The sequence below is a fragment of the Vigna angularis genome, chromosome 4 (assembly GCF_016808095.1).
Source record: "Vigna angularis cultivar LongXiaoDou No.4 chromosome 4, ASM1680809v1, whole genome shotgun sequence".
In the NCBI taxonomy this organism is placed as follows: Eukaryota; Viridiplantae; Streptophyta; class Magnoliopsida; order Fabales; family Fabaceae; genus Vigna; species Vigna angularis.
Genome location: NC_068973.1, coordinates 4633101 through 4705189, shown reverse-complemented (window position 1 = coordinate 4705189; position 72089 = coordinate 4633101). Strand labels below are relative to the sequence as shown.

General features: G+C 32.4%; 3 protein-coding genes across 3 annotated transcripts; 2 read left to right on the top strand and 1 right to left on the bottom strand.

Annotated features, from left to right (window-relative positions):
• Positions 1 to 18308: 18308 nt before the first annotated feature.
• LOC108319468 (uncharacterized) lies at positions 18309 to 18999 on the top strand. The gene is made up of 2 exons (XM_017550613.2): positions 18309 to 18551; positions 18636 to 18999. Exons 1-2 carry the CDS (start codon positions 18455 to 18457, stop codon positions 18758 to 18760), a joined length of 222 nt encoding a protein of 73 aa, XP_017406102.1. The 5' UTR covers positions 18309 to 18454; the 3' UTR covers positions 18761 to 18999.
• Positions 19000 to 27097: 8098 nt separating this feature from the next.
• On the top strand, positions 27098 to 29312 carry LOC108319475 (50S ribosomal protein L18, chloroplastic). Its single transcript, XM_017550620.2, has 3 exons — positions 27098 to 27363; positions 27434 to 27595; positions 29069 to 29312. Exons 1-3 carry the CDS (start codon positions 27187 to 27189, stop codon positions 29216 to 29218), a joined length of 489 nt encoding a protein of 162 aa, XP_017406109.1. The 5' UTR covers positions 27098 to 27186; the 3' UTR covers positions 29219 to 29312.
• Positions 29313 to 30950: 1638 nt separating this feature from the next.
• Positions 30951 to 34850, bottom strand: LOC108319474 (protein TIFY 3). The gene is made up of 5 exons (XM_017550618.2): positions 34522 to 34850; positions 32007 to 32112; positions 31721 to 31889; positions 31509 to 31566; positions 30951 to 31401 (listed from the first exon to the last, which is right to left on the bottom strand). Exons 1-5 carry the CDS (start codon positions 34662 to 34664, stop codon positions 31254 to 31256), a joined length of 624 nt encoding a protein of 207 aa, XP_017406107.1. The 5' UTR covers positions 34665 to 34850; the 3' UTR covers positions 30951 to 31253.
• Between the last annotated feature and the right edge of the window lie 37239 nt (positions 34851 to 72089).

Sequence of the window (72089 nt, the reverse complement as noted above, 5' to 3'; positions counted from 1 at the left end):
TTAAAAACTCTACCAAGAACCTGCTCAACTGAAACTTCATCGCTCTCTACTCACACCAACTAGATGATCATCGTCACAAATGAAAAACAAGCACATACAAACAGTACACAAACACAACGGTAAGCTAAATACAAAACAAGTCATATAATATTAAGAACAAGATATACATGAATCACATATAACATGCATCTAACCAAACATCTCAACATATAAAGACCTAGACTAACTATCCGGATTTAGAATGAATATTGAGATATAGCGGGTTGTACACTTGTGGTAGTCTCTACTGCTTTGCAAAGTCATTTTCAAATGGGTTTCACCCTACCACCCTCACAAGGTTGGTCTATATCGCGTCATAGGCTATACTTGAAACACCTAGACTAAGACCTCCTATTACTCTCATCACACGCATCAATCTTCTCTACTTGAAAATGAAAGACCATTAGAGTGCTATGATAACCCCCAAAATTGAGCTACGTACCTGCATTCATTGTAATACAACTTGAAACCACACCAAGAAGTTCCACCTTGGAACCAACTTTCCCAACCTTGAAACCATTTGAAACCATATACATATCCAATCACTTTTACATTGCATACTAACATATAAATTTGATAATAAAATTGTTTAGGATCATAAAAGCATAATGAAAAACATAGATCATATGTGTACAAGTAAATTTTGTTTAGATTAGTCTAAGTTTCACATTACAAGTAGTAATAATCGATTAAATTGGTAATTTAATCTGTTAAAACAAGTCAAAATTCACATAAAGCAAAATAGGACAAAACTACCTATTTTAATCGATTATGTCACTAACATAATTGATTAGACTAAAGTGTTTGTTTTAATCAATTAAGTTAATGTTATAATCGATTAAAACATAAACTATTGTCAAATCAATTATTATGCTTTGAATACTTTCCCCACAACTTTAATTGATCCCTAAACATCGAGAACCACTTGAAAACACCACTATAACTCCAAATCGCTACTCCAAACCCAAAATCACTTCTCTAGGCTATCCAAAACCATTTATACACTTTCTAGCACCCATATTAGTCCACCAACTGCGTGAACAAGTCTAAATATACTAGATAGCACACCCTAACACATTAAATTACTCACAACCCTTTTGTTTCAAGTTTTCATTATGTAAAACCTCAATTTCAACCAAAAAGAGTCAAAAGACCTACCCTATCGTACCCTGAATACTTCTACAACAAATTTCTTTTATCTAACTTTCTAACCAAGTCATAATGGTTCTAATAACATGCTTCCAACTTCCGAAAATAGTTTACCCTCATTGCCTAAAAATCTCACCACCCAAAACCTCTCTTTTACACTAAAACACTTCAAAACTACAACCATAAACTACTCCTTTGTTCCATATCAGATTTAACTTAAAGAACATTTCTAACAAGTCTCAATTTACCTCATTACAACCCTATAACAGTTTTTTTCCCACCTCAGTCCCTATTTCTCAAACTCACCCATCAAAACCTCTCCTTTTGACCTTAACACCTAATGATTTGATTACTCTTCACTCCAGCCACTTTGAATTCAATATCAAAACCCAATACACTTCATTATATGCAATAATAATAATAAAAGCATTATAAATACACCATATCAAACATTCAAACATCACTTAATCATTGATTATCATCTAAACATCAAGGACATTAGCACAAACCTAACAATTTCACTTAAATTATATTACCAGTTATAAACATACTAAATTTACAAAGCAAATATATATTCTAAAGTAAAGTATAGCTTCCCTTATCTCACGGGAAACTATCAAACTCTAGAAACGTTTCTCTGATAACTTGAAACGCAAGGAAATTCTACAAACACCTACGAAACACCAAATTGAAAAATGAAAGAATCTTTAGGACCTTAGATTGACTAAAAATTAGGAAAAGAAATCATGAATAACATGAAATAAAGGATTACAACGCATTATCTCAAACTAAGAACGAGCGAGAAAAAAGAGTTGAAACTTAATTGTTCTAAACTAAAAATTGATTGGATGAATAGGTAGATCTTGTCGCAATGATCATCTAGACACTTACTGATCGTCAAACAAATAATCGAGGAGTTAGAACTCTTAGAGAAATTGTAGAGAGTTCAAGAGAATAGTGGTTCAGAGAGAAGATGAGTGTTTAAGATAATTAAACGAGTTTAAAAAATTTATTTATTTAATAACTTGTTTTTAAATTTTATAATACTTGATTTACTTATTTTAACACTGCTACCAATTCTAATATTAGTTCTTACGTAGCTTAGTGTTAAAATATATGTTTTGATTCTAATGATAATGAATAAAAATAACAAATTAATTTTAATATGATAATCTAAAATTTGAACCACCAACCAAACTACCTTTTGAACAATTTGTATATATTGGTATAACGGTGAAACGGGGGTAAGGTGCAATGAAGGTGCGAGGAGATGATATGGATTGAGGTGTTTGGTGGACGGTGAGTGATGTGTGAGATCTGGGTGAAGTGAGGACAGAGGTGTGATGGACGTGGATGGTGTGGGATGTACCTAATTAAGTTGGTAGACTCCAATTATTTTTTTCTAAATTATAATAAATTTCAATCAAAGAAAAATGTTAGGAAATATATTCTTAGTATTTCTCAGTATCCAATGAAACTCACACTATTAACAACAACTTTGATGAATACAACCGACATTTTTAAATATTTCTTTACATACAATATTTATATATAGTACTTCTCAAGAAATTTTATCATCATCTCTAAAATTAAAACTTTTAATCCATTATTTCTCCTAATTTCAAATAATTTTTTTTCATGAAATATTTTATTCAACAAATATAAGTAGTGACTAATCTTTCATAACATAAAAATTATTATTGTGTTTATGTCCATGGAAACAAGGTCTTGTTTATATAAGAAGAGTAAATAATTCAATAAATGAATTTGTTCTAACTTTAAACCCAACTCAATTAAATTAAATTGAGTTGGTTTGTTTACTTTTCTTATTTGGTAGTGATGTGTTTCATTTTATTCTTTATTTATTTATCTAAGAATATCTTTTAAGCTAATTATTACTTTTATAAATAATACATTTAAAATGTTTTAATAAAAATATAGCATAATTTAATTTTATTAAATTTTTTTGTATTTTGCATAATTTTAGTATCAAAGGATACATTCATTCGTCTACATAGCATAATATCAATTACATTAAAAATGTTGATTTTCAAAAAGTGAAACGTGTTTGCATATTATTTCATTATATTTTAACTGTTGTTATAGTGATTGCCTGTTGAACAAATTTGTTTTGAGAAAGGAGGACTAATTTGATCAGGAAAAATATTGCAAAATTTGAAAGATTTAGTTCACTTAAGTAATCAAGACCTAATTACATTAGCCTTGGTCTATGATTAATTTTTGTTGAACAAACTAATTAGGTAAGTTTTGAGTCTGATTCTTTTTTGTGTGAACCACTCATGACATTTATATTTTTCAAAACTTGATTAATTTTTCTTTAATACTAGCTGAGCACATACAACAATAAAAATGATTTAGGTCTCATTATTTTAATTACTTAATCAAATGAGCACATCCTTATAGATCCCATTTTTTAGTCTTAAACTTTTCTTGATTTTATCACCGAAGCCATTAACCCAAACAATCTTCAATACACCTTAAGTATCTTAAGCTTTGAAATAGCACCTATATCGCACATATAAAATAGCAATTCTTAAAATATTGAAAATTTTTAATAAGAATAAATCATAATCATTGGTTGATTTTGCTACTTGCGATTGAGATTTTAAGAGACAAAATTCTACAACAACATTAACATTTACTTGTAATAATATATATGATATATATCATGGCATTCATTGAAGAATATTCATACGATTAAGCATATAATAATTTTATCATGCAGTTATTATATATACTAAGGTTGGATCGAATTTATTTACTCTAAATCTCATTCATAACTTACCTCACCTAATTTTAATTTGAATATATTGAAATAAATCAAATCTAACCCAACTTGATAACTCATTCCAATACACAAAAATAGAGTTAGGTTAAGCCGATGCCACTTTAAATGCGACCATCGTACATACCTAATTCATATGCGTGATCAATAATTAAACCTCTAACCATAAATTTAAAGAATTCAACTATCTACAACTAACTCGATTAAACTTAATCATCTCAAATTAATTTGTATTCTTAACTTCTAATTGAGCATCCACTCTAACACTCTTTAACTCATTTTCTATGGTATTAATATAAACAAATCTTTAATTAACCATAATTACACTACAAGAATTTATAGTTTGTTTCGTATACAAACTGAAACTAGAATTATATATAAAACCATTACTAATTTTTTATTATATATTAATTGAGTTGGATTGGATTTTTTTTTTATGTTAATGCAGTGCATGGAATGGTACAATAATATGTTAGTGTAGCAGGATTGGATGCAACAAGACTCTAATATGAAAAGAATAGATAGAAACATAAAATAGAGGAACACAATCTTGGATGTAGGGTATATCTTTTCTACTGAGATTTTATTGAAGGTGGATTGAAAAAACAGGACACATGGAGATGGAACTACCTCTGCAGAATTTATAAGTACAACCAACAAAAACACATGACCAACAAAATCTTGGATATTCTTATCCAAATCAAAAGTTGTGTAAGTTTTAATAAGCTCCAAAGAATGGTTAAATAAGTTCTGTTAGGATTTGTTATAATGATAGAACATGGTAGGAGTAAGATTATCCCTTTATGAAAGGGAGAATTTTATTAATATTTGAAAAACTATAACATCCATATTTACAATGTAAATATCATCTTATATATAATATTTTCATTCATAAAAAAATATGTTATCTTATGTATAATATTTTCATTTAGAAATAAAAATATAAAATAATAATAATAAAATAAATTTAATTCGTTTTGCACCTCCGATTTTAACATTTTGAAACTGTTTTCTATCCATCTTCCATTTTTATCCCTTCTTCCAATGGACTAACAAACCCAATATGTTTTTACTAGCTACACTTCTCCCTTTCTGTTTATACACCCCTTACCTACCATATCAATTTTTGTATTATTTTCTTTATATGAATTCTCCACCCAAAATATTTATTATTTTATTCGCTATCTTTTTTACTTAATTTTTCCACTCAATTTTTTTTTTATTTTTTTTTTACTATTTTCTTCATTTAATTTCTGACTTGAATTATTATTATTAGTTTTCTTAACTGTTTTTTTACCTAAATTTTTTATTAATTTTCTTATTATTTTTTTACTTTCAACCTCCCTGCTCATATTCTATAATTACCTACGTATTGTTCATTTCATGAAACCACTTTTGTTTTTTTATATCTAAACTCTTCAAGATCTAAATTTTATTTTCCTATTCATCTTTTACCTCATCAATGACTTACATATCTTTAAAAAAATTAATATAATAAAAGACTTTTTAAGATAAGAAAAACGATACATTTATCATTTTATATATATTTATTTGTGTATATTTATTCATTTTAATTTGACATTTTTATTCTCATTTTTATTTATATGTATAATTTTAATTATTTAATGAGATGTTCATAATTTTAATTTTTATTTATATTTATTAGTTTGATAAAATACTCATAACCTCATATTTATTTATTTATTTTATTTAAAAAAATATTCATAATAATATTTTTATTTATATTTATTGTTTTAATTTATTTAATGAGATTTTTGTAACATCCCAAAAATACAGTATAAACCATATACGTGAATAATCACATTAATAATACTACAGCTCAGTTCTACACATAACGAGATATTATTATGGCCGAACGGCCTTACATAATAGTAGGGAATTAAAAACCGCACACTGACTACAACTAGATCGAACGGTTTACAAAATAAACTTATATCGAACGGTCTTACAAAAGATGAAGCCAACAACTGACCGAACGTTCCTAAGTTTCGGCCTTCACTTCCACCTCTTCCAGTGCTTCTTCCAGCAACTCTTCTCCTTCTGCTCACATCCACACGGATGATCATTGCAACAGGACAACAACCGAACGCACAACACAAACAAAATAATAAATAGGGTAAGCTTATGTAATTTAATTAATTCAATAAAACATACAATTTCCGTGATTAAATCAAACAACAACCAAATCATAATTCATACATCATGGCATGCAAAGACCGACCACTTGACTCTGACTATCCGGATTGTATGAATCCTGTGTAGCTACGACGTTTGTGCACCCGGGTGATGTAGTAACTGGGATACCCTTAACAGCTGATACCCGAGGTTAATCCGTTCCGTCCAACTTAACCTTATGGAATAGGACCTCATGTCATTCCCACACATGACTTACTCCTCTCTACGTGAGAATCAGTAATCATGGAATATCAGGATAAATGCCCGCTAAGCTTTGCTCACATTCATACTTTACCAATCAATAATCACTTTCTGAGATATTCCTCCTTGAAATACTCTTTCATAACCAAAATATTTCATTCGCATCACATTTCAAATTCTCTCATACTTCATCATCAATATATTCAACTGAAATAAGATCACACTTTCTCATCATAGCACAAGTCCGAATGGAATAACACTTCTTAGAATTAACATGACCGAGCGTTATTTACAAATTTATCCGCTTCAATGAACGGACCCTTAAGAGTTCAAACCGGACGCCACGAAGCCTAGACCGAGTACTAAGACTCTAGGGCGAACACCATTTAAAGACCAATATTGTTTGACACCAAATACTAATAACTGATGAGATACTATGAAGAAACGAACGCTATTGAGTTTGGCCGAAGACTCTTATTTTAAAAACGATAATGATAGATTATTGAAGCAAGACCGAGCGCTAGGTTTAAGACCGAGCCCTCTAGAAACCGAACACTATTGAATAAGCGTTGGTCCAAGACCAAACACTTATCAAGAACGAGCGCTACTGAGACTGAACGCTTGGTCCAAGACCGAGCACTACTAAACTTAAATAAAATGAATGAATATATATATATACAATTGCGCCACACTCATTTTTAATGAAAAATAACGATATCATCTACAACTTTACTTATTATAGAATACATTAACTAAACTGTTTAGGAAACATAAAGAAGAACTATACTTAGACCGAACGCTTATTTACATATATCTAATAATATAAAACGATCTTCATTAACTAAATTCTCTCCAGAAGAAGAATTTAGTTTAGACAGACGTTCAAAGGAAAACCAAATGGCCAATACTGACTCTTGGTTACAGTTTACATAATTCTTCAGAGTATTACAGAATGACTCTCAGACAATATCCCTAAAACATGAGAATTCAGTTAAGACCATACACTTCCATGAAGAATAGAACGATCACGAATGACGCTCGATCACACTTACAGAATTTATTCAGAATACTGCAGTTTGAAGATCAAACCCTATTTCAACTCAGTTCACACCATTTATCAATCGTCCATCCACACATCCAAACATGCAGTAACACAAATATTTCATATTCATCAAATAATCAAACAAAGTATCATACAAACATACAACCGTTCAAAACAAGAATCTTAATCAAATTATATAAGCTTCCTTTACCTCTAAACGTAACCGAACGCTCACAAATGCATAATAGAGCTCACCACTACCAAAGACCTTAACGTTCGACAGTTACGTTTTAAGAAACTGAACCAAACAGAAGACCAGAAATACTCAGAATAATACGATTCGCTCAGGCGACCAGAAATATGGGTTTACATGCGAAAAGAACGAACGTGCTAAGGAGAAAGTAACTCACCGGCTTAGAACCACAACCCAATCGGTTTAAACGAAAGGCCTTGACGCCGGGAGAGTTCAAACGGTGCGTGAGAGGTGATCGGAAGAAGAAAAATGAGATTTTCTTAGAGAGAAGATGAAGGAGATTTAGAGAGAAGGATGAGGAAATGGTTTCAGCAGTTTGAAGAAGAAGGAAAACATGCAGATAAGTGATACGACATTTGAAATTTGACACTAAATACTGTCGTCACTAAAACCGAAGGACCACTCCCCTACTGTCACCTGTTTTCCACTAACTGAAACGCTGACTCTCTCCTTGGCACTTGACTCCCACTGCTTGAGTTTTTAGTGGGTTTTAATGGATTCTGACAATTTTCATAACTTCATTTTTATTTATTTTATTTTGTAAAATATTCATTATCTCATTTTATATTAATAATAAATGTAATAAATTAGCTATAAATAAACTATAATGAGGACTATCTTTAACCACGTGGACATATGTTTGCCAACACCATTAGCCATATTAACAATTCTTAATGCCATTTAATAACATTAATTATATAAGTTCATTTTCAAAATTAAAATTAAATAACATTTTAAAACATAAATAACTATATTTAACTCTTTTTTTTAATCATATCCATCTTCCTCTCATCTTATCTCAATTTTCCTGTGAACTCGCACCACAATATATTTAAAAAACTAAAAACAAAAGTCATTAATTTAGTCTACTGATCCATACTTTTTTAGAATTTCTCTATTAAAATGTATCTTCCATCCACTTTTGAATCTGACAGTACCCCAGAAATACGCATTTTTTAAATATTGATTATTTTAATAGTGTTCAAGACAAGTCCTGCATTTACAGTAGAAAATTCGTCATGTGGCAAACACACATTTCCTTTTTTATCTCAATTATCCGTATTGCTCAGTTATGCTGCATTCTAAATCACATGTAATAAAAAAGTCTTTAAATTATTCAACGCTTCCTCAAATTCTTTCCAATTTTTCATATTGCCTTTAGATTTCTATATATAAAAAATCCTTAGAGATAGTTTATGGTAATTTGAAATTATTGAAATAATAGCTCAACTATCTCTAAGATATCTAAATAACAACTATCAACTATAATTCAATAATTTCAAGTTATATCAAGTTGGTTAAGATAATTTTAATTATTAGGTCAATCATTATATTAAAAGTATTCTTCTCGTCGTAGTTTTGTTTTTAAAACACATGAGTCTATTCGAGGTATTAAAACAAGTTTTGAATTTAAAATTAAAAAAAAATTAGAAACTTATTTTTATTCTCACATATAACATTAATATTCTAACCTCAAATATTTGCTTTAAAACTTAAAAATTTTTGACATTTTTTTTATTAAAGTGTATCTTGAAAGATTAAAGGAAGAATATATTCACAGATAATATTTTATGAATAATAATTCATTATTTTCCAAAAAATTCCAAGTAATAAAATTTGTTTATCCATAAGTAAAAAAAAATCCTAGAAATACATGATATCATCGTTCCAAGATATATTAACTCACTTCTTTTACTCACTATTATATTCATATATTATACAATTTTTTTTTTAAATCTATTGATTTAAGTGTCAAAAAAATAAATTTCTTTCTATTTCTCATTAGAAGTTAGACTTCTCTCGTTACGATACAACTAATCATCTCTTCAAATCCTACACTATATCCAAATACATGTTTTTAAAAATTTAAGGAGACAATAAAAAATATTTACACAATTGAAAATGAATATAAAATTATTTTAGAAATGAATAATTCAAAAAATGAAGAATTCAACGTAAAAAAATTCTTATTTTCCTGCTTTGGTGGTCACTAAACATTACCTCCATTTTAAGGGATGCTATTGCTGAATTTTAAAAGTTTAATAATCAGATACCTTGTTTTGAAAGTGTTTACGTTCATTGGTTACAAGAACACATTAATTAATGCCTTGATTTAGCATCCATTCTTAAGAATAATATAAAATTCTAGAGTTACTTTGAACATAACCTAAACAGAAAGTCAATATAAAACATGAGTGGCAGATCATGTTTCTTCAATTCAGTACTTAATTGCAGTTAATCCTGAAAGGATGAGAAATAATACTTAAAAAAATTTATAGTCACAACTGTACATGTTCACATAATGACTCTACATACATAACTTAAATATTCATGCTTACTTATAAAAAAAAAAAAAAACTAACCATTCATAGAAACTACACAAGTGAGTAATAAACTAATCAACACATGATTTGATAGAATTGAATTCATAAATAGTTTTTATAAAAGAAAAAAACAGTTAAGTTAGGTTTTTTCAACTAAGATTAATCATAAAGAAAAGCATTGTATGGAGATATTAAATTTATATTAAAGGGAGATGAGATGAGATGAGATGAGATGAGATGAGATGAGATGAGAGAGATTTGAAAGTAAGAAAAGATGGATGTGGGGACCAATTCCTTTGCTTTAAGAGACAAAAACATGCACATAATTGTGTACACAAGCCAGAAAGTTTCCAAGAAAAGTTGAAACATGAATTAAAAAAAGAATGGATAATGGGTGTGTATGGCTTTGGTATTTCATGATTGCATTAAAGCTTAGTCCTTGTTAGTGGTACGTTTGTAGGACACTATAAGTTGGCATTTTGAATTCCACCATATTGTACTTGATGTTGCACTTCCCAACCCTTCATTTTCAAATGGGGGTTAGCTAAGGCCATGTTTGTGTCCACATCCACCTCCCCAACTCCTGGGTCATAACTACCACAAACTACAAACTAGGAACACTTAAGGATAAGAATGCCCATAAACACTTCATTATGAAATAAATAACACCCATTTATATTATGAAGAACTCAAAAGTGGAATTTCACAAGAGAGAATGCAAAAAGATAAATATTATAATTACTTGATTGATTAGTATCTTGTTAATATAAATTTTCCTAGATTGCTTCTCCTAATTGTGATCTATTTTTGTTCTTCCCTTGATTACGAAAAGTGTTTAAAATTTTTTGCATGATGCCGAAGAGAATATTTAATCCTATATGGATATTCTTGTTCATCATGGGCGAACATCAAGAAAGAAACATGTTATATTTAAAAATGAAGGAAAAAAATAAATAAAATAGAAAAAGATGAAGCTTAAAGAGAAAAAGGCAGACACCGACCATCCATTGAATTGGCAAACATGCAGTCTGCGTACATGTGAAAACCACCAATCAATCATCTCAATTCGCTGTTAAACAAATGCATTATTTCATTTATAATAAAACAATCATCATAGCAGCAATAATTATCACTGTTGTAGTTGTCAGTCACATTGCATGTGAAACCAAATAAACTATAAACCCTAAGCACTTAATTCAAAATGTCAAGAATAAGATGCATCGTTGGTTTCTCTGCATTATCACAATTTATATCAAATTATGTTACTTATATTCGATGCATTCTGGATATTCCACACACATATAGGATGCCATTCTTTTCATTTTCCTTCACTACCTTCAAAATAGCCATGCTTTTTATAATAACTATTTCTTACTTAAGATATTCATTCATCTTGTTGTAACCAATGAAAAAAAGACTTTAATTAAATGTTAATAAAATGAAATTGCGTTGGGAATATACCGATGTATACCAAATAAAACTGAAATATAATGTGGGGGACCACTAAAACATAATAAAAAATTTTATTTAATATTTTTTCTATGTATTTTAATATTGGTTAAATTATTATTTAAATCACATAATTGGCATTACTTTATTAATAGTCATCGAATGAATATAATATATATATATATTTAGATTCTACACTTGCTACTTTTTATTGAGGATATATAGTCTCAAATCATAGACCATGCATTTATATTTTTCATGAACTTTCAAGTTTGTTAATGAAAGCTTATTTTGCTTGTGAACATTAATTGTGGCAATAAATGTCTCATTTATTGCTAGTTTGGTTGAGAAAAAGAATGGAGAGGGTAACACTGATGTTGGCTGTATGGTGGAAAAGAAAGAGGAGAGAAAGATATAATTTTAAAAATAGTGGGATCTATTTTATTATTTGAATTTATATTTACTTAACTCAGCCTTTCCTCTGTTTCTCTTTAATCAATATATTTAATTTTCACCATTTTTTTTACATACTTTTTTACTCCTTTTACATATTTTCAGTCAATTTATTTTTGTTCGTATACCAAATTGAACATTATTTTATCAAGAAAATTATAATGAGCATCTTGTTAAACCCGGTTCAGTGTTTTGTTCAAGAACACGCTCTGTTTCTCGATTTCCGAGTCTATCCAAAATTGTACAATGATGGCATATTTTATTAACTGTTTTAACATCTCTAGAAAGCATCTTTGTGTGTTGTTCTAATCTATGGCACCATTTAGCTTTTTTTCTTCTAACTTTTGCATCCTTCGTTATTCAATGTTGTGATAATTACATAATAAATACTTCATTATTCAATGTTTTGATAATTACATAATAAATAATAGAATTCTAATCTCATAAAATCATTTAACATCATTTATAGTAAATGCTAAAGAATAAACTTCCTTTAGAACCCCTGATTCCAATGAGATGAATCACCAAAAATTTATATAAACGGTTTGAGTCAACTTATAGTGCTAAACACTTAAGATATTAGTTATAAATTATACACATTATCAAATTTTATGAGTCAACAACGTTTGTAGATATGATTTTTTTGTATGTGCTTCAACACATAATATCCGCACTACAAGTAAAATTCATAGAATATCATAAACTTTATAATTGTATTTCAATAGTCCGAAAGATTAATTAGTTATAATTGACGCAATAAATTCAAACTTCTTTCTAGAGACGATATGTGTTCTTGCAACTTCAAATAAGCCTTAAACACTTTGTTAAATAAGTGTACATTGAAATTTGTGTCTAGTATGAAACTTAATAAAATTAAATTATATAACAAACAAATAAATTATTTAAAACCTTACACTATTAGTGTACTTTTAACTGCCGAAGTGTTATGTTTCTTATGTAATGAACACACAAGAACCACAAGAGACTACTGAGCAAGAATTACCAACTGCTAGTGATCATTGCAAATTCAAACAATATTAAATATAACAAGTTTTACATAAATATAATTTAATTAAAAAAAACATACTATTGTAAATAAGGTGTTGAGTACATTAGCTTTTTCTCTATATTTCAACTGTCTCTAATAAATACTTTTGCACCTATTCACCTTTATTGTCAATAGTCTCTAATAAATTTTGTATAATCATGATAACCAACATAGTGAACATTGATGTAAAAAAATCACACTCATTCTCATTTATTGTGTGTAAAAAATTTATCCAATTTTGATCCATTGTTGTGCTTATAAACCAACACCTCTATTTTTAGTTGGAGCTAAGATACAACCAAACATGTAGTCAAATTTGTGAACTCATTCCTACCACCAAACCACAACACCTAAAATTAAGCAATGAAGTTCTTCTATTTTTACTGTCTACTTAGCTATTTTATGTTGCTAAACAATTAAAAGTCATGTTGCATCAAGAAATTAATATCTCATTGATAAACCGTCTTATTAATTAGGACTTGTACCCTCTATGGTTGAGTCACAAGAAAGTGGTGTTCAACCACAGAGGCAAAAAAGACAAGTTGGGTTTCTATAAATAAATACCTTATGTCCTTATTTTAAACATTAAGTGGAGGATAAAATATGTACTACTAGAGTGGGAATGAGTCTCTGAGGCTAGAGAGAGATGCTCTTATTGTAAATTCTATGTGTAGATGTTGTTGAAATTGTATTGCAATATTCTATGAGTAGTTGAACTCTCTCCTGTCTAGGTTGGATGTAATCAGTTCTAATTCGTTGTACTTCTACTTTTTGGATATTCATTTATGCTTTCATTCAATAGTTTGTAGTTTGATTTGTGTTTATTACTTGGATGACTTGATCACCCATCTTATTTTACTGGTTTTGATTGAGTTGGAAGACTGATCTTAAATTGTGGTCCAATTAAATCATCTCATTATTACTAAAGGCTTTTTCACATGGTTTAGAGGGTAGGTTGGATAAAAGAGTCATACACTTAAGACAAGGATTCATTCAACTGATTGGAGAAATCACACTAGCAGAATGAGTCTAGATCTACCTTAGAATATTCTCAGGACATTAAATGATTTGCATATTAAGTAAACCATATAATAGTGACATAGTAGAAGATGAGATGAAATTCAATCATAGTCTCTACTCCACTCAATCGATATAATATATATTACCAATGTTTTCCAAATAGAAAATCCAAAAACTAGCTATTAATATATTTACTAAATCCATGTGGATATGATAACTCATCCAACTGTACTACAACTAACTTGATGCATTTGTCAATAAATCACAGAGTTGGACAACTCTTTTAAAACTTGATACTATCTAATGTTAGGGTCTTGGAAACCTATAAATACAAAATCTCAACTTAAGTTCATCCATCAATAATGATGACAAAGATAACAATGACAACAATAATTGTAATCGAAATAGAGTAGTGAAAAGAAAGAAAGTTGGTCCAATTTTCTAACCTAATTCTCTCTTTAGTTACACTACACTAGTTGGATATAATATACTACATCACAAGAAAATCTCAACCTTTTAGTGCACGAAATAATTTATTACCACAACATAAGAGAGTTGTCATGTCCTATCAGTGTTTTCTTATCCTTCTCAACTATGAACATAATGGTTGGCTTCACCTTCGAAATTTTTAAGAAGATATTGTTGAACTAGAAGCACACACGTTTTTAACTACCAAAATTCAAATCCGTTATCTCGAATGAACATATCAATCTTTGGCCAAATTCATTGCATTAAACATTTCATGTTTACTATCAATTTATCCTGACATTCGTCGAATAAATTCACTGCAAATGCAAAAATGTTCACTACACAAACACCCCCACAAAAATAAGAAGAAAAATAATCAAAGACAAAATTTGGCATGGTTCTAATAAAGTATTAACAAACTTTAATCTATATCTACCGAACAAACTTTACTAAAAACAAATTCTTCTTGCTCACATGAGTTACACAAAGAACTTAACTTATAAATTAAATATTTTGTATTTTAATATTCCTCAATTTTATAATATTTAAATACTTTTTCAAATAATAGTAAGAAAAGAATCAAAAGTCTAAGAAATTCATACTTTAAACTAACTTTTGTTATTTTGTATCGACATTATATATATATATATATATATATATATATATATATATATATATATATATATATATATATATATATATATATATATATATATATATATGGGATTTGCTAACACGCGTACACCTGTTTTTCAGTTGGTACATTTTAGCAATGTGTACCGGATTTTAGTAGACAAAAATATCCTTATATATCATGGATTCTAAGTTTTAAGGTTAAGGGTATTTTAATAATTTTCATTCTCAAAACTAAAAAAAAAAGAGACCCCCAAACCCTTACTCATCTCTCTCATTCCTCTCAACCCTTTCTCTTTCAACCCTTTCTCTTTCATCTTTCTCACTCCAATATTTTCTCTGTCATCCCTACTGTAGCCCTAACTGAAAAAATCAAAAACACTTGTCGTTAAACAATCTTACAAAAAAAATGATTTTATAATGAGTTTTCATCTTATAATTTTTGTCTTATATAATTTTATCCAATTTTCACAAGCATAAAGGAATTGGTAATTGACCAGAAAAAAATCAGAAATACTCGCTGTTAAACAATTTCTTATAAAAAATGATTTTATAATGAGTTTTTATTTTATAATTTTTGTCTTATCTAATTTTTTATCTAATTTTCACAAGCATAATGACATCAAAGGAATTGGTAATTGGCCTGGAAAAAATCAGAAACACTCGTTGTTAAACAATTTCTTACAAAAAATGACTTTATAATGAGTTTTTATTTTATAATTTTTGTCGTATATAATTTTATTTAATTTTCACAAGCATAATGACATCCAAAAGAATTTGTAATTGAAGGTTTTTTTTTAGAGATGATGATTCAACATATGCAGATGATGAAATTAGAGAGGTTGGTGAAGATTGTGAAATTGAAGAGATCTTGAATGAACCTTTGCTTCAAGGTGAATATGTCAATGACTCAACTCTTTACAAAGGCAAATTGTTTAAAGGTAAATGTTTCTGATTTTTTCAATTGGAGCTACAATAGAGATGACGATGACAGAGAAAAGGTTGGAGTGAGAGAGATGAAAGAGAAAGGATTGAGAGGAATGAGAGAGGTGAGTAAGGGTTTGGGTTTTCTTTTTCAAGTTTTGAGAATGAAAATTATTAAAATATCCTTAACCTTAAAACTTAGAATTCATGATAAATAAGAATATTTTTGTCTACTAAAACAAAATAGACGTACGGGCGTTAGCAAATCCCTATATATAAATCTCACCTCATTTAAAAAAATGATTTTATAATATATAATGAGTATATAAATCTTAGCTTATAAGCATATTTGTCAACTAGTTTTGAACTCTTTTAATTGAATTAATTGTGAGTAGGTATACATGCGTGTAGGTTTAGGAATAAAATTTAAATTAAGTATTGATTTGGCGGCATTAATTGTATTCATTAAATCTGTAATTAAATTCCAACATAATTTTTGTTGAAAAATAGCATATAATATTACATAGAGACAGATTCTTACTCTGAAATGATAATGTTGTTTTCTAATGACATTTGAAAGCCTGAATGGTCCCGTAAAATGTAAGTGAATGTCATGTCAACCCATATATTATTTTGATTATTCTAAAACTGAGTATATGTATACGTAGACCATTCAATTCCAAAGTTATAATATGGGCATGTTTTTACGTCAAAGTAAGATGGGTTTGAAAACGAAGGTCTTAGTTATTATTAGAGAACCCCACAACACAAGGGTTGGTTTTTGTTTTGGATACCCTAAGTTCAGTCTTCCATGTTCCCATTCCCCCACCAAAGCATGTGGACATCACATGCCATGAAATGGGGAACTAAACCTTCTCCAATCACCAACTTCTTTCATCACAAACGTCTCAAAGTTTTCAGATCACCATTGGAGTTCTTCCCTTCAAATCATTATTCTTCACCCCAATGTCATAAAACAACCATCAAACACCACCCAATACCTAAAATAACTCAAAATAGAAAATATTTTATACTAACCAATCGTGAATAGATTTATATATATTATTTTCAACTTCAAATCTTAAGAAAATATAGATTTTTTATATATATTATTTATCTTATTTTATTGAATGTAAAAGTTTCATAAACAAGTATATACAAACATATATCATGGGTGGTATGAACCAAGGAGATTGGAAGGTCTAAAAGGGGTAAGTGAACATGAAATTGTGCACCCAATGTGTATGACTTATTTCCAAAGAGAAAATAGGGAAACAAAACATATGTTGCAAAAAGGCAATGGGGGACCTTCCACGAAAATCAAGGACCTCCCTTCCATATGGCAAAGAAAGAATAGCATTTGTCTCTCCTCTTTTCTTTTTAATAATAATAATAATAGAATCCACCATTAAGCATGTGAATCTATATATCAACATTTGATTGCTTAATCAATAATTTCAAATTATCTCGAATACGTTGTGTTATGTTAAATAACTCAAACAAAGAATTTTGGGATGAATGACTTCCTTCTTTTTTTTTTCAAAATGTGATAACTCAGTTCTTAAAATGAAGAAAATTTCATCTTTAAATATTAAAAAAAATCATTCTCTATAATTAATCTTTAATATAACACAGTATCAATTAACTTTTAAACATAAAAATTAATCATTAAATATCACAGCAAACTATAGAGAAAACATAATTGCAACATTTTTATATATTCATATATTAAATCGATATCTTCCATAATTCGGTATATAATTCCTCGTTTACAAAACCTAAAAAGGAATCATTTATTCAATTTTGATGTTGGAAGTAGTTACATTTAACGTTTACTAGTTTATTTTGTACTTTTTAATTTTATTCTATTATTTTGAATGTCATTAGTCTCCATTTTTTTAAACAAGTTAATATTTTTTTTTCTATCAGACATGCGATGATGACATTATATTTTTTTTATTCATGTCACCTATTTTTCTATCAACAAGTCAATTTTATTTAATTACATGCCCTTTATGTCAAAATACTTATTCTTCATGTCTTCTTAAATTATTCTAAAAAAAATAAATGATGGTAATTTTTTTTAAAGAAAGTATTATTGCGCATTTAATTTATAGAAAAATTGTGTAGCTTAGATAGTAAAAAAGAAAAAAGAAAGAATAGAATGGAGTGGAAAAAAGAATTCATGTGTAAGTAAGGTGCGTGAGGAAGCGTGCAGCATGTGGTTGGTTACAGTCGGCGAGCTTTTTGTTTGATGAGATAAGAGAATTGAATAAAAAGAGTGATTTTCCTTCCATCTATACCCTCATCTCACGGATCTTGCTCCTCTCTCTCTCTCTTTCTCTTTGTGTGCCTCTGTCAATTTCTCATTCTATAATATTCTTCCACATTCACACCACTACTATATAAGGCCAAGAACACCTTAGACCAACCCAATAGTTCAACACCAATGGCCTCATGGAAGAAAACCATTGCCACCCCTTTCAAAAAGGCTTGCACTTTCTTCAACCAGCAACCCCCCAGAGACCCTAAGAAGTCCCAAACAGGTTTCTTTCTAAGTTTTTCTCTCTTTTCCCTCGTCACTGTCTTATTTTAAATCATTCATGTTTTCCTTTTGTGTGATTCTGCAGAGCAAGAGAACCGGATTATGGATCTTCACGGTGAAGTCATGGCATGTGGCTATGAAGATGTTCAAGTTATGTGGTCAATTCTTGACAAGTCTAAATCTTCCGCCTGCAATATAACTTCATCATGACACCTCTTGAAGGATTCAACTCAGTCATGATTGTTTTGGTGGATGCTGTCAATGTAAAGAGTGATATGTGTAGGTGTTTGATAGCTCTGGATCAGTGCCCCTTCTTCATGGTGCCGATTTCACTTTCTGATTCTTGCAAGTCAATGACTTATTATTAACAGGGAATCCACATGATTCGTTAGAGCAAATCATGGAGAGATTTTATTTTCTTTTTTATCAAATGTACATTGTTTTATCTATTCTCTGTTTTTTCACTCTTCAAGATGCTCTTATCTAAAAAAAGAATTTGTTTTTCCTTTTAAAATATAATGACAACACTTCGTACTAAAATTCTACGTTTAGAAATACTGCAGAATGTTTTGGTAAGTTGAAGTGAAAATTTGATGGAAAAGTGGCATTTCGATTTCTAGATGGATTACGTAGAAATGTTTTTATCAATATAGATAGATAGATCGATTATGTATAAATGTTTTGTTTTTAAAAGATAAAGACGAACCTTCAAAGTAAAAGAGCCATGGTCCCGCAAAGCTTTTTAACTTTCGACCTTTTATATAAAAAAAATTATGTGAGATAAATTTGAGTTAGAAGTATAAAGATACTTCGATCAACTAATTTACAATTTTAACCTGTAAAGAAATTAATTAATTTTAATTTTTTTACATACTATATCTTTTAGTAGTTTCTAATGAAATGGAAGTATATGTATCAATACACGCATAGAGAGCTATAAAAATAAGTGAATTTCATAAGTGATATTTCAATATTTTTCTTTTCAAGGTTTTTAAATGTCTATGGCAAATAAGATTTGTAGCAAATCTTCGTATCTAGAAGAAAAAAATAATGTTATACAAAAATTTAGATTTGTTAAGTTGAAAGATTTGAATGACGAAAGAGAAATGTATATCAAAACATATAGAGACAGCAGAAAAATCAGCTGTAGAAATAACCTCATGTAATGTTCATCTGCATCCTTAAAAGAGGAGTATAGGTATAATCTAACAAAAAGATAATTAAATCTCCTAAAATGTCCAATTTAATGTAAGACATGTTTAAGTGGATTGATACGTATCTATAACTAGCTTATGATTTATTGAAAATTCTAAAAGTTTAAGTTTAAGTTGCACATGAGATAAAAATAAAAATATTAGTTTTATATAACAAAGAAATGTAAGGGAATATTGTAATTAGAAATTTTATTTTTTAAATTTGCCGACTTTCATCTAATTTTGCTTTTGACAAAAAGTATAAACCATCTCATAATTTTTTGTTAGCAACTATCTTATGCAATTTTTTTAACAAAACTTATATATTTTTCCATACAATTTTTTTAACAAAAGTAATATTACAAAATCATAGACGGTGAGAACTTTTTACTGTTATATCTTTTTTTCGGTAACTTCCACATTATTATCTCTAACAAACTCATTAATACTTAAGAGGAATCAATCACTAACATCATCTTGATCAAGTTAGACCTAATTGTACATGCATTATCAAAGTCATTGTATAAAAAAAATTATCAAGTATAACATATCTCTAAAGGTACAATACATAATGTTTTGATTTTGGTCCGTCAAATTGTTCTTCTTCCTTCCTTGACTAGAACTTTACTCTAATACCATAAATGAGTCTTTTGAGGGGAAAATTTATTGGGTAAACATAATACTAAAAAGACCTGAGTCCAATAACATAAAGAATTGACACCACATTCAATCCAAAACTTTAAGACGATGAATTTATGAGTCTTCTACATTATATGTTGTTGCACTCTCTCATTTCAATCTAAACTTGAGACTTAGACTCACTTGGTTTCTCAATCATCTCCCCATCAAGTATTTCCAACCACAAGTATCCATTTCACGGGACTAGCTTACCTAAAATCTGTGTAAAAAAGATTTTCAATACATGAATTATATTGTATGAGTCATCACAAAGAATAACACTTAACTCTAACACCATTGTTTGGAATCACGCAATAAAAAAATAATTTCTTCAAACAAAAATACATACATAAGTAAAAACATTAATTTAAATAAAAGCACACAATAAGTTTTACATGGTTCACCACCTCAAGATCTACATCCACATAGCAAAAATATTATTAATTAATATGCAATTTATTTAGCAAACACAATATTTTGACAAAACTAAACATCTCATACAGTTTTCTTAACAAAAATTGCAAATCATCTTGCACAATTTTTTTAGCAAAATACATGTGTAATTTTCTGATAAAAATTGCAAACATTCTTATACAATTTTTTTAAACGAAATTGTAAACCTTCCAATGACATACAACTACTTATACACCCAAAATACTTCGGTTATCACTCTTAAATTAACTTTTCATTTTTATAATAATTTTTTATGTTATATTTTCATTATATTACTCGATTTGGAACTTAAACGAACATTCACTAAAAAATAAAAAAAATTATAAATTCATTATTTTAATAATTTTGGATTAAGAGTGTTATCCTTATCTTATATTATGTAAGTTGAGTTTAAATCATAATCTTTAAATCTCTGTAATAAATTTTCTATAAAAGAACATGACATTTAGATTGTTAATTAGTGCATTGTTGGATACTAAATGCAAACGCTAGTGAATGACGAACACCATTTGAAATTTTAGTTTGTATTAGAAGATTTTGATTTAGGTAAGGTTATTCCTAAATTGGAGTGAAGTAGGGTGAAGATTAATAGAAAAAAGAAATAATCTTAATGAATAAGGAAATAAAATGATAGTGAAGTTGTTTAGAAATATAGGATTCCATGGGCCACCTTGTTGGCGAGCCGCCGCGCCTCACGAGTTTGAATGGACGGACCTTGGTCAAATATAGCACTACAAAACAAATCTTACAAACGCGTCCTCCATTCTAAACATGGTGAAATTTATCATTTCCCTCAATAAATAAATGGAATACATTCATCTTTCATATACTCTATTTTTATGTCTTAATTAAATTTTTTTAATTAAATTTGAAGTACCAAATAAATTTAGTTATCATTCTTTGACTATTTTAATATGTATTTTGGTAATAGCTTGGTCATTAACAACTTAAAGTCAATCTTTGTTAAAGTTCTTTTGTCTTCTTACTAAAAAGATGCTTACATTTCACATAAAGCAGAACATCTTTTTAATTAATCGTGTCAAATAGTTTTTTCTTTTCCTTAAGAAAATGCAATATTAGAATTGTCGGTAATATTTTAATATCCTTGCATTATAAATATTCTTTAATATTTTAGTATATCACTCCAAAGTGGGATACCACAAGATGAATTTGGGTGACTCGTTCTTAAATTCTTTTATAATGGAAAAGAGTGTGAAAATATCTACCTAAAACTGTAACACAGTTTTTGTATAGAAGATAAAAATTTTAATTTCTTGACAAGTTAGAAAAATATTTTAGTTTGCCTTTTTCTTAAGAGGAGCAAAAGTTTTTCGGGAAAAGAAAGTTTGATCCCAGCATTTTTCAGAAAATATTATTCTAGAATCAACTTTCGCAATGAAATTCATTTTATAATTGTTTTAGGGTAATTTAATTATATTTTTCCTTTAATTTTTAGATATGGTTTCTAAAAATAAGATATAATTATAAAACAAATAATACCTTCAGGAAGATTTTTTTTTTAAGATAAAATTGTAACATATATTGGAATGATTATCTTAGTAATGTTATTTTAACGTAATTAAGGTTATAAACATCTGTATTGTTTACGGGAACATAAAAGAGATTTCAAAGACAAACTCTCTTAAAGAATAAAAAAATAATTTCTTTATGTAATATCAATTTTAGAACTTAAAAGTTTGGTGTTGGTTTTAAAAGAAGTTTTGACATAGAAAAAATGTACTTAAATTACTTTTGATTATGACTCTGAAATAATGTAAGATTATTTTAAACAATGTGATATTATTTCCCATACCAAAACCATCTTAAAGATATGATATTTCTATGAAGTAAGGTTTAAGAAACTTAAAAGCTAAAATATTCCAAGTGTGTTAGTAATGTTATGATTCAAGAAGTTAATTTTTCCTACTAGTTCTTTTAGCATAAGACATTTAAAAGTATGAAATTTAACCTCTAAATTACTTAATGCATTCCTATATTTTTGTAATTTCAAATTTCATACATTCTTATACTATATTCATATTTTTATAATTACTTAAGGCATTTCTCTCGATTGAGAGTTACGGAACAATGATGAAATATAGTAGAAGGTGATCCATAAGAAGACAAAGTTTTGATTTTCATCTTTCAAAAGTATGTGTAAAGAAATTCTTCAAGAAAATGTATTAAAATAAGCAAAGTTGTTTTCGAAGTGCATTTTCAAACTTTATTTCAATTATTTGTTTTGAATGAAAAAACAATTTTGTACAGTGATCTTAGTCAATTAAAATGGTATTTTAATATATTAAAACAATGTGAAATGATGACTAATAGATTAAAAGTTCATTTGAATTAGTTAAAAGTATTTAAAGAAGGTTCTTTAATGATTTTAGACTATTAAATCATTTTTTGACTTATATAACCAAAGAGAAATTTCGTGGTGGTATCCAACACTAGTATTTGCCTCAAAATCAAGTTTAATTATGTTTTCTTGACATATTCACTTATTTACCTTAAAATTACACGTATAAATTCTGAAATTTTAAAAAATTATATAGAATGATGATTATATATACTCATAGTTAATTCAATTTCCAAATTGTTATCATCAAATTAATATATTTATTAAATATTAAAAAATTATGAAACGGAATCACGACGAAGAAAAAAAAAATAAAATATATAAAGAGTCACGATCATAGTTTATTAAGAAAAGTTTTTAGAAAAATGGTTAGTAAAATTAAATTAAGTTGGGGCAGTGGGTTACGTGTTGAAAAAAATGTATTAATAGCCGATAACATCCGCGTGAAGAATTTGTTTGTAGGAAGAGTTTGAGTGGTGAGAAAATTTGAAATTGAGTGTGAAAATGGAAGATGGAGATTATTAGGGAGGAATGGTGTAGAGAAGAAAAATGAGGTGAAGATAGGAAGAAAATCGGTCCCTGTATGAATGGTGATGGTGGTGATGGGTGTTGCTCCCTCCACCACCACCCTATACTTCCTCCACCTCCCCACATTATTTTAAATACAATTATATCCTTAAGTTAAAAAGATTTTTACTTTTACCCTATTTTAAATAATTTGAAACCCTAATTTTACTTTCCCAGCACCCACCCACGAAACTCTCTTTCCCTTTCCCCATTTTCGTTTCACCTCCCAACCTCCCGCACTTCCATTCCTTTTTCTTCCCAGTTTTTTTTTTGTTTGAAAGCTTCCATTGCCGCCGTGGTGTGAAGGAGTGTCGCCGCCGTGGTGTGGAGGAACATCGAGGAACGTTCAAAGCATCAACCAGCGTGAGGAAGTATACATCAACGGAGGTGACATCCTTCAACGGATGTCCCCTAATAAAAATAACTCTAAAATAAAAAAGTAACCGGGAGGTGACCTCTTCAACGAATGTCAACATCCGTTTAAGGTAAAACGGATGTCGACATCCGTTTTTCCTTAAACGGATGTTGACATCCGTTGAAGGATGTTGACATCCGTTGAAGGATGTTGACATCCGTTCAAGGATGTTGACATCCGTTCAAGGATGTTGACATCCGTTCAAGGATGTTGACATCCGTTCAAGGATGTTGACATCCGTTCAAGGATGTTGACATCCGTTCAAGGATGTCACCTGTTACGTTTTTTATTTTAGGGTTTTATTTCAAGGTTTATTCGAATATGAGGAAGCACTCCACGCACTGCACCACTCCACACACTGCACCACGAGAGGGAGACTGCTTGATAATTCTTTCCACCACCACCAACCTTTGCAACTTGTAGTATCTCACAACGACGAAAGAAAGAGAAGAAGAAATATAATGTTAAAATGAAAGAAAAGTATTTTACTCATGTACGGGCTAGAATAGGTTATTAATGAAATAAGTTCTGAATGGGTAAAATTAAAAAATAATAACCCTAAAAATAAAATTTTACTGAAGGATAAAATAGTAAAGAAAAGGTGGAGGGAGAAAGGTGTGGTGGTGGAGGGAGCAACACCATCACTAAATGTGGATGCTAAAAAACATTAGGCCTGTAAAAAAATGAAATTTGGGTGTTTCATCCTACACCTTCAACAACTTATTTTGCACCTCCAAAAATTCCACTTTTAACCTTTTACCATTTTATCTAGTACCTCCAATTTTTTTAAAACTCATTTTTAATTTTAATAAATATTTTTTCATTTTCTTCTTTTTTTTACTAAAAACACTCTTCACCCCCTTAATAATAATTTAATTTAATTTAAAATATAAATATTATTTAATATAATTTTATATTTTAATAATTATAAAAATATGATTTATATTATAATAATAGTTATATTAAAAACATAAAAATAAAATAATAATAATAATAATAAATAAATAAATAATAATAATAAATTTGATTTAATATATTTAAATATATTAAATTATATTAAAATATTATAATAAATTAAATAATTATGAAATTTTAAACAAAAACCAAAATTTTAAAAAACTTGTTTATCAAATATTAAAATCCGTAAAATATACTAACACTTTTGTTTTTTATTTAAAATTTAATAAATATTGAATTTAAATAAAAAATATAATATAATTTATCATATTTTGATATTTTAATAATTATTAAAATATGATTTATATTTTTATAATAATTTTATTAAAAATGTTAAAATAACAATGAATAATAATTATTATAAAAATAAAAATAATATTTAAAATCACATTTAAAAGTATTTAAATATATTAAATTATATTAAAATATTAAATTAAACTCAATAATTATTAAAGCTTAAAAAGACGAAAATTTGAAAATAACTTATAGAAATCCGATAAGTTAGGTTACGGATATCCGTATCCGATAAATAAATGTTTTTAAAATTTTATTTTTTATTTAAATTTTAATAATTATTTAATTTAATTTAATATTTTAATATAATTTAATGTATATAAATATTTTATTTATTATAATTTTATTTATATTTGATAAATAATTGTTTTTAAAATTTTATTTTTTATTTAAATTTCAATAAGTATTTAATTTAATTTAATATTTTAATATAATTTAATATATTTAAATATATTAAATATTTTATTTAATATAATTTTATTTTTATTTTAATTATTTTTATTTTAATTATTTTATTTTTATATTTTAATATAATTATTATTATAATATAAATCATATTTTAATATTATTAAAATATAAAATTATATTAAATAATATTTGAATTTTAAATTTAATTATCATTAAGAGGACACACACTGTTTTTAACAAGAAAAAGAAAAAAGTAAAAAGATATTTATTAAAGTTAAAAATAAAATTTTTGAAAAAGTTAGAGGTATAGGGTAAGAATGAAATTTTAGAAGGTTAAAAATGAAATATTTGGAGTGCAGATGAGATGTTGAAAGTGTAGGAAGAAACACCCATGAAATTTTCTCTGTCTTTTTCTTATTATTTAGAAAAGCTGGGCCTAACTTCTTGTTTTCTTCTTCTTCTTTTTCTTTTTTTCTTTTTTTCTCTTTTCTCTTTTTTTTCATTTTGTTTGTTTTTATTTTTAATTACTTCTATGATTTATTTTTCATCATATATATTTTTAAAAAGGAAATTTTCTATTTCATTTTATTCACATAATCTTTCAGTTAATTTTTATAATTTTAAATGAAAAAACTGATTAATTTTATTTGAAAAGAACTTTACTTTATAATTTTTTATTTGTTATTTATATTTGAAATTTTTTAACTACTTATTTTTATAATTTTTTTAGAAATAAATTTTATTTATCGAGACGAAATTTGATGAATACAGACATCATTAGTTCAATTTACATATTGTTATCAACAAACTAATATATTTATTAAATATTAAGTGTTTAAAACCAAATAAGACTTTTAAAATTACCAATTTAATACAAGTCAATTTTTATGGTGAAGAAACTTATTTACTCAACTCTTCAAATTCTATACAAACCTCTTTGTTTTAAAAACATCATATTCTCAACATTTAAAAGCTTTATATTTATAGTTCGACAAGAAAGACCATTATAACAAAAAAAAATATAACTATAATTTGAGAAAGTTTTAAGAGATATTATTATAGTTTTCTTTTAACTATCAACAATTATACCTAAGGTTTGAATTAAAAATCAAATTCAAAGAATCAACTAGAAAACACATTTGAAAAACCTAATAAAAAATAAAATAATTCAGAAAATCAAACAAATAATTAAAAAAAAAACGAAGTAGACGCTTGAAAAGAAAAACGGAGGTGAAGTGAATGTGGCAGAAGGATAAGGTGACGATAAACCGGAGAAACATTGGTGTCTGTCATCACTGTAAAGTTGGAAACAATGTTAGCTTCTTCTCTTTCCTTCCTTCATTCCTGCGGATTCCCTTCTTCCGCTTCTTCTTCTTCCTCTTCCTTATCCACACTATCACAATCAAACCCCAAACCTTTCGTGGTTGAAGCCAAAGTTAGGACCCGAAGGGAAGACAGAACTGCGCGTCACACTCGCATCAGAAAGAAGGTTCATTCACTCGCTCACTTTCCCCGGTTTCGGCTTTCATTCTCTAAAGTTGAAGCCTTTTCTTTGTCAGGTTGAAGGGACACCCGAGAGGCCGAGGTTGTCGGTGTTCCGATCCAACAAGCACCTCTCTGTGCAGGTGATTGATGATTCCTCGATGCACACGCTTGCTTCGGCTTCCACAATGCAGAAGACCTTTGCTGAAGAGTTTAATTACTCAGCTGGCCCCACAGTTGTGAGTTCTTTTGATTGTGTGTTACATGCTGTTTTGATTTTGTTGCTACCTAATGTGTTCGGCATTGGCTAGGAAATTAATAAATTTCCCATTTTCGTATTGAAAGACTGTGGTTTTATTACCTTCCAAACTTTTACTCTGACATGTCCAATGGACTTGAACATTAAGGTAGGTCACTCTTGCCCCTTAGGAACAATACCTCGAATACGATGACCCAAATGGTATCCAAATTGCTAATTTTTTGTTTCTGCCCTTGACTTTGAAAACGCCCTTTTTTGTCTCTGCATTTTTAACATACCGGAACTTTCATCCTTTTGTATAACTATGATATGTTGCTGTAGAATTACTTCTTGATATGTGTCTAACTGGGGGAGTGGGATAGAATCCGTGTGTTTCATGGCTAGGGTGTTTATTAGAATGATTGCATAGTAACTGTCTAGTAACTTAAAGGGATTAGCCTGAGTGATGAAAATTTTGGTATTAAGAAAATGCAAGAATGAAAAGTGGCGATTTTAAATGTTTTGGAGGCAAAAAACAGTTATTGTGTTGTGGTACTTGATGATATGTCTAACAGGGGGAGGGGTCAAAATTCTTGTGTTTCATAGTATGCTGTTAGAAATATTACGAAGTAACTGTCTATTAACTTAAAATTGAGTTATGTACGTTTGGGTATTTACAATTGCAAGAATGATGTATTACAATTGACTTCATGTTGTCATAAGTCATTGCCGTTGTCGTTAATTTTCTTTCTCTCTGTTTATTAATAAACTGGATAGAATGCCTTTTAATGTTAGCTACAAGATCTTTTCCTGGATATAAATTCCAAGTGTCATATTGTAGAAACTGTACCATTAAAAAATACCACGTAAGGACCCCAACTTCATTGTGTGAACATATTCCTGAAGATTTTTCTCTTGCCAATTGATTACGGATACTAAGGGAAACAAAAATCACATGAAGAAGAAGGAATCCTTGGGTTCTTGAGTATAAGTATGCATGTGTCCTTTGTAGTAATCATTGTAAGTCAGCTACATCAGTTGCAGTTGAATGTTCTATTGTCAATCTTTGCATTGGTTTGGTAATGAGTTTCTGGAAATGGATTCTTGCATAAGTTACCTCTGAATCTCTGATGACTATGTACTTTCTCCATGCCATTTTAATTGCTTTGTTTTTATTTGGTTCACAACATTCTATATAACTATAGAAGAAAGAAACAATTTGCATCTATAAGTTCATCTCCAGTTTCGTGGTGATACTAACACATTACTTTTAACTGACCATCAGGTACATATTGTTTCATTATTTTTCTCAGATTTTTTAATGTATATACTAAAACCATGATGCAAAATGTCAAGCCCAAGCTTCTACCCAACAGTGGGTTTTTCATGGTTTCCTCAGAAGAAGAATACTCCTGTAACTCCATAAGCTGTGTACTGCATGATGGTCCTGACCCTTTGAATTTTTTGGTTTCAGGAAGTAGCAAAAAGGATGGGTGAGATCATTGCAAAGTCCTGTTTGGAGAAGGGGATCACTAAGGTAGCCTTTGATCGAGGGGGATACCCATACCATGGCCGTGTTCAAGCACTTGCTGAAGCAGCTCGTGAACATGGCCTAGATTTCTAAATGAAGTAGTCCCTGTCCTTTGTATTTCCTGTTTCAAATTGTAACCGGAGGTTTCAACAATTCTTTATAATGACATTTTCCTCATTTCCAGCTACTTAGATATGATCACAATGGCTCTTATTCATTCATCAGTTTCTTTTTACTTGAAGACTGTTACATCTAGTCATAAATGTTGATAATGATTATATAGTGTTCAACTCTTACAAGCATAAAAGTTTTGGACATGTGATATTTAGAAGCTGACAGAAAGCAGCAATCTATTTATAAAAAGCCAAAGCAAGAAACTGGAAATAGACTCAATCATTTCAAGCTATAAGTATACTGTTAAAGAAGACATGTAATCTGAATTTCTGAAGATATAACTAGGCCTAGCCAGTGTTAAATGAAATCCCAGTTACCCTTTTTCTCAACTTCTGCGTAAACTGACTTGGTTTATTACTTGCCCCTCACATCCAACATCACACTGGATGCTGCATCTTGCAGAGGAATAATCATCAAAATAGTTATTACTTAAATTTATGCAAAATTAACTGAACATTTTGTATAAATCATACTCCCTTCTCTTTTCATCTGTCACAATATTTATACAAAAGTTTGTTCCTTTTTATAGCAGTGATATCTTTGCATCGACTTCAACTTTTAATTATTTAATTTGTCTACTAAATACTCCCACCTAAATTCGCACTGATGAGTTTGTTTTAATTTAAAGATAAATATTTATGTTTTATTATATTTTAGTTTTTTTTTTCATTGGTACTAGGCTTTTGCAATTACTAATAGAGTAGTGAATCGATTTTTCAAACATGTGATAAGAACCAAAAATTCTATGAAACTTGGAATAGAGGATGATAATGCTTCAAAGATAGTAGAAACTATCTGGAGGTATTTGAATATGGATTTGTACTTAAATGTATCTACAGACCCTTGACTTGTATGAATTGATAAAAGCCTGCAACTTGTATGAATTGATAAATTTTCTATTTCATCTTTTCTTTCTCTACATTTCATTCATTTCTCCTATTTGTTTTCATCCTAATAATTTATTTTTATCAAAGTTATCGTAATTTAAGTTTTTTCCTTGAAAGGACGGTGCGTATTCTAAACTAATTCGTTCATAAGTCAAAGAGAATTTTAAATTAAAACATTAAGAACCTCGCATGACTTCACAAACTCGTTACTTTTATTTTAAAATTTTTATCATTTGAAAAAAATATATTTTTACATATTTCGTAAATATGACACTTTAAATATATGCACTGGTATTAAAATCGACTCTCTTTTGCCGTGTTAAAATAAACCTGCGGACAAAAGGCACAACTAATATTAATATTTGAGTAACTTAAAAGCTTGTAACTAAAATCCTTTCAAATTAGGTATAAAACTACATTTATATTTACATATTTAGATTTTCTCGTAACAGTTTTGGATAAGAGTTCACTTTCGTGTGAAACATGTTACTTTTCTTGTCTTGTCTTCTTAAAATGTGAAATCCTATAACCAAGCACATTAACCTCAAAAATGTTATCATACTCCACCTTATAGAAGTTTTCAAATGTCCTCACAACTACACTAGCAAGCTCATAAATAGATTCTTCGTTTTGCAAAGATTGTATGACATTAAAAAAAATCAAGAACCATCAAATTCATCTTGTTTAGCTACTTCAAGAAAATTTCCACTGAATTACAATTCTTTTCCACAACGAACAAACGTGAAGGATTAAAAGCTGAGATGTCATAAAAATAGAAGTGGAACATCAACATAATAGATAATCAGTTGTCCACATAATCAAATACAGGAACAGTTTAATATAGGGTGATCAGAACACAAACCATACTTCCTAACGTGCTCAGATACAAACACTGTTACAGACCATTTCAGGTTCAATAGCTGTTACATAGCTATGTTACATATAAAACACATTTATAGACTTCAGAACCTAACAATATAATTATATCAGTATATGTGATTCTACATGCAAATATATGATCTTCCATAGTATCACAGGACATAACATAGAACAAACACTAGTAATGCTCAAGAGGCAGAGACTGTTGGATGAAATTCCTCCTCTGCTCGATTCAAGGATACCAGTTCCGGGGCATTGTCAGCACAGAAGTTGTTCTCTATGTTATCAGCAACTTTAGTGGTTGATGAGGAAGGATAAGGAGCTTTGCTACCCAGCCTTTAACCAAAAACATGATATACTAATAAGACCATAAACAAAATAGGAGTCTCTGAACTGAACAAATATTAGAAACCCCCACTAAACATGGCAGGTAGATATAGTACCTATCTCGCCGCTTCTCAAGAAACCTTTGAAGTGAATGCCTGCGAGCTATTGGAAATTCTAGAGAAAGATGATGCAAAAAGCCAAAAGAGATTTGAATGTTTGTGTCACATTAAAATATAAGACAATGCAACTGCTATATGGTAAATTATAAAAAGACAATTATTTAAGATTAGCATCTCTATATCTAGAATGAAAATAGGAAAATTATCACCTTGCAGCCTGCAGATGGAATTTGTCTGTGAGGCAGCAATATTGTTGGTGATTGCATGTGGAGAAGAAGGCCTTGTGGGAACAGGTGAAATGAGGGTAGATTGGGTCCCAATCTTCTTCACTTCAGTAGACTTGGCAGCAGCAGCAGCAATAAGCATAATTTCATGCACCTGTTTGTATAGAAAACGATGATTAGGACGGCATCATAACATGTGAAGTTACAGACTGGATTAAAGGCACATAGCTACAAAATTCATTTGTAATGTAAAAGTGCAGCAAGGCCATACCTTTTCTGCAGGGATTCCATCATAGACACAAACACTCCCATTGTAGAAGATGGTAAGCTGGTTCGTACTAGGAATCACTGCATTAAGTCCAGACGTTGGCACTGACCTAAAACAGAAATAATAGAAAATAAATATACAACCGAACACAAACACAATGTAAATGCATTGGTTAGAATGAACTTGATGGAAATTTCATATTAGACTTCCCAGAATCATCCCTAATAATGGTGATAAGCTTTTATCAAGAGATGTGTCAAGAATTAATTTTTTTAATTGAACTCCAGACAGATTAGTATAAGTGCATGATTTTTAGTTTTTCTCAAACGGAAATGGTTCTTTTTTAAAAGCTCCTTCAAGAAGCTATCAAAATCAAAGTCTCTTTCTCACAAGCTGAACCAAATACTAGCTTAAATACGAGTATTAATAATTGTTGCTGAACAACATTGCAGTTAGCTAGGAAGCCTTTGACTCTGGGTTCAATTTCAAAGCCGTAATAGTTAATACACATATCAATAGGCTTTAGTGCCACCCTTGTTAAGAAAGGGTGATGCACATTAAAGCCTTTCAATTGCACCTTAACAGAATGTAGGTGCAGATGAATTTCATCAATTAAAGCATCGAAAAATTTGCTATGCTTTAAGTTTATCCAAACGAAAAGGGTATTCTGCTGGGAGACAATGTGTGACTAAAACACAAGAAGAAATAGGGAGATGATTTGAGGCCTGTATCTTCAGATTATCTAATAACATAGGTTAAATCCCTATTGCTTCCTAGGATTTTTTATATATATAAGGATTTTTATTTTGTATTCAAATTGACCGGGAAGGCGATGTATCATATTTGCCCTGCAAGGATTTTCAAATAGTAAATTGAAAAGGCATTAAGTCAAATATGTAGAATGCTCTCTTTCCAAATGAATCCATCCATTATCCATTGAAAAAATAAATGCAAGAAGGATTTTTTAATCTAAAATAGGCATTGACTTCAAAATGAGTCTCTAGTGAACAATAAAATAGCCCCAACTCATTTACTTAGAAATAAGAGGACATTTTCTTGATGTTTTCAGAATCGTTAGAATGTTTTTATGATATAATTCAGCATACTTTAAAATACTCCATAACTTTTATGTTCATTCCAAAATTAGGGGAAAAAACGACAAAAAGATGCTGAGAAATTTTATACTCGAAAGAAGCTCAGAAAGAGGAAATGTTGTACTTGAGAAGCAAATATGCTTTGAAATCAAAGGGTTATTGATTAAACAGTGGGTCAAATTGAGACACAAGTTCAAAAATACAAGGGATGGGTTGGCCTATGGAGAAAATTGAAGATCTTAAATCATATAATATAAAAAAGTTCCATAAGTAGGTATTTTAGGTCTACTTTCAAAGTGATTGGGTGATTGATTGAGACCTCATATAATTCAAGCCAGACGGGTTAAGTGAAGAAATGTTTCAGGTATAATTCATGATAATAAAGTACCTATCGTAGTCAAAGCAAAACTTCTACAAGACAGTTGAAGAAAACAACAACACTCTACAGTGCGAGTGTTTAGTCAAAATTTTCCAACCTAGAGAACAAAAAATGATGATATAACACGTGCGGCGAATATAATAGAATTAAGCTAAATGAGTGAATAACAAAAGAAAAGATAAGACTAGAATTCTAGCAACGAATACATCTGACAGAAAAATGGAACAGCGCCTGCTTAGGAGAACACAGAAAATTGCTTCAGGTGGGGTGGTTTGATTCTGTGAGAGAGGATGAGCAGAGGTTCCAATTAGTAAAGTAGATCAAACAAAACTTGAAGAGAAAACATTAATCATGATCAAATGTCAAATTCTTCCATGAAAAATCAGTTTTTGATAGAGTCAAGCAGTACAAATTGATCTAGATAGCAGATTCCACCTGACAGAATAAGGTTAGGTTGCTATGCCCAAGAAAATATTCCCTCTTCCAATTCCCAGAGTTTCATTCTTGCAAAGGACAAAAAAAATCACCCAAATGAAACCCCCAAAGCTTTCTTGGCACACATAACTTAACCAATCTAGAAGATGGGTCCAATTAAAAAGTTCTTTCAGTTCATCAAAAAAAGTAAGGTAGGGTTACAACCTGCAAGTACAATCGAAAGGCTCATCTCCTACCGTTACTTTTTCCAATCACACAAATCTCCAGCACCAAACAATACCCCTTTCCAGTCAACACAAAATACTCTAATTATTTTTTAGATATTCATCAATAAAATGCCAACATATGACCTAAACGCATATGGGTCCTCTATCTCACCTCACACATACGGAAACCCTCTTACTAACACAAACAAAACCACTATTTTATCCTTCATCCATGGCATATCAGCCTCCACACACAAAAAAAATAATTGCCCTAGATCATAAAAGGGTAATTGCAAAAATACAACAAATTGAAGAAAAAACAAAAAGGGAAGGAACTTTGTGAGGAGTGTGTGTGTGTGTGTTTATCCAAAGAAAGCAAGACAAAAGAGTTATTGGCAACGTACTTGTTGGTTGAGGAGTCATTCATATTGGGTTGGACCAGGTGGTGTTCATCTATGTTGGAACAAACTCCTTCAGGTTTCTCCACAGGAGAGGGAGAAGATTCTAGAAGGGAAACCTCGGACTTGACAGTGACAGAACCACCCATTGTTGGGAGAAAAACTAGAGAGAGATCAGAAGGTGGGAAGGGGAAACTATGAAGGAGGAAGGAAGAGATAAGAAAAAGATGGATATTTGGGGAAACGTGTCTGGGAATTTTCAACGCTTCGAGAAAAGCAAAGTACCTTCCAACATGAGGCGTGACAAACCATCGATGTTGCCCACTTTTTAATGAAACATGTGTTTTTTGTGCTTTTGTTTTTCATTTTCTTTATTTGGTTACTTTATCTGTTGCTTATCTGGTTTGCGTCTCTCACAAGTTGCGGTCACATGACCACTGGCCCACCCAACATTCCTACTCTGACTTTTCAGTTCAACCATGTTTTCATTTTGGTTAATTTAATTTGATTTTTAAAATCTTATATTATAAATAAATACATACTATTTATAATAAGTTGGCCTTAAGCGTGATCGTGCATTTATATTTAAGGTTTAATTGCTTCCTTTGTCCCCAGTTTGGTTGAATTGTGTCAAATTCATCCTCATTTTTAAAAAAGTTTCATTGTCGTCCTCACGTGGTATAAAAGTGTCAATTGAATCCAAACATAGAAAAAATTTGTGTCAAAGTAGTCATTTTTCCTATATCTCTGTGTCTTCTCTGGAGCTATGAAAAGTCTTAAATTGGATAAGGTAAAATGAATATCTGTACTTGATTGTATGAAAGGAAGACATAGAGATATAGGAAAAATGACTACTTTGACACAAATTTTTTCTATGTTTGGATTCAATTGACACTTTTACACCACGTGAGGACGACAATGAAACTTTTTTAAAAATGAGGATGAATTTGACACAATTCAACCAAACTGGGGACAAAGGAAGCAATTAAACCTAATTTAATTTATCTTTTTATTCATTTATTTTATTTTTAAACTAATTCACATGTACATGGAGTTGTTTTGTTAATCAATTATCTATTATCTATTATTTATTAACTATAAACTAAACTAAAATTTATTATTTATTATTTATTATAATATAATAAAGAGGATTTTAAGAAAGTTACATTCTTATCCATATTGATAATTGTTTTTTCATTTGATATTTTTATTATATTAATTATTTTTTCTACATTACTTTTTTTCTTTAATGATATTTCATTACTTAGTAACTTAATAAAATTAAATCTAAAAAATATTTTTTAATTTTATTTTGTAAAATAATACCAATTAAAAATAATAATAATTTTATCTTAAAAAATTATCAACAATAAAACATATTAATTGTCATATCCCATTTTTAATAGTAAAATACTACTAAAATAAAATATTACATATATGATAATAAAACCACTACAATAAAACAAATCTATGAATGACAAGATATACACATATAGAATCATCTGACTTTCCCACTTCTTCACCATCACCTCTCTTATAGGAACAACTGAAAAGAGTGTATCTCTAAGCTTACACCATTAAGATGATCATTGCAAAGAGAAAACAATACAACAGACAACACAGAAGCAAGGATAAACTAGTGATAAAACAGTTTATCATAATATAATAAACATTTCATCACTACTTTCTATTACACACATAATAAACATACATCATAATCATATCACAACATTACAGAAATACTAAATTTACACTACAATCACAAATAAGATAAGGTCTAACTTCCCTTACCTCAGAAGCAACAGTCTCAACTCAAAGAATGCTCCGCAGATTACTTGAACCGTAAGGAAAAACCTATACGAATCATGAAACACCTAATTGCAAAGGGACAGAGTCCTTAAAACTCTAGATAAACCAAGAACGTGGAGATGAGCCATGATTACACATGTAACATTACAAGATTATTCTAAAACAGATTTGGAAACGAAAGGAGAAAAAAGAGTTAAAACTTACTTGCTCTATTCTTGAAATTGATTAGTTAGATTTGTAGACCTTGACGCTGCTGTAATCGATTTGACACCTCCTAATCGTCAAAGAGACTACTCAGAAGTTATAACTCTCAAGGAAATGGTAGAGAACTCTAGAAAAGTGTTTTCTAGAAGGATGATATGTTTTAAAATAATGAAATTCGTTTATAACAAAATTATTTATAATAAAATCATTTAATATTAAAATAACCCAGTCTCGCTATTTTTATATTACAACTCCTAAAATACCATTTTCTAGGGTTTTACATTAATATTAAGTTACAATATAGATATTTTTATTACTAAATTTCTTCGTATTTTAGTATGTAAAACTTAAATTGATATTATATAATAAATAATTACGTCTACATATAATTTCTTATAAAAATTGTATTTAATAGTTTATTTCAAAGATTTAATATATATATATATATATAATAAAAAAACACATTTTATAATATTGTAAATTTTATTTTATATTTTCACTTATTCATTTTAGTAATTTCATTAGTTTATAAAATTTAAAATTTTTAAATCAATATCTAAAACTCAAATTATATCTAATAGTTTAATTTAAGCAATAATAATGATAAATATGTTAAGAAATATATGTCAAATAACCAGATAAATTTAGTACTTAAATATATCATATAACCAAAACTCAAAATTATTTTTAATATTACAAATTTTCATACATCAAAAAAATAATTTACTTATATAACTAACACAATTTAGTTGTTTGTTTTGATTTATACTTTTTTTCTATTTAGCACTCTAATTTCTTACACAACTTACTGGTAATTAAAGTTGAAATTCTTTTGTCAATCAATAGTTAATTATTATAAAAAGTTGAATATCTTACGGTTAATTTATTTTAAATAATAAATTAAAAATATTCACTTTAATTCATTGTATTGGTAAAAAATATTTTTAAAGTAAGTTGATTTTTAAAATTGATAAATAAACCGTTCTTCTAAACGGTATCCTTACACACATTTTAACCATTATTAAAGATTTTTTATTGAACATATCTATTATGTTAAGAGAATGAGTATTACTTTTTTTTATACATTATTTTTCCTATTATGATTTTTAATTACTTAATCAGTTAATAAATATAAATTTAAAAAATGTATTTATTTTTTATATCTTAAATAATTCCTTCATTGATTATAAATCTCATTAGCATGATCTCCTCCACATAACCCATATACTTGTTCGTTGTTGACGTTATGTTTGAGAAATATTCTCAATCTCTTGAGACAATGTAGAGAATTTCTTTATGAGAGCTTCAATTTGTTGAGTCATTATTTTGAGTTTGAAGCTTAAACACACCCTTTCATGTATTTAAGTTCTCCCAAGATAAACTCTACAACCATATCTACCTTTTTTTCTTCTTGATCTTCATATGTTTCTAATATAGTGACTGCTTCTTATGCTTCCCTAAAAATTCTCTTTCGTCTACTATTGTTCGTTCAATTTCAGGATCGTAAAATGATTTATCAGTCGAAATCTGACCTTGTTAGGATACAAACAAAGTCTCATATAAAATAAAACAATATATAGATATGAGTTTATATACACATAAGATATCTCTCTTACTACCTTTTGGAGTGGTATCAAAAGTAAATCCGTAAGGACTTAGCCTAAAACAAACAATATCTTATCACTGTGGAGATTTATGTATGTGTCGAGCCTTCCTACAATTGTGACTTTGTTCAATTTCACAAATAAAAACTAAACATTTTTTATTTTTCAATTAATAAATAAAAATCTTAATTATCTAAAAGGATAAGAGCAATTATCATATAATAATAAACACTTATATTATAAACATATGATATTCTTTAAGTCATGAAGAAGAATCCTAAAATATTTTCTATAAATTTTGTGAGAATGATGAAAATAAAAAAATAAATGTATCTATTACCTTAGAGTGATTATGAAAGAGATTTCATAAATAAAAAGCTTTTACAGTAAAATTATAATGATAATAATAACTATCACAAGTGCAAAATAATGTTGTGAAAAATTAGCCATTACAAGAGATAATTTGAAGACCAACGTTGTACCTAAAACTTATATACTTTCATTACTTTTAATCCTTATATAAGCTATTATTATTATTATTATTATTAATATAAATCAAATCTACTAAGCCAAGTGTAATGCTAAAGAATCTTAATAATGGCTTAGTGTTGTAGAAAAAGCAAAAGTAGCGGAGGAGAAACATTTGAAAATAAATAGTACTATTGTTATAGATCACATGATTCATGATCCAAAAATTTTCAAAAGATATTTTAAAATAAGATTTAGAAATGAAGAATAATTTATTGTGGAAGGTTCATGAAACCAATTTCAATTAAAACTCTTTCACGTATTAAATTAATTTTGATGTCTTGTATATATTTATTATATATTTATATGATTACTCAAAATTTATTATAAATGTTAGTCAAATGTTAAAAAAAGGTTGTAAGTCTCATTTAAGAACAAACAAATTTTTGTGTAAGCATTTTTTTAATATTATATAACTGATATTCTTACTTACAATAAGAAAAGATATTATAAATATTAGAAGGATAACTGTTAACAAGATAGAGTATCAATTCAAATGCTCTTTGATGATAAAACTATACAAAGTAATTGCTTTTGGTTTACAAAGTAATAACCCATAATATATTATGAATTTATGTAAGATTATTACTAATTCATGCATAGTGACGTTTCTATTTATAGACATATCGAATAAGGTTATTTTGATTTGTGCATAAATATTATATTTGCATTCTCTAACAAAAGGTTGATAGTTTGTTTAGATAGTATGGATAACACTTAGTTTAATATACTTAAAGTAACTTTTATATTAAACATTTATTTCTTACATTGATATATGTTGTGTTAGAAATTTCTTAAATGCTTGATGACTTTTAAGTGAAGGTTAAAAATCGGATAGCGAAAAAAATATATCTATTTTGGATAAATCATACACATTGAATAATAAGGAGAAAACAAATGTTTATGAAAAATACATTAATTTACAGTGATAATTCTAAGAAACTTTTTCCTTCAAATGTTTGAAGCTTTTACGCATGTATCCACGTCGAGACTGATTTTATTGTGACATAAAAGATATAATTAGTTATTTTTATTATATAAATAAAATTTATATTTTCAAATAAAATTATATTATTATGTAATTATAGTTTTAATTTTAAAAAATATCTAAATAACTCAACAAATACAAAAAGTGGTACACTGATAAATTTCTTTTATAAAACTAATATAAGTAATAATAAATAATAACAAAATAAAAATAAATAACATACATTAGGAGATAAGAATAAATAAAAATAAATAACATACATTTAATAAATAAGCAGTTTTTATGTTAAGCAGTTTTATATCGATATTGATAGTAGTAAGCAGCATATATGGTCATCTCATCTTCATAATTGTAATTGTTTCCTCTTCTCTTGTTATTGTTTTCTACTAATGATTGTTTTGAAGAATCTTTTTTTCAACCCCTTTGTTAATTTTCTTAATTTATAATAATGCACAAAAGAATTTCAAAATGTTAGCTCGCAAGTTGTATAAATATTTGCTCTCTTGCTTTTATTTATTTATTTTGTCTATCTTATATGGATTCGTCATTAAGTCTGTGTTCGCATGAACAGAAAGTACTGTTCATGCGAATTTGAGAACGACGATTTGCGGCTGTTGTGGTGTTCGTTTGAGCTGAAATGGAAGGATCTTCGCGGACGGATTTGCGGGATACACCCCGTTTTCATCACTCACAAAATTGGAGAGATTTGCGTGGATTGAATGTAAAAAGTCCAGTGTGCCCTTCAGACATCAATTATATTCCAAGCGTGTACGTTGCTCCGAAACTGCAGTTCAAACACTGTTGATAATATTAGAGTGCATGCTTGGCGTGGTTTTAGAAATATTCGTGTGCTTTACACAGGCTCAGTGATGTTACCTTGCCTTCTAAAAGCAATGAACAACAAAGATTCCTGCACTGCATCAGAGTCAAAGTGTAGTGTTGAAAATGAAAGCTCCATTGACCATAGGACCTCATACGCGCATGGTAGTGGGTAGGTGTGGTTCTATTTATTGAGGGATGAGAAGCATAATAAACTGGTTGCAAGTTTGAGAGGTATCTGCGAATGTGTGGAGAGTGGTTGCTAGTGTTGAAAGTATTTTGCGATTTGCTGAGACAAGGAAGAGGCTGGTGAGGTAAGTTGAAGCCATTATCATGTATGTGTTTGTTTGGTGGTGTGCGTGTGTAGACTGGGACGAAGAATCAGAAAGGGAGTGGTCATGTGAAGAACAAGCAAAGGGTTGAAGAAGAAGACGAAAGTCGTGCGTGAGAGGCAGAGAAGATGATGAACAGTGGACGTGGAGGCTTCGTAACCGGTTACACGGTAGACGTAATCGGTTACGTCTGTATGAGATATTTACACTGCGTCATGTAATCGGTTACGGGCACAGGTAACCGGTTACACTGTTGACTGAAAAATAAGTGAAATTGTATTGGGTGCTTGGCCGGTGTCTGGAGCAGGTTATGGGGTGCACGACAGTTGTTCTTGGACGCCACCGAGGACGAGATGATTAGCCGGAGTGGACAAGTATGGTAGTGGTCAGTGGTTTTTAGTGCTTAATATTCATTACGTTGTAATGGTTGTTATTCATTGGCATTGTAGGGAGTTATGGAGGAGGTGAGGGTGGCGGAGGCCATGTCAGAGATAAGAAGACCGAGAGGGAAGATACAGTTCTGTTGAAACAATGGTGGACAAGCAAGGGAGTACTGATTATATGAGGAGTGGATGGTACTGGGTGATCTATCGTGGTCTGACAGTGGGTTTCTAATGCAGGTGTTCACTGGGAATTCAGGTGTTTATCGTGGTGGAGGAAGAAGCGTGAAGGTGGTGGAGATTTGGTAGTCGAAAGGTACGAAATGTGGTGGAGGTGAAGGAACAACATCTTCTCGTATTACTTTGTTATAATGAAATGAATTGTGCAGTGGTGGTGGCAAGAATACAAGAAGAAGTTATATCTATAATGTTAGTAATGAAGTAGTATTATGGCTGTCGCAACCGGAATCGCGACGGGACGACGATCCAATAAAAAGAAGAAATTTTGAAAAGAGATTTTGGAGTCGCCACCATAGTTTATTCTGGAAAACTACGGAAAAACCATAAAATGATAAGGCATGGTCAAATTGAACCAGATTCTTGGTTCGGGAGTCGGTTACGTGTGGGGAAGGTATTAGCACCCTACAACGCCTGCCCTAAGGCAGTACCTTTAACTAAATGCGCGAATGTGGATGTGGTTTTTCAAAGTGTTTAACATTCCCTTAAAATAAAACTCTAAAGAAACAAACAATATTTTTTAGCTTTTTTGGGCCCGACAAGGATTGACCTTGCTCCTACGTATTCTCATTCAGAATGAGAAATCAGGGTTCCGTAGTTCATTTTGAAAACTGCTTGAGAAATTTGTTTGAAAATTGTTTGAGAATTTGTTTGGAAAATTTGTTGAGAACTTGTTATGGATAATTTGGATTTTTGGGAGAATGAGCCTGACAAGGACTGGCCTTGCTCCTATGTATCTCCACTTTTGATGGAGAATCAAGGATCACGTAGTTCTGCAAGGCGATATTGTTTGTAGTTTGAAAAATAGATGTTTTTTAGTTTTTGAAGATTTTATATTTTTTTGTATTTTTTATTTAGGATAATGAAAAGGTTTTTAGCACAAGGACGATGCGTGCGATCACACATGTGCCTAAACCTTTGAAACGTATTTTTGACATTTTTTTGAAGAAAGAGAAAAGGTTTTTGGCACAAGGACGATGCGTGCGATCACACGTGTGCCTAAACCTTTAAAACATATTTTTTTGGGATTTTGAAAAAAGGAAAAGGTTTTTAGCACAAGGACGATGCGTACGATCACACATGTGCCTAAACCTTTGAAACATATTTTTTTGGCATTTTTTGAAGAAAGAGAAAAGGTTTTTTAGCACAAGGACGATGCGTGCGATCACACATGTGCTTAAACCTTTGAAACGTATTTTTGTAATTTTTAATTTATCTTTTAATTTTGTATTTTTCTTTTTGTCTTTTGTTTTATTTTTATTTTTACTTTTTTAATTTTTTTTTTTATGAACAAATCTGACAAAATATAAGATACAATATACAAGTGAGGTATCATACAAAGGGTTACATACAGTAAAAAAAACTAACAATCAAACAAGTAATAAAAATAAAGAAATAAAGGCTTAAAAATAGAGCGAGAGAATCAAACCAACAAGAATAGGAGTGCATAGATGAAAACCAGTGTTGCGTGCGGAGTAAAATTGGAGCCCCCTTAGTTTGGGCCAAAATCCCTCTTTCCAACTTTTGTATCTGTCAGGAGTGAAAGGATGAAACTGGTGGTGTATCCTGAAATGTGTGAGCCCAATTCTTCTTTCTTTTTTTATTTTTGTTAGCAAGAATGGGCTTAAGCCCAAATGAAATGGAGGTATGAAAATGAAAATGACGGGGTGCGTGAAGGAGGAAAATACTTTTTTTGTTTTGTTTCAATTTCATTTTATATTTTTTTTTGTTATTATTTTTTTATTTTGTTGTTTATGTGGATCTGGCCCAAGGGGTGCTGCCACCTCCTCCCATTTGTGCTAAACGAGACCAAAGTCTCATTTCCTCTTCATTTGAATCCAAAGGTAGCTGAGCTCCTCCACGTACAACCAAACTTCCGCCCGAACGGCAGCCGCGAGCCACGGTCCATGACGACGTTCGTTGTCGGAGCCATTGCCGATGGAGGCGAAAGCTCTCCTCTTCCGCTGCTCGCTGTACCGCGATCTGGACACGCTCTCGCAGCCACCAACGATGCCGGCCATCCGCTGCGTCAGCTGCTGCAACCACCAAGCCGGGGTCGTCGCTTCTTCGATTCAGTCTGGCGCGCCACTGCTTCTCCGATCCAGCTACCACGCCGCAAATGACCACCGAGTCACTGCCTTTCTGGACCAGCCACCACATCACGCCGCCCCGATCCGGCCAGCATCATTGCTTCCTCCCTCCTTCTCTTCTTTGTTTCGAAATTGGTAACCCAGGGAGGGGTAAACACTGGATTAGTTCTGCTCTGTGTATTGATTTGTGTATTGATTTGGGTGTTTGGATTAATTCTCTTTACTTGCAGGGAAACGACTTTGGGGATTTTGGTACTACAAGTGAGGGTTAATGATGATGGGTGTTCCCGATGGTTGTGGGATAAGGGGTAAGGATGAAGAGATGATGCTGGAGGTGGTATATGGATGAAGATGATATTAAGATGATGAAGATTGGGGAAATGGCCGTGAGGTAAAATGAAGGTGACGATGTTAGGTTGATGGAGGGGAATAGAGGTTGGAAAATGATGAGAGTCAGATGATGATGGCCTCAAGTAGCCGTGGGTATGCCCCGATTGATAGATTTCCCTCTGCTTAAATTGGCAAAAGAACGCAAATTGCCGGCGGGTTTCATTGGCTCATAAGTGTCGGCTGTAAGGATGGCCGAGAGATGTTTATGGGTTAGGATGAAGATTGGTCAGAGTGTAGAATGATGGGTCTCCCTAGTAGCTGTGTTTTTCTTCCTCCCCCTCTCTTGTGAATTATGTAGGCTTTAACACAGTAAGAGGTGAGAGTGTCGGTAGCTGTGATTGGAGGATTGGTAAAGGTAGAAATTTGTAAACTGTTCTCCATGTGATACCTCAAATGGTATATATAAAATTAGATGGTATCTGTCAGCTTCGATTGCTTCCTGTTGATCTCATTCAGGCTTTTTGTGAAGGATTAAGTTAATTGGTGGAAGAGGAGAAATGAAAGTATGGTTGGAAAACTTAGTGGGCGGCTAGGAAAAGAAAGTGATTAACTGAAGAGAACAATGAATGGCTGGCACGTTGGAGAATAATTGGAAAGGAGCAATGTCTAAAAGTGCAATAGGAAGATTATCAACATAAGACACATTGGAATCTTAATTCAAATAAAATCACTACCAAATTAAATCATATTAATCAAAATCAACTAATTCCATAAATAAAACAAATTAAGATAAATAAAACTAAAATAGAAATAAAAATCATAAAATAAAGTAACTTTTAAAACAAACAAAATTAACTAAAACTAAAAACAAATAACAGAAACAAGATCACATGAAATCACATACAATAAAATCACATGAAATAAATCCAAATAAGGAAGACAAAATCAAATAAAGTAAATTTGAAACAAATCAAATAAAAATAAACCGCATTAAACCAAATCAAATAAAATTACATGCTATCCACAAAATAAATATCAAAAAAATCATTCCATAAATAAAGAAAAAACGTAAAAAATAAAATCTAAGATCAATAAAAATACAAATAAAATTAAATAAAATTAGACCCAATTAAACAACATAACATAAAATATAATTAAAAAAAAATCACATAAAACCAAATAAAGTAAAATCATATAAAATCTAACAAAATAAAATTAAATCATATAAAATAAAATCTCATCAAAATAAAATCAATTCAAACATAATAATCGATAAAACCAAGTGAAATAAAATGAAGTAAACATCATAAAAAGGAAAGAAGTATATATTTTTTATTAAAAATTACCCGGACAAAATTGGGTGTTAACAATGGCTACACCTACATGCTAAGACTTCTACTTGAAATTATTTGTTTGAAAACAAATTGCTTGTACCCAATGTGTTTATTTTGCATTGATGTCAAAATTGGTTGAACATGTTCAGAATCCAGATATGGTTAGAAGTGAGCAACTTTTTCAAATTTTACGAAAATGCTTATAAAAAAAATGAATGTGAACTATAAAAATTGTGAATATAGAAACACAAGTTGAAATTATTTTAGTGCCCCTCTTTACTTAGATTTTACTGGATGATATGAAAATTTACTATTTACATATTATCATAGTAAAAGATAAGTAAAGATAGAAACACTAATTTTGTTCGGGTCTCAAAATGAAATAGACGAAAAGAAACAACAATAAGATTTCAATAAAGTGCACGGTAAATGAGAGATTGAGGTGTAACAACCTCGTGGAGGGTCCACTAATGCTACAGATGCAGTGAACGAGGAAATATATTTTTTTAATTTTTTTTTGAAAGTAAATTTATTAATCAATCCGGACGAAATTGAGTGTTGCCCCTCTTTACTTAGATTTTACTAGATCATATGATAAACAAAGTTTTCATATTATCAGAGTAAAAGATAAGTAAAGATAGAAATATTAATTTCGTTCGGATTTCAAAATACACAAGGAAAAAACAGAGAATTTTCAATGAAAAAGAATCAGGAACAAAAAGGGAATTTTTTTCATTTTTTTTTATTATTATTTTTTTTTGTTTTAATTAAAATTTTTTGTTTGTTTGTTTTTCTTTTTTTTAATAAGATGAACAAGATTAAATGAATGAGAAATTTGAATTTGATTAGGTTCGACCATTGCCATGCAGAGGATCGTTTGAAAAATTAAAATTTGGACTTGACCATTGCCACGCAGAGGGTCATTTGAGAAAATTAAAAAAATGTACGGACCAATGCCATGCAGAGGGTCATTTGAAAAAAATTAAAAATATGTACCTGACCATTGCCATGCAGAGAGTCATTTGAAAAAATTAAAATTTGATTTGACCATTGCCATGCAGAGGGTCGTTTGAGAAAAATTTAAAAATATGTACTGACCATTGCCATGCAGAGGGTCATTTGAAACAGTAAAATTTGATTTGACCATTGCCATGCAGAGGGTCGTGTGAAAAAAATAAAAGTCTGTATCTGACCATTGCCATGCAGAGGGTCGTGTGAAAAAGTTAAAAAAAATGGGCTCGACCATTGTCTTACAGAGGGCCGAGATACCAATGACAAAAAGCAAAATTGGGCTCGACCATTGTCTTACAGAGGGCCGAGATACCAATGGCAGAAAGTAAAAATTGGGCTCGACCATTGTCTTACAGAGGGCCGAGATACCAATGACAGAAAGTAAAATTGGGCTTGACCATTGTCTTACAGAGGGCCAAGATACCAATGGCAAAAAGCAAAATTGGGCTCGACCATTGTCTTACAGAGGGCCGAGATACCAATGACAAAAAGCAAAATTGGGCTCGACCATTGTCTTACAGAGGGCCAAGATACCAATGACAAAAAGCAAAAATTGGGCTCGACCATTGTCTTACAGAGGGCCGAGATACCAATGGCAAAAAAATTGGTTGACTGTTTTGAAAAGATGAAATTTTGAATTTGTTGAAATTTTGAGAACCTTTTTGATTTTGATTTTTGATTTTTTTTTTTGAGAATTTTGCATAAGGTTGAAATTAAAAACAAGGTGCTGCATTTTTGTACAAGAAATTGAAATCTTGACATGCAAGAGAAACTTGGTTGATGTAAATTTTGAAATTTGGAGAAGAAAAGTTTGATACATGTTGATTTTTTGTCTTTTTGAAGGAAGAAAATTTGATGTAATGTACATGGAGGGGAAAACTTTGATGCATTTTTTTGTCTTTTTGAAAGAAGAAAAATTTGATGAAATTTTGAAATTAGAGAGGAAAACTTTGATGAATTTTTTTTGTCTTTTTGAAAAAGAAAATTTGATGAAATTTTGAAATTAGAGAGGAAAACTTTGATGAATGTTGATTTTTTTGTCTTTTTGAAGGAAGAAAAATTGATGTAACATACATGGAAGGGAAAACTTTGATGCATTTTTTTTTTGTCTTTTTGAAGGAAGAAAAATTGATGTAATATACATGGAGGAAAATTCAAGGTTGACGAAAATATGTACATGATATATTGGAAGATTATGAACCTATGACATTTTTTTTTTGAGAGTCAATTTGTTTCCTTTGAAATCATCCAATTTATGACGATCTAGACTTCCAATTTCCTTTCAATGGATGTCCAAATTCTAAAGTCAACTGTGCAAAATGAAGTTTGTATGCTATGCATTTCTTGACGAGATACTAGTGTGTACATGCTTGATATCAGGGGTTGGTTAAAATATGTGGAGGATGATTGGAAGGATTTGGAGAGTACCGGGTGGGCCACTCGAGCCTCCTACTCCTTGAAACGGATACAAATGCCAATGTGAGCTAGTAGATACCCAGAAGCTGCTCTGGAACATGGTAAAAGTATTGGTATGGACAAATGTATCTATGAATTGTGAGGGAACAAGTCAGGAATCAAGGAGTGAGAATATCATGTGGGATTTGCAAATTGCCCCAATTTTGGTGGTTTTAAGTTTCTGAAGTTCGGGGCGAACCAAGATCATGCAAGGCCCAACAAGGGATGCCCAGTCTTTGTATGAGCTTTGAATATTCAGATGAAAAAAATTTGAGATTTAACAAAATTGCTCAATACTCTGAATGGGCAGAAGCATATGAAAGTCACGCCTTGGTTTTGGGTATGAGTCAATTAAGCGAGGTTCAACAAAAGGTTGCCCCCCATTTTGGGTTTACGAATGATAAGATGGACTCAGGATCATACAAAACCCCAAAGTGTCTGCCCCTGTTTTGAGGGTGTATTTATGAATTTCAGTACGGACAAATCTGAGAGGCCCAACAAGGGATGCCCCGGTCTTGGTACGAACTTTGAATATACAGATGAAACAAATGTGAGATTGACAAAGTCGTCCAATATTCTGAATGGGCCGGGCCGAAACATATGAAACTCACATAGTTGCCCCGGTTTTAAAGAACAGGCGAAAAGGTTATGAAGAGCTTACAAAGTTGCCCCAAGTTTGGGACTCGGGGAAAGAGTTTGGATGGGACTTGAATGTGTTCAGGAATTTGTGATGGATATGGAAAGGATTGGCTCGAAAAGATTGCCCCAAACGGTTTGATTTTCCTTTGTATAATTTTGATCAATAGGGAGTTCCCTTCATCCGAGGACATTTATTTTTCATCATCATTCATTTTTTTTTCATTTTTTTTTTACAACTGCATTGTTGGTCATTTTTGTCTTGTCTCAAAATTAAACTTTATGAAAATTTAAGCAACCATTATTCAATCTGTGTGGACTTTTATTGGGCTTGTAATGTGGCTTGGGCTAAAGGGTGTTGAAAGAAAGGATATAAAGGCTCAAATAAATTTTTGTGGGTATATTTTTTTGAAAAACAAGAGTTATCATCTATACTTTGTATCAGTTATTCGTCAAAACTGTTTTGACTACTTTGCCCCTTCTCGAATTTCATTCTTTGCTTGCTATCACTTTGTGATTCTTTGCATTTTTGCTTCGCTTTTGAGGAATTCACTTCATTTGATCACTAAGTGTGTTCTTCCTGCAATTTGAGTTGATTTCTACCATGATGGTAACCTCTGTTTGGGTAAAATTTTGAAAAGAAATTTCTTATTGGCTCAAATTTGGGTATCAAAGGATATATTTTTGTTTTGGATGAAGAAAGATGGCCACACGTCATTTCAAATTTTGGTTGTTTTATTTTCAAAAGATTAATTAGGAGACAAGACTAAATGATCTCAACAAGAGTCATTCATTTTTTATTTATTCATTTTTTCCTTGTTTTTGTTTTGTCCTAACGGATTCAGGAATCTCCCAAATGAACGCAATGGAGGTAACGGAAAATCTGCCCCAGTGTAAAACTTGGTGTTTATTATGGGCTCAAGAATATGATTGGGCCAATCTCTTGGTATAGTGAGGGCTAAAGAATGATGTTTTCAAGCGATGCACACACAAATATCTCTTAAGAATATGCGATTTGATCATTTGACTCCAGGAGATTATGACATCCATTATATTTTTTTTTGAAATCTCATAAAATGGATGATTTGTATCGAAAACAAATGACTCAAACTTTTGCGTATTTTTTTTTGTTTTATGCACGAAGAAAAGTATATGAAATAAAAATGATGATGCTAGTTGAAAAACAGATTCTTTTTTTTTTTTTGGTTTGAAAATTGGGCTTTGCAGATCAGCCTGGAAACTGGACCTTGCGGGCCGATATGGCAAATAGGCTTTGTGAGCCATTGGGGAAATTGGGATTTCTTGGCCAATGGAAACTCGGCCTTGTGGGTCAGTATGGAAACTGAGCTTTGGAAGCCAGTATGGGAAATGGGCATTCTAGGCCAATGTGGAAATTGAAATTTTTCGGCCATTGTGGAATCTAGGCCTTGCGGGTCGGTATGGAACCTGAGCTTTGCAAGCCATTATGAAAAATGAACTTTTTGGGCCAATGTGGAAAATAGGCTTTCTGAGCCATTGGGGAAATGGGATTTTTTTTTTTGGCCAATGTGGAATCTGGGCCTTGCGGGTCAGCATGGAAGCTGGGCTTTGCAAGCCAGTATGGGAAATGGGCTTTATGAGTTGTTGTGGAAATTGAGATTTTTTTTTTTTTTTTTTTTTTTTGTAGAATCTAGGCCTTGCGGGTCAGTATGAAAACTGAGCTTTGCAGACCAATATGGGAAATGTGCATTCTGAGCTAATGTGGAAATTGAGATTTTTTTTTTTGTGGTATCTGAGATTTTTTTTTTTTTTTTTTCAATGTGGAAATTGGGCCTTGCGGGTCAGTATGGAAACTGAGCTTTGTAGACCAGTATGGGAAATAGGATTTGAGAGCTAAAATGGAAACAAGGGCTAGGGAACCAGTGCAGAAACTAGGCTTGGCGAGCAATGCAAAGATTGATATGAGAAAATTTTGTTTAGGAAAATGTTTGAAAAAAGTTTTTTTTTGACACGGGAAAATCCAGATCGGATCGAACCCGAGGAGAAAAATCACAGAAGGAAGGTGGACTTACCAGGCACATTGACCCAATGGATCAGATGACCTGAGCCGTGTGAACTTGTCACAAGAAGATGACAAAGAAAACATTTTTTTTTTTGCATTTTTCAAAGTTTATGGAACAAGCTAAAAGAAAATCATTTTTTTGTTATGAGAAGATTTCACAAGATTGAACTAAAGAAAATTTTGCAACACCACTAGACTCAATGGGCCAAACATTATTCTTGTTACAACCACGACAAGACTCAATGGGCCTAACACTATTCCTTTTACAATAATGAAAAAAAAAAACTTGAGACAAGAGTCTGAATTCCCTTTTTTTTTTGCACAAATATTTATTCACACAAATGAAAAGGGAAATTATGAATTGAGAACACAAAATAAACATGTATTTTTTTTATTTTTCAGAAATTCAGATGGACTGCTTCAAGAGAAACCACATATGCCAAAAGGGCCTAATGGGCTCAAAAACTGTTCATCTTTCATTCTCAGATTTTTCTTCTTTAACAACAAAATCAACGAAAATCACACAAGACAATTTGAACAAATGTACAAAAAATCATTCAACAGCAAAAATGTGAAAACAAAAATTTTTTGACATATTTTCAAAAGAAGTGGACTCGAGAGAAAACCACGAAGGCCATTGGGCCAAATGGACTCGAGCACTGTTCCTTTTTCAATATTTTTATTTTCGGATTTATTCAAAATGTAGAAGAAGGAATAAAAACAGACAAAATGGTGTGATGTGAAATTACAAACATGCCAAAATAATTCTTCACTCAAATTTATATTTCAGAAAGAATTGGGTTCAAAGAAAGCTAACATGGTAATGAGGCCCAATGAACCTGAAAAATGTCCTTTATCATGCAATTGAAAAACAATTTTGAACACTTCAAATTTTACATCACTCCACTTATATATTTTTGAAAATTTTCCATTTATCATATTTTTGATTTTTTTGTTTTATTATTTTTTGGTGAAATCGGGTCATCCAAGAAGTATTGAATTGGGCCGGATCGACCCAACAAAACCCTACCCGTTTTCAGATTTTTCAAATTTTTTTTATTTTTTTTTAAAAAAACTCAGAAAGAAATCAGACCGACACCAGACGGTTGCAGCGACCGGAACTGTAGCCACAGTGGATTTGCTCGGCTATAAAATGGGTACCCCTTCGGCGTCTGAGCGACATTTTCCCGATCTCGCTCTCTCTCTATCCTTCTCTTTCTCCCTCTTCTCTCTTCTCTCTCTTCCTTGAGTGTCTGGACTTCTGCGAGGCTCCTCCGTCCCCGCCTTCCACAGCGTCCGTGCCTTCCGAGGAGCTTCAGTGTGTGTTCCACTTCCAGGTAAGTCTTCTGAGCTCTTCGATCTTCTTTCTTTCCTTTTAGTTTTTCCTTTTCTTGCTCTTCCTTCCGCTCTTCCCTCTCTGCTTTTCTTTCCTTTTCGCCCTTCATTTTTTTTTACTGTTTTTCTGCCCTTTGATGCTTTCTCTGCTTTTTTTTTTCTTCTTCCCGTTCCCTTTTATATTTCCTTTCTTTATGCTTTCTGCTCTTTTTCCCTTTGCGCTTTCTGTTCTTGCCTTTACTCTTTAGCTTTCTGCTTCGCTTGCTTTTATTTCCGTCTTGCCCTTCTTTGCTTTTCTTTCTGAGTCTTCTTTCTTCCTCTTTTTTTTTAATTTTCAAAACATAAAACACTTAAAAACACAACTGTCTTAAACCTAAGGGGTATATAGGCTGGAAACCAGACGTTAATCTCCCTTCGATTGAAGGTATGGCAGAGACAATCGGGTAGAACAACGCCACGTACCCCATAAAATCAGAAAACTTAAAAAAGAATTTTAATTTGTATAAACCGGACATGGACCAAATGGACAAGGACAAAAGGACAAGGACAAAAGGACATAGATCCGTTTAGGACCCTCTTACAAGGACCGTGAAACAGATCCGAGACCAGACACTGAAATAACAAGAACCAACCGGACAAAAATTAACTTAAAAGGAAACAAAAACGAATAAAGAAAACACTGAAAAAACTTTCCTTTGTTTTATGCTTTTGTTATGTTTTTGTTCTTTTTATTCTTATATTATTATTATTTTTTTTTCAGAAAACTTATAGAGGAAAGATGAGCGAGATGGAGATGGATAGGTACACCAGTCAGCGGTGGAGACCTACTGACGATCAGGTCAAAATGATGACCCATATCTACAATTACGGGGTCACACATCCCAGCAGAGCCCAAGTCGTCGAGATCGCATCTCGACTAAGGGCTTTCGCAGATGCCACTGAATACAATGTGCACTGCTGGTTTAACAACCACGGCAATCGGGTCAGGCGCTGGCAAGCGGAGATAGACCCCACTGGCACTCAGTTCTCGCAACTGCCGCTATACATGTATGGTAAGCATCCTGATCACCTCCATCTTTTTTTTTTTTTTTTCAAATTTTCTCCTCATCTTATTATTGACAAAAATTTCGTTTGTTTTTGTTTTGTTTTGTTTGTTTTTTTTGGAAGAATATGACTGGGTGATCATGAGGGCGCCGAGGCTGCTGAACTTGTTCCCCGTTCCGATCATCATTGACGACGACAGGGACGGACGACAAATCGCTCCACCCATGCATCTCACCTTCCGAACCAGAGCTCCCTCGACGGAGCTCTCCCTCAGACCACCGCAACCAGCTCGGGAATTTTTTCGCTGAATTGTTGTTTTCTTTTTTTCATGGTTTTTTTTTTCATGGTCTGTAATATTAACGATCACCAGTGATCGAACCACGAACATTGTTTATTTTCCTTTGTTATCTGCTTTATTTGCTTTTTTTTTGTTTTTTATTTGAATTTGTGACCTTGCACTTCTTTTTTGTTATTTCTGTTTTTTTTTTTATGCATTTTTATTTTATTTATCATGATGCCAAGATCGTATGAGTGTATCCGACTTTACTGTATTTTCCTTTTCCGATGATGAAATGAAATGGATTTTTATGCTTTTTCTTTTATTTCAGTCAAAACAAGATCTTCCAACAATTATGTATATAAAAAAAAGGCTAAAATAATTTATTTACAAGAAAATAAGGGAAAATTGAATTCGAATAAAAACATGAGATCTGAAGTGAAAGTGATAAGCAAAATTTCAATGAAATATGTGTATGAAACAACGAAAGAAATCGGCTCAAGACAAGCCTCTAATGGAAAACACGCTGCAATACGCGCTGAAATAACTATATGAATGGAAAACATGCATCGCGAGAAAACAACAAATTCGGGAAAATCCGACACTGCAACATTGTTTTTGATTATTTTTTGTTTTTTTCTATTTTCGAAAAACAAGAGTTTAACAATCTGCAAGAAGACAAAAGTTTTTCAATTTTTTTTTTAATTTTTTTTTTCGCAATACCCTTTAAGGACTCGATTTCCAGCACTACTTTGAGAACCTTATAGTGAATGTTCACATTGAAAGTCATGGATGAAGGTGCTATATCGATGCGCATACCTCCTCGGTAGTGAGACACTTCACAACATCAAATTCTCTTGTATACTGACTTATGTTTTCCTAAAGCCTAATTCATCGAACCTTAAGCATCTTGAATCAATTAAAGTTTGGCTTTGCGCTGGAACACCCAACACTTTCAATGAAACCATAAGCCCTGGATCATGGAAGTTTAACAGGCTTCACGAAACCAGTAGACAAGGCCTTTTCGTAGGAGACTTGGTAGCATCACGCATAAGTTTCCTCTCCGTCCAAATCTGCTTCTGCAACTCCTCTGAATCAGCTTTTAAAGAGAAGGGTTGAATAATTGAGTCACGAGCGTCCAATTTTCTGGACGAGCATCCCAATTTTGGACGAGCGTCCACTTTCTGGATGAACGTCCTCTGCTGGACGAGCGTTTCGAGCGTTCTGGACGAGCGTGGACGAGTGTCCACTTTCTGAACGAGCATCCACTGCGCGCTGAACGAGCGTCACTATGGAACGAGCGTGCGCTCGCTATGTGACGAGCGTCCGCTCACTTGGCGACGAGCGTACATGCAACACTTTCAAACTTGGCGCTTCATCCACCTTTTATGGCTTTCACAATTTTTCTAGCACCTCAAATTTGTGCCTGACAACCTCAACATTGACTTTGGTGAGAAGATTTCAACTCGGGCAGCTCTGTCCTCATCGTGCTCACAATACTTGGCTTAATAATTTCCTCAAAGGACCATGTAAGTGGTTGTCCCCAGCTTGTTTCCTCTCTCAAATGTGTTCTCCTTGGTCTTTTGTGGGCTTCATGACCCGAGTGTGCCTCTCACGGCGGAGTGTAATACGAGGAAAGACCAATAAGGAGGGAAAATTTGTGCCACTCAAACTCTATTGTAGTTGTGGTGTGTACAAATCTCCAAGTCATTGTAAGGCGTTTAGGGCCTCTAAGATTAAGCTCATTTGTTCCTTCAGTTGTCGGATATCGACTTTCATTCCTTCTTTTTGGTTCTCCAAGATTTGTGAACTGGTTCGAGTCCTTTAGGGTATCTTAGATATTTAGCTGTATTTTAGTTTTTTTTTTTTTTTAAAATGAAAAGAACACACAACGCAGTTTAAAATCTCGAGTCAGAAATTATAAAGCTGTGAAAATAATTGCCCCGGTATAATTTGGAAATTAACACGAAACTGAGTCAATAAGGTGATTCATCATTCAGAAGTTCCCAAAATGCGAGACATAGGAATTCTTGGTCAACCATCGCAGGCTTTAGTCATCACATTCTTCATTGGTCTGATCAGTTTCTCGCAACAATTGAGGAATGTTTCAATCCCCTTAGGCGGGTTGATGATTGACATTACAGACCCAGCACCAGCTAATAGCTTAGGAACATTTTCAATGACTTCATTGATGAAGAAAGCTAATTGTGAGTGACTTGTCCTTCTTCAACGACATATTCCTTCATCTGACTCATTCAATCTTTATGTCCCCTTTTAGCTGAATGGCAACATTCCTTCTAATTTTGTCACTGCTGCTTCTATCCACTGCTCATCATTTTGAAATTTCTTTTCGCAATTTGGGTAAGGGAAATTAATTACAACTTGATTGTCTTAACCCTTTCTGTGATTCATTGGCTAAGGGAAACTTTCATTAACAGTCCATGATCTTGGGCTTTTCTTCGAAACGAACAACATTGCCCCCAATTGTCTTTAACTTGATGGAACATTTCAGCGAAGATTCATTCCTCATATGATCTGCAATGTGGCGAGAGATGCAGGTGTTAGCGATCCTCTCAGGATACTCAAATTATTTTTTGCGCTAACACAGGATTGCAATTAATACAACACCTAATACCCATGAGGGGTACATTAGGATACCTCCCGCAATGACATGTAATCTGCAATCTATGCTCCCAAGGGACACACCATTTAACTTGTTCTTCATTTAAACTTGCACAGAGTTGCGCCCATTCATTTACTCTTTTCACATGTGGTTCACAAGGAACAGCCTAAGACAAGCGCAAAAGTGCCTAAAAGTCACTTCTTTTTCCAATGGTGACCCATGTTCACCTGACTGAGTACCTGTGATGGACTTTTTTGTACAAAATCCAATTTTCTCTCGGGTAATCGTTTACAATGTCCTTGTAATCGATTACATACTACAATAATTCCTCCATGGGGTACAGGGAATTTAAGGCGTCTCCAGTCTCACGGGAAATGAACCACAAATACACCACTGGTAGACAACATAACATCTTTCCCTCTTTAAGTTCGTAACAACGATTAAGGGTCCCATAAACTTCAGCCAGGACGGGACATGGGTATATTGCCCGATTTAGTTGTATAGAGCTTTGGCCTCAAGACTTGCATTTAATATTTTCCCAAATTCTTCCCCTCTGACAAACTCACCAAATTCTTATACCCCTTGACTCAAATTCCATGTTAATTTCCATTTTTAGCTTAAGGGCCTTAATCACAACTTTATAATTTTTGACTAGGATCCACAAAATGTGACAAGACTATGAAGAAAAACAATGAGCGAAGAAAAAGGAAAAAGCAAAAGAAAGAAAGAAAAAGATAAAGAGATATGATGATATGTACAAGGTGCGTGATTTTTATTAAGCGAACATGAGGGTTATAAGAATACACATTTCTCCCTTTTGTGCCTTATCAAAGGTTGGATGACTGAAGTTCTAAGGCCAAATATATGCACTCACAAGGATAGCTTCCTAATGCTTAAATCAGGCCACCAGAGCTATGGCTCTTTTCACTGTTTCTCCACAACAGTCAGAGTAATCAACTAGATGTGGAGACACAAATGAAGAGAACAGACTCTGGCTGGGGTTCTCACGATAGCCAAACAGGAAGTATGTCCCAAATGACACCGCTACACAACCCCTCTATTTCTAAGTTGCGCTCAGACCCGGGTATAGGGCCCCACTCATGATATGCATATTGTGTGTGTGTGAAGGGAGAATGCAATTATACACCCCAAACCCTCACCTGCAAAACAACCAGAAAAATCCCAGGCAGATATAACATGTTTTCTACCCTAGGGTTCAATATAAACAAAACAAACACACATACAATTATGACAAAAATCAAACAAAGATAAAGAAAAAGAAAGGGAAGAAAAACACAAAGAAAAACCACATTGAATTCGCACATCTAATTAAATGGCCAGACTCTCATGGTCCCCAGCGGAGTCGCCATCTGTCGCAACTGGAATCGCGACGGGACGACGATCGAATAAAAAGAATAAAAATTTCGAAAAGAGATTTTGGAGTCGCCACCATAGTTTATTCTGGAAAACTACGAAAAAACCATAAAATGATAAGGCATGGTCAAATTGAACCAGATTCTTGGTTCGGGAGTCGGTTACGTGTAGGGAAGGTATTAGCACCCTACAACGCCTGCCCTAAGGCAGTACCTTTAACTAAATGCGCGAATGTGGATGTGGTTTTTCAAAGTGTTTAACATTCCCTTAAAATAAAACTCTAAAGAAACAAACAATATTTTTTAGCTTTTTTGGGCCCGACAAGGATTGACCTTGCTCCTACGTATTCTCATTCAGAATGAGAAATCAGGGTTCCGTAGTTCATTTTGAAAACTGCTTGAGAAATTTGTTTGAAAATTGTTTGAGAATTTGTTTGGAAAATTTGTTGAGAACTTGTTATGGATAATTTGGATTTTTGGGAGAATGAGCCTGACAAGGACTGGCCTTGCTCCTACGTATCTCCACTTTTGATGGAGAATCAAGGATCACGTAGTTCTGCAAGGCGATATTGTTTGTAGTTTGAAAAATAGATGTTTTTTAGTTTTTGAAGATTTTATATTTTTTTGTATTTTTTATTTAGGAGAATGAAAAGGTTTTTAGCACAAGGACGATGCGTGCGATCACACATGTGCCTAAACCTTTGAAACGTATTTTTGACATTTTTTTGAAGAAAGAGAAAAGGTTTTTGGCACAAGGACGATGCATGCGATCACACGTGTGCCTAAACCTTTAAAACATATTTTTTTGGGATTTTGAAAAAAGGAAAAGGTTTTTAGCACAAGGACGATGCGTACGATCACACATGTGCCTAAACCTTTGAAACATATTTTTTTGGCATTTTTTGAAGAAAGAGAAAAGGTTTTTTAGCACAAGGACGATGCGTGCGATCACACATGTGCTTAAACCTTTGAAACGTATTTTTGTAATTTTTAATTTATCTTTTAATTTTGTATTTTTCTTTTTGTCTTTTGTTTTATTTTTATTTTTACTTTTTTAATTTTTTTTTTATGAACAAATCTGACAAAATATAAGATACAATATACAAGTGAGGTATCATACAAAGGGTTACATACAGTAAAAAAAACTAACAATCAAACAAGTAATAAAAATAAAGAAATAAAGGCTTAAAAATAGAGCGAGAGAATCAAACCAACAAGAATAGGAGTGCATAGATGAAAACCAGTGTTGTGTGCGGAGTAAAATTGGAGCCCCCTTAGTTTGGGCCAAAATCCCTCTTTCCAACTTTTGTATCTGTCAGGAGTGAAAGGATGAAACTGGTGGTGTATCCTGAAATGTGTGAGCCCAATTCTTCTTTCTTTTTTTATTTTTGTTAGCAAGAATGGGCTTAAGCCCAAATGAAATGGAGGTATGAAAATGAAAATGACGGGGTGCGTGAAGGAGGAAAATACTTTTTTTGTTTTGTTTCAATTTCATTTTATATTTTTTTTTGTTATTATTTTTTTATTTTGTTGTTTATGTGGATCTGGCCCAAGGGGTGCTGCCACCTCCTCCCATTTGTGCTAAACGAGACCAAAGTCTCATTTCCTCTTCATTTGAATCCAAAGGTAGCTGAGCTTCTCCACGTACAACCAAACTTCCGCCCGAACGGCAGCCGCGAGCCACGGTCCATGACGACGTTCGTTGTCGGAGCCATTGCCGATGGAGGCGAAAGCTCTCCTCTTCCGCTGCTCGCTGTACCGCGATCTGGACACGCTCTCGCAGCCACCAACGATGCCGGCCATCCGCTGCGTCAGCTGCTGCAACCACCAAGCCGGGGTCGTCGCTTCTTCGATTCAGTCTGGCGCGCCACTGCTTCTCCGATCCAGCTACCACGCCGCAAATGACCACCGAGTCACTGCCTTTCTGGACCAGCCACCACATCACGCCGCCCCGATCCGGCCAGCATCATTGCTTCCTCCCTCCTTCTCTTCTTTGTTTCGAAATTGGTAACCCAGGGAGGGGTAAACACTGGATTAGTTCTGCTCTGTGTATTGATTTGTGTATTGATTTGGGTGTTTGGATTAATTCTCTTTACTTGCAGGGAAACGACTTTGGGGATTTTGGTACTACAAGTGAGGGTTAATGATGATGGGTGTTCCCGATGGTTGTGGGATAAGGGGTAAGGATGAAGAGATGATGCTGGAGGTGGTATATGGATGAAGATGATATTAAGATGATGAAGATTGGGGAAATGGCCGTGAGGTAAAATGAAGGTGACGATGTTAGGTTGATGGAGGGGAATAGAGGTTGGAAAATGATGAGAGTCAGATGATGATGGCCTCAAGTAGCCGTGGGTATGCCCCGATTGATAGATTTCCCTCTGCTTAAATTGGCAAAAGAACGCAAATTGCCGGCGGGTTTCATTGGCTCATAAGTGTCGGCTGTAAGGATGGCCGAGAGATGTTTATGGGTTAGGATGAAGATTGGTCAGAGTGTAGAATGATGGGTCTCCCTAGTAGCTGTGTTTTTCTTCCTCCCCCTCTCTTGTGAATTATGTAGGCTTTAACACAGTAAGAGGTGAGAGTGTCGGTAGCTGTGATTGGAGGATTGGTAAAGGTAGAAATTTGTAAACTGTTCTCCATGTGATACCTCAAATGGTATATATAAAATTAGATGGTATCTGTCAGCTTCGATTGCTTCCTGTTGATCTCATTCAGGCTTTTTGTGAAGGATTAAGTTAATTGGTGGAAGAGGAGAAATGAAAGTATGGTTGGAAAACTTAGTGGGCGGCTAGGAAAAGAAAGTGATTAACTGAAGAGAACAATGAATGGCTGGCACGTTGGAGAATAATTGGAAAGGAGCAATGTCTAAAAGTGCAATAGGAAGATTATCAACATAAGACACATTGGAATCTTAATTCAAATAAAATCACTACCAAATTAAATCATATTAATCAAAATCAACTAATTCCATAAATAAAACAAATTAAGATAAATAAAACTAAAATAGAAATAAAAATCATAAAATAAAGTAACTTTTAAAACAAACAAAATTAACTAAAACTAAAAACAAATAACAGAAACAAGATCACATGAAATCACATACAATAAAATCACATGAAATAAATCCAAATAAGGAAGACAAAATCAAATAAAGTAAATTTGAAACAAATCAAATAAAAATAAACCGCATTAAACCAAATCAAATAAAATTACATGCTATCCACAAAATAAATATCAAAAAAATCATTCCATAAATAAAGAAAAAACGTAAAAAATAAAATCTAAGATCAATAAAAATACAAATAAAATTAAATAAAATTAGACCCAATTAAACAACATAACATAAAATATAATTAAAAAAAAATCACATAAAACCAAATAAAGTAAAATCATATAAGATCTAACAAAATAAAATTAAATCATATAAAATAAAATCTCATCAAAATAAAATCAATTCAAACATAATAATCGATAAAACCAAGTGAAATAAAATGAAGTAAACATCATAAAAAGGAAAGAAGTATATATTTTTTATTAAAAATTACCCGGACAAAATTGGGTGTTAACAATGGCTACACCTACATGCTAAGACTTCTACTTGAAATTATTTGTTTGAAAACAAATTGCTTGTACCCAATGTGTTTATTTTGCATTGATGTCAAAATTGGTTGAACATGTTCAGAATCCAGATATGGTTAGAAGTGAGCAACTTTTTCAAATTTTACGAAAATGCTTATAAAAAAAATGAATGTGAACTATAAAAATTGTGAATATAGAAACACAAGTTGAAATTATTTTAGTGCCCCTCTTTACTTAGATTTTACTGGATGATATGAAAATTTACTATTTACATATTATCATAGTAAAAGATAAGTAAAGATAGAAACACTAATTTTGTTCGGGTCTCAAAATGAAATAGACGAAAAGAAACAACAATAAGATTTCAATAAAGTGCACGGTAAATGAGAGATTGAGGTGTAACAACCTCGTGGAGGGTCCACTAATGCTACAGATGCAGTGAACGAGGAAATATATTTTTTTAATTTTTTTTTGAAAGTAAATTTATTAATCAATCCGGACGAAATTGAGTGTTGCCCCTCTTTACTTAGATTTTACTAGATCATATGATAAACAAAGTTTTCATATTATCAGAGTAAAAGATAAGTAAAGATAGAAATATTAATTTCGTTCGGATTTCAAAATACACAAGGAAAAAACAGAGAATTTTCAATGAAAAAGAATCAGGAACAAAAAGGGAATTTTTTTCATTTTTTTTTATTATTATTTTTTTTTTGTTTTAATTAAAATTTTTTGTTTGTTTGTTTTTTTTTTTTTAATAAGATGAACAAGATTAAATGAATGAGAAATTTGAATTTGATTAGGTTCGACCATTGCCATGCAGAGGATCGTTTGAAAAATTAAAATTTGGACTTGACCATTGCCACGCAGAGGGTCATTTGAGAAAATTAAAAAAATGTACGGACCAATGCCATGCAGAGGGTCATTTGAAAAAAATTAAAAATATGTACCTGACCATTGCCATGCAGAGAGTCATTTGAAAAAATTAAAATTTGATTTGACCATTGCCATGCAGAGGGTCGTTTGAGAAAAATTTAAAAATATGTACTGACCATTGCCATGCAGAGGGTCATTTGAAACAGTAAAATTTGATTTGACCATTGCCATGCAGAGGGTCGTGTGAAAAAAATAAAAGTCTGTACCTGACCATTGCCATGCAGAGGGTCGTGTGAAAAAGTTAAAAAAAATGGGCTCGACCATTGTCTTACAGAGGGCCGAGATACCAATGTCAAAAAGCAAAATTGGGCTCGACCATTGTCTTACAGAGGGCCGAGATACCAATGGCAGAAAGTAAAAATTGGGCTCGACCATTGTCTTACAGAGGGCCGAGATACCAATGACAGAAAGTAAAATTGGGCTTGACCATTGTCTTACAGAGGGCCAAGATACCAATGGCAAAAAGCAAAATTGGGCTCGACCATTGTCTTACAGAGGGCCGAGATACCAATGACAAAAAGCAAAATTGGGCTCGACCATTGTCTTACAGAGGGCCAAGATACCAATGACAAAAAGCAAAAATTGGGCTCGACCATTGTCTTACAGAGGGCCGAGATACCAATGGCAAAAAAATTGGTTGACTGTTTTGAAAAGATGAAATTTTGAATTTGTTGAAATTTTGAGAACCTTTTTGATTTTGATTTTTGATTTTTTTTTTTGAGAATTTTGCATAAGGTTGAAATTAAAAACAAGGTGCTGCATTTTTGTACAAGAAATTGAAATCTTGACATGCAAGAGAAACTTGGTTGATGTAAATTTTGAAATTTGGAGAAGAAAAGTTTGATACATGTTGATTTTTTGTCTTTTTGAAGGAAGAAAATTTGATGTAATGTACATGGAGGGGAAAACTTTGATGCATTTTTTTGTCTTTTTGAAAGAAGAAAAATTTGATGAAATTTTGAAATTAGAGAGGAAAACTTTGATGAATTTTTTTTGTCTTTTTGAAAAAGAAAATTTGATGAAATTTTGAAATTAGAGAGGAAAACTTTGATGAATGTTGATTTTTTTGTCTTTTTGAAGGAAGAAAAATTGATGTAACATACATGGAAGGGAAAACTTTGATGCATTTTTTTTTTGTCTTTTTGAAGGAAGAAAAATTGATGTAATATACATGGAGGAAAATTCAAGGTTGACGAAAATATGTACATGATATATTGGAAGATTATGAACCTATGACATTTTTTTTTTGAGAGTCAATTTGTTTCCTTTGAAATCATCCAATTTATGACGATCTAGACTTCCAATTTCCTTTCAATGGATGTCCAAATTCTAAAGTCAACTGTGCAAAATGAAGTTTGTATGCTATGCATTTCTTGACGAGATACTAGTGTGTACATGCTTGATATCAGGGGTTGGTTAAAATATGTGGAGGATGATTGGAAGGATTTGGAGAGTACCGGGTGGGCCACTCGAGCCTCCTACTCCTTGAAACGGATACAAATGCCAATGTGAGCTAGTAGATACCCAGAAGCTGCTCTGGAACATGGTAAAAGTATTGGTATGGACAAATGTATCTATGAATTGTGAGGGAACAAGTCAGGAATCAAGGAGTGAGAATATCATGTGGGATTTGCAAATTGCCCCAATTTTGGTGGTTTTAAGTTTCTGAAGTTCGGGGCGAACCAAGATCATGCAAGGCCCAACAAGGGATGCCCAATCTTTGTATGAGCTTTGAATATTCAGATGAAAAAAATTTGAGATTTAACAAAATTGCTCAATACTCTGAATGGGCAGAAGCATATGAAAGTCACGCCTTGGTTTTGGGTATGAGTCAATTAAGCGAGGTTCAACAAAAGGTTGCCCCCCATTTTGGGTTTACGAATGATAAGATGGACTCAGGATCATACAAAACCCCAAAGTGTCTGCCCCTGTTTTGAGGGTGTATTTATGAATTTCAGTACGGACAAATCTGAGAGGCCCAACAAGGGATGCCCCGGTCTTGGTACGAACTTTGAATATACAGATGAAACAAATGTGAGATTGACAAAGTCGTCCAATATTCTGAATGGGCCGGGCCGAAACATATGAAACTCACATAGTTGCCCCGGTTTTAAAGAACAGGCGAAAAGGTTATGAAGAGCTTACAAAGTTGCCCCAAGTTTGGGACTCGGGGAAAGAGTTTGGATGGGACTTGAATGTGTTCAGGAATTTGTGATGGATATGGAAAGGATTGGCTCGAAAAGATTGCCCCAAACGGTTTGATTTTCCTTTGTATAATTTTGATCAATAGGGAGTTCCCTTCATCCGAGGACATTTATTTTTCATCATCATTCATTTTTTTTTCATTTTTTTTTTACAACTGCATTGTTGGTCATTTTTGTCTTGTCTCAAAATTAAACTTTATGAAAATTTAAGCAACCATTATTCAATCTGTGTGGACTTTTATTGGGCTTGTAATGTGGCTTGGGCTAAAGGGTGTTGAAAGAAAGGATATAAAGGCTCAAATAAATTTTTGTGGGTATATTTTTTTGAAAAACAAGAGTTATCATCTATACTTTGTATCAGTTATTCGTCAAAACTGTTTTGACTACTTTGCCCCTTCTCGAATTTCATTCTTTGCTTGCTATCACTTTGTGATTCTTTGCATTTTTGCTTCGCTTTTGAGGAATTCACTTCATTTGATCACTAAGTGTGTTCTTCCTGCAATTTGAGTTGATTTCTACCATGATGGTAACCTCTGTTTGGGTAAAATTTTGAAAAGAAATTTCTTATTGGCTCAAATTTGGGTATCAAAGGATATATTTTTGTTTTGGATGAAGAAAGATGGCCACACGTCATTTCAAATTTTGGTTGTTTTATTTTCAAAAGATTAATTAGGAGACAAGACTAAATGATCTCAACAAGAGTCATTCATTTTTTATTTATTCATTTTTTCCTTGTTTTTGTTTTGTCCTAACGGATTCAGGAATCTCCCAAATGAACGCAATGGAGGTAACGGAAAATCTGCCCCAGTGTAAAACTTGGTGTTTATTATGGGCTCAAGAATATGATTGGGCCAATCTCTTGGTATAGTGAGGGCTAAAGAATGATGTTTTCAAGCGATGCACACACAAATATCTCTTAAGAATATGCGATTTGATCATTTGACTCCAGGAGATTATGACATCCATTATATTTTTTTTTGAAATCTCATAAAATGGATGATTTGTATCGAAAACAAATGACTCAAACTTTTGCGTATTTTTTTTTGTTTTATGCACGAAGAAAAGTATATGAAATAAAAATGATGATGCTAGTTGAAAAACAGATTCTTTTTTTTTTTTTGGTTTGAAAATTGGGCTTTGCAGATCAGCCTGGAAACTGGACCTTGCGGGCCGATATGGCAAATAGGCTTTGTGAGCCATTGGGGAAATTGGGATTTCTTGGCCAATGGAAACTCGGCCTTGTGGGTCAGTATGGAAACTGAGCTTTGGAAGCCAGTATGGGAAATGGGCATTCTAGGCCAATGTGGAAATTGAAATTTTTCGGCCATTGTGGAATCTGGGCCTTGCGGGTCGGTATGGAACCTGAGCTTTGCAAGCCATTATGAAAAATGAACTTTTTGGGCCAATGTGGAAAATAGGCTTTCTGAGCCATTGGGGAAATGGGATTTTTTTTTTTGGCCAATGTGGAATCTGGGCCTTGCGGGTCAGCATGGAAGCTGGGCTTTGCAAGCCAGTATGGGAAATGGGCTTTATGAGTTGTTGTGGAAATTGAGATTTTTTTTTTTTTTTTTTTGTAGAATCTAGGCCTTGCGGGTCAGTATGAAAACTGAGCTTTGCAGACCAATATGGGAAATGTGCATTCTGAGCTAATGTGGAAATTGAGATTTTTTTTTTTTGTGGTATCTGAGATTTTTTTTTTTTTTTTTTCAATGTGGAAATTGGGCCTTGCGGGTCAGTATGGAAACTGAGCTTTGCAGACCAGTATGGGAAATAGGATTTGAGAGCTAAAATGGAAACAAGGGCTAGGGAACCAGTGCAGAAACTAGGCTTGGCGAGCAATGCAAAGATTGATATGAGAAAATTTTGTTTAGGAAAATGTTTGAAAAAAGTTTTTTTTTGACACGGGAAAATCCAGATCGGATCGAACCCGAGGAGAAAAATCACAGAAGGAAGGTGGACTTACCAGGCACATTGACCCAATGGATCAGATGACCTGAGCCGTGTGAACTTGTCACAAGAAGATGACAAAGAAAACATTTTTTTTTTTGCATTTTTCAAAGTTTATGGAACAAGCTAAAAGAAAATCATTTTTTTGTTATGAGAAGATTTCACAAGATTGAACTAAAGAAAATTTTGCAACACCACTAGACTCAATGGGCCAAACATTATTCTTGTTACAACCACGACAAGACTCAATGGGCCTAACACTATTCCTTTTACAATAATGAAAAAAAAAACTTGAGACAAGAGTCTGAATTCCCTTTTTTTTTTGCACAAATATTTATTCACACAAATGAAAAGGGAAATTATGAATTGAGAACACAAAATAAACATGTATTTTTTTTATTTTTCAGAAATTCAGATGGACTGCTTCAAGAGAAACCACATATGCCAAAAGGGCCTAATGGGCTCAAAAACTGTTCATCTTTCATTCTCAGATTTTTCTTCTTTAACAACAAAATCAACGAAAATCACACAAGACAATTTGAACAAATGTACAAAAAATCATTCAACAGCAAAAATGTGAAAACAAAAATTTTTTGACATATTTTCAAAAGAAGTGGACTCGAGAGAAAACCACGAAGGCCATTGGGCCAAATGGACTCGAGCACTGTTCCTTTTTCAATATTTTTATTCTCGGATTTATTCAAAATGTAGAAGAAGGAATAAAAACAGACAAAATGGTGTGATGTGAAATTACAAACATGCCAAAATAATTCTTCACTCAAATTTATATTTCAGAAAGAATTGGGTTCAAAGAAAGCTAACATGGTAATGAGGCCCAATGAACCTGAAAAATGTCCTTTATCATGCAATTGAAAAACAATTTTGAACACTTCAAATTTTACATCACTCCACTTATATATTTTTGAAAATTTTCCATTTATCATATTTTTGATTTTTTTGTTTTATTATTTTTTGGTGAAATCGGGTCATCCAAGAAGTATTGAATTGGGCCGGATCGACCCAACAAAACCCTACCCGTTTTCAGATTTTTCAAATTTTTTTTATTTTTTTTTAAAAAAACTCAGAAAGAAATCAGACCGACACCAGACGGTTGCAGCGACCGGAACTGTAGCCACAGTGGATTTGCTCGGCTATAAAATGGGTACCCCTTCGGCGTCTGAGCGACATTTTCCCGATCTCGCTCTCTCTCTATCCTTCTCTTTCTCCCTCTTCTCTCTTCTCTCTCTTCCTTGAGTGTCTGGACTTCTGCGAGGCTCCTCCGTCCCCGCCTTCCACAGCGTCCGTGCCTTCCGAGGAGCTTCAGTGTGTGTTCCACTTCCAGGTAAGTCTTCTGAGCTCTTCGATCTTCTTTCTTTCCTTTTAGTTTTTCCTTTTCTTGCTCTTCCTTCCGCTCTTCCCTCTCTGCTTTTCTTTCCTTTTCGCCCTTCATTTTTTTTTACTGTTTTTCTGCCCTTTGATGCTTTCTCTGCTTTTTTTTTTCTTCTTCCCGTTCCCTTTTATATTTCCTTTCTTTATGCTTTCTGCTCTTTTTCCCTTTGCGCTTTCTGTTCTTGCCTTTACTCTTTAGCTTTCTGCTTCGCTTGCTTTTATTTCCGTCTTGCCCTTCTTTGCTTTTCTTTCTGAGTCTTCTTTCTTCCTCTTTTTTTTTAATTTTCAAAACATAAAACACTTAAAAACACAACTGTCTTAAACCTAAGGGGTATATAGGCTGGAAACCAGACGTTAATCTCCCTTCGATTGAAGGTATGGCAGAGACAATCGGGTAGAACAACGCCACGTACCCCATAAAATCAGAAAACTTAAAAAAGAATTTTAATTTGTATAAACCGGACATGGACCAAATGGACAAGGACAAAAGGACAAGGACAAAAGGACATAGATCCGTTTAGGACCCTCTTACAAGGACCGTGAAACAGATCCGAGACCAGACACTGAAATAACAAGAACCGACCGGACAAAAATTAACTTAAAAGGAAACAAAAACGAATAAAGAAAACACTGAAAAAACTTTCCTTTGTTTTATGCTTTTGTTATGTTTTTGTTCTTTTTATTCTTATATTATTATTATTTTTTTTTCAGAAAACTTAGAGAGGAAAGATGAGCGAGATGGAGATGGATAGGTACACCAGTCAGCGGTGGAGACCTACTGACGATCAGGTCAAAATGATGACCCATATCTACAATTACGGGGTCACACATCCCAGCAGAGCCCAAGTCGTCGAGATCGCATCTCGACTAAGGGCTTTCGCAGATGCCACTGAATACAATGTGCACTGCTGGTTTAACAACCACGGCAATCGGGTCAGGCGCTGGCAAGCGGAGATAGACCCCACTGGCACTCAGTTCTCGCAACTGCCGCTATACATGTATGGTAAGCATCCTGATCACCTCCATCTTTTTTTTTTTTTTTTCAAATTTTCTCCTCATCTTATTATTGACAAAAATTTCGTTTGTTTTTGTTTTGTTTTGTTTGTTTTTTTTGGAAGAATATGACTGGGTGATCATGAGGGCGCCGAGGCTGCTGAACTTGTTCCCCGTTCCGATCATCATTGACGACGACAGGGACGGACGACAAATCGCTCCACCCATGCATCTCACCTTCCGAACCAGAGCTCCCTCGACGGAGCTCTCCCTCAGACCACCGCAACCAGCTCGGGAATTTTTTCGCTGAATTGTTGTTTTCTTTTTTTCATGGTTTTTTTTTTCATGGTCTGTAATATTAACGATCACCAGTGATCGAACCACGAACATTGTTTATTTTCCTTTGTTATCTGCTTTATTTGCTTTTTTTTTGTTTTTTATTTGAATTTGTGACCTTGCACTTCTTTTTTGTTATTTCTGTTTTTTTTTTATGCATTTTTATTTTATTTATCATGATGCCAAGATCGTATGAGTGTATCCGACCTTACTGTATTTTCCTTTTCCGATGATGAAATGAAATGGATTTTTATGCTTTTTCTTTTATTTCAGTCAAAACAAGATCTTCCAACAATTATGTATATAAAAAAAAGGCTAAAATAATTTATTTACAAGAAAATAAGGGAAAATTGAATTCGAATAAAAACATGAGATCTGAAGTGAAAGTGATAAGCAAAATTTCAATGAAATATGTGTATGAAACAACGAAAGAAATCGGCTCAAGACAAGCCTCTAATGGAAAACACGCTGCAATACGCGCTGAAATAACTATATGAATGGAAAACATGCATCGCGAGAAAACAACAAATTCGGGAAAATCCGACACTGCAACATTGTTTTTGATTATTTTTTGTTTTTTTCTATTTTCGAAAAACAAGAGTTTAACAATCTGCAAGAAGACAAAAGTTTTTCAATTTTTTTTTTAATTTTTTTTTTCGCAATACCCTTTAAGGACTCGATTTCCAGCACTACTTTGAGAACCTTATAGTGAATGTTCACATTGAAAGTCATGGATGAAGGTGCTATATCGATGCGCATACCTCCTCGGTAGTGAGACACTTCACAACATCAAATTCTCTTGTATACTGACTTATGTTTTCCTAAAGCCTAATTCATCGAACCTTAAGCATCTTGAATCAATTAAAGTTTGGCTTTGCGCTGGAACACCCAACACTTTCAATGAAACCATAAGCCCTGGATCATGGAAGTTTAACAGGCTTCACGAAACCAGTAGACAAGGCCTTTTCGTAGGAGACTTGGTAGCATCACGCATAAGTTTCCTCTCCGTCCAAATCTGCTTCTGCAACTCCTCTGAATCAGCTTTTAAAGAGAAGGGTTGAATAATTGAGTCACGAGCGTCCAATTTTCTGGACGAGCATCCCAATTTTGGACGAGCGTCCACTTTCTGGATGAACGTCCTCTGCTGGACGAGCGTTTCGAGCGTTCTGGACGAGCGTGGACGAGTGTCCACTTTCTGAACGAGCATCCACTGCGCGCTGAACGAGCGTCACTATGGAACGAGCGTGCGCTCGCTATGTGACGAGCGTCCGCTCACTTGGCGACGAGCGTACATGCAACACTTTCAAACTTGGCGCTTCATCCACCTTTTATGGCTTTCACAATTTTTCTAGCACCTCAAATTTGTGCCTGACAACCTCAACATTGACTTTGGTGAGAAGATTTCAACTCGGGCAGCTCTGTCCTCATCGTGCTCACAATACTTGGCTTAATAATTTCCTCAAAGGACCATGTAAGTGGTTGTCCCCAGCTTGTTTCCTCTCTCAAATGTGTTCTCCTTGGTCTTTTGTGGGCTTCATGACCCGAGTGTGCCTCTCACGGCGGAGTGTAATACGAGGAAAGACCAATAAGGAGGGAAAATTTGTGCCACTCAAACTCTATTGTAGTTGTGGTGTGTACAAATCTCCAAGTCATTGTAAGGCGTTTAGGGCCTCTAAGATTAAGCTCATTTGTTCCTTCAGTTGTCGGATATCGACTTTCATTCCTTCTTTTTGGTTCTCCAAGATTTGTGAACTGGTTCGAGTCCTTTAGGGTATCTTAGATATTTAGCTGTATTTTAGTTTTTTTTTTTTTTTAAAATGAAAAGAACACACAACGCAGTTTAAAATCTCGAGTCAGAAATTATAAAGCTGTGAAAATAATTGCCCCGGTATAATTTGGAAATTAACACGAAACTGAGTCAATAAGGTGATTCATCATTCAGAAGTTCCCAAAATGCGAGACATAGGAATTCTTGGTCAACCATCGCAGGCTTTAGTCATCACATTCTTCATTGGTCTGATCAGTTTCTCGCAACAATTGAGGAATGTTTCAATCCCCTTAGGCGGGTTGATGATTGACATTACAGACCCAGCACCAGCTAATAGCTTAGGAACATTTTCAATGACTTCATTGATGAAGAAAGCTAATTGTGAGTGACTTGTCCTTCTTCAACGACATATTCCTTCATCTGACTCATTCAATCTTTATGTCCCCTTTTAGCTGAATGGCAACATTCCTTCTAATTTTGTCACTGCTGCTTCTATCCACTGCTCATCATTTTGAAATTTCTTTTCGCAATTTGGGTAAGGGAAATTAATTACAACTTGATTGTCTTAACCCTTTCTGTGATTCATTGGCTAAGGGAAACTTTCATTAACAGTCCATGATCTTGGGCTTTTCTTCGAAACGAACAACATTGCCCCCAATTGTCTTTAACTTGATGGAACATTTCAGCGAAGATTCATTCCTCATATGATCTGCAATGTGGCGAGAGATGCAGGTGTTAGCGATCCTCTCAGGATACTCAAATTATTTTTTGCGCTAACACAGGATTGCAATTAATACAACACCTAATACCCATGAGGGGTACATTAGGATACCTCCCGCAATGACATGTAATCTGCAATCTATGCTCCCAAGGGACACACCATTTAACTTGTTCTTCATTTAAACTTGCACAGAGTTGCGCCCATTCATTTACTCTTTTCACATGTGGTTCACAAGGAACAGCCTAAGACAAGCGCAAAAGTGCCTAAAAGTCACTTCTTTTTCCAATGGTGACCCATGTTCACCTGACTGAGTACCTGTGATGGACTTTTTTGTACAAAATCCAATTTTCTCTCGGGTAATCGTTTACAATGTCCTTGTAATCGATTACATACTACAATAATTCGTCCATGGGGTACAGGGAATTTAAGGCGTCTCCAGTCTCACGGGAAATGAACCACAAATACACCACTGGTAGACAACATAACATCTTTCCCTCTTTAAGTTCGTAACAACGATTAAGGGTCCCATAAACTTCAGCCAGGACGGGACATGGGTATATTGCCCGATTTAGTTGTATAGAGCTTTGGCCTCAAGACTTGCATTTAATATTTTCCCAAATTCTTCCCCTCTGACAAACTCACCAAATTCTTATACCCCTTGACTCAAATTCCATGTTAATTTCCATTTTTAGCTTAAGGGCCTTAATCACAACTTTATAATTTTTGACTAGGATCCACAAAATGTGACAAGACTATGAAGAAAAACAATGAGCGAAGAAAAAGGAAAAAGCAAAAGAAAGAAAGAAAAAGATAAAGAGATATGATGATATGTACAAGGTGCGTGATTTTTATTAAGCGAACATGAGGGTTATAAGAATACACATTTCTCCCTTTTGTGCCTTATCAAAGGTTGGATGACTGAAGTTCTAAGGCCAAATATATGCACTCACAAGGATAGCTTCCTAATGCTTAAATCAGGCCACCAGAGCTATGGCTCTTTTCACTGTTTCTCCACAACAGTCAGAGTAATCAACTAGATGTGGAGACACAAATGAAGAGAACAGACTCTGGCTGGGGTTCTCACGATAGCCAAACAGGAAGTATGTCCCAAATGACACCGCTACACAACCCCTCTATTTCTAAGTTGCGCTCAGACCCGGGTATAGGGCCCCACTCATGATATGCATATTGTGTGTGTGTGAAGGGAGAATGCAATTATACACCCCAAACCCTCACCTGCAAAACAAC

Coding starts and splice junctions, on each gene's coding strand:
- LOC108319475 (XM_017550620.2), top strand. CDS start 27,187: ATGTTAGCTTCTTCTCTTTCCTTCCTTCATTCCTGCGGATTCCCTTCT. Junction 27,364..27,433: donor ACACTCGCATCAGAAAGAAG/GTTCATTCACTC, acceptor TTTCTTTGTCAG/GTTGAAGGGACACCCGAGAG. Junction 27,596..29,068: donor ACTCAGCTGGCCCCACAGTT/GTGAGTTCTTTT, acceptor TTTTGGTTTCAG/GAAGTAGCAAAAAGGATGGG.
- LOC108319474 (XM_017550618.2), bottom strand. CDS start 34,664: ATGGGTGGTTCTGTCACTGTCAAGTCCGAGGTTTCCCTTCTAGAATCT. Junction 31,890..32,006: donor ATGGAATCCCTGCAGAAAAG/GTATGGCCTTGC, acceptor CTATACAAACAG/GTGCATGAAATTATGCTTAT. Junction 31,567..31,720: donor TTCCATCTGCAGGCTGCAAG/GTGATAATTTTC, acceptor ATCTTTCTCTAG/AATTTCCAATAGCTCGCAGG.
- LOC108319468 (XM_017550613.2), top strand. CDS start 18,455: ATGGCCTCATGGAAGAAAACCATTGCCACCCCTTTCAAAAAGGCTTGC. Junction 18,552..18,635: donor CCCTAAGAAGTCCCAAACAG/GTTTCTTTCTAA, acceptor GTGATTCTGCAG/AGCAAGAGAACCGGATTATG.